Source organism: Oncorhynchus clarkii, chromosome 32, assembly GCF_045791955.1.
Source record: "Oncorhynchus clarkii lewisi isolate Uvic-CL-2024 chromosome 32, UVic_Ocla_1.0, whole genome shotgun sequence".
Classification (NCBI taxonomy): domain Eukaryota; kingdom Metazoa; phylum Chordata; class Actinopteri; order Salmoniformes; family Salmonidae; genus Oncorhynchus; species Oncorhynchus clarkii.
The window spans coordinates 8,775,285-8,847,373 of record NC_092178.1 but is presented as its reverse complement, the minus strand read 5'-3'; the positions used below and the strand labels follow the sequence as shown (position 1 = coordinate 8,847,373).

General features: G+C 44.1%; 1 pseudogene; it reads right to left on the bottom strand.

Annotated features, from left to right (window-relative positions):
- Positions 1-17,712: 17,712 nt before the first annotated feature.
- LOC139392143 (E3 ubiquitin-protein ligase TRIM71-like) lies at positions 17,713-60,934 on the bottom strand (annotated as a pseudogene).
- Positions 60,935-72,089: the final 11,155 nt, after the last annotated feature.

The window sequence follows — 72,089 nt, the reverse complement described above, 5'->3', positions numbered from 1 at the left end:
GGTACCCCCTGTATATAGCCTTCACATTGACTCTGTACCGGTACCACCTGTATATAGCATCCACATTGACTCTGTACCGGTACCCCCTGTATATAGCCTCCACATTGACTCTGTACCGGTACCCCCTGTATATAGCCTCCACATTGACTCGGTATCGGTACCCCCTGTATATAGCCTCCACATTGACTCTGTACCGGTACCCCCTGTATATAGCCTCCACATTGACTCTGTACCGGTACCCCCTGTATATAGCCTCCACATTGACTCTGTACCGGTACCCCCTGTATATAGCCTCCACGTTGACTCGGTACCGGTACCCCCTGTATATAGCCTCCACGTTGACTCTGTACCGGTACCCCCTGTATATAGCCTCCACATTGACTCTGTACCGGTACCCCCTGTATATAGCCTCCACATTGACTCGGTATCGGTACCGCCTGTATATAGCCTCCACATTGACTCTGTACCGGTACCCCCTGTATATAGCCTCCACATTGACTCTGTACCGGTACCCCCTGTATATAGCCTCCACATTGACTCTGTACCGGTACCCCCTGTATATAGCCTCCACGTTGACTCGGTACCGGTACCCCCTGTATATAGCCTCCACGTTGACTCTGTACTGGTACCCCCTGTATATAGCCTCCACGTTGACTCGGTACCGGTACCCCCTGTATATAGCCTCCACGTTGACTCTGTACCGGTACCCCCTGTATATAGCCTCCACGTTGACTCGGTACCGGTACCCCCTGTATATAGCCTCCACGTTGACTCTGTACCGGTACCCCCTGTATATAGTCTCCACATTGACTCTGTACCGGTACCCCCTGTATATAGTCTCCACGTTGACTCGGTACCGGTACCCCCTGTATATAGCCTCCACATTGACTCTGTACCGGTACCCCCTGTATATAGCCTCCACATTGACTCTGTACCGGTACCCCCTGTATATAGTCTCCACGATGACTCGGTACCGGTACCCCCTGTATATAGCCTCCACATTGACTCTGTACCGGTACCCCCTGTATATAGCCTCCACATTGACTCTGTACCGGTACCCCCTGTATATAGTCTCCACATTGACTCTGTACCGGTACCCCCTGTATATAGCCTCCACATTGACTCTGTACCGGTACCCCCTGTATATAGTCTCCACGTTGACTCGGTACCGGTACCCCCTGTATATAGCCTCCACGTTGACTCGGTACCGGTACCCCCTGTATATAGCCTCCACATTGACTCTGTACCGGTACCCCCTGTATATAGTCTCCACATTGACTCTGTACCGGTACCCCCTGTATATAGTCTCCACGTTGACTCGGTACCGGTACCCCCTGTATATAGCCTCCACATTGACTCTGTACCGGTACCCCCTGTATATAGTCTCCACATTGACTCTGTACCGGTACCCCCTGTATATAGCCTCCACGTTGACTCTGTACCGGTACCCCCTGTATATAGCCTCCACATTGACTCGGTACCGGTACCCCCTGTATATAGCCTCCACATTGACTCGGTACCGGTACCCCCTGTATATAGCCTCCACATTGACTCTGTACCGGTACCCCCTGTATATAGCCTCCACGTTGACTCTGTACCGGTACCCCCTGTATATAGCCTCCACATTGACTCGGTACCGGTACACCCTGTATATAGCCTCCACATTGACTCTGTACCGGTACCCCCTGTATATAGCCTCCATATTGACTCTGTACCGTAATACCCTGTATATAGCCTCCACATTGACTCTGTACTGTAACACCCTGTATATAGCCTCCACGTTGACTCTGTACCTGTACCCCCTGTATATAGCCTCCACATTGACTCTGTACTTGTACCCCCTGTATATAGCCTCCACATTGACTCTGTACCGGTACCCCCTGTATATAGTCTCCACATTGACTCTGTACCGGTACCCCCTGTATATAGTCTCCACATTGACTCTGTACCGGTACCCCCTGTATATAGTCTCCACGTTGACTCGGTACCGGTACCCCCTGTATATAGCCTCCACATTGACTCTGTACCGGTACCCCCTGTATATAGCCTCCACATTGACTCGGTACAGGTACCCCCTGTATATAGCCTCCACGTTGACTCGGTACAGGTACCCCCTGTATATAGCCTCCACATTGACTCGGTACCGGTACCCCCTGTATATAGCCTCCACATTGACTCTGTACCGGTACCCCCTGTATATAGCCTCCACGTTGACTCGGTACCGGTACCCCCTGTATATAGCCTCCACATTGACTCTGTACCGGTACCCCCTGTATATAGCCTCCACGTTGACTCGGTACAGGTACCCCCTGTATATAGCCTCCACATTGACTCGGTACCGGTACAGCTCGTATCGCCTCCTTATTTCCTTTTTATTGTATTAATATTGTTATTTTTTATTGTCTCTGCATTGTTTGGAAAGGGCAAGTAAATGAGAATTTCATGGTTAAGTCTACACCTGTTATATTCGGCACATGTGACCAATACCATTTGATTTGATTAATTGGTGAGTGTACTGAAAAGGCACTCTAGCCAGGTCATTGCATCCTCCTGGCTTTGAGTCGTGACTGAAACACTGTCTCGCCTGTGTGCGTGTGTCTGCTCCTGTGCTTCATTAAAACAGTATGAAAGGTTCTCTGGTTAAACGTACTATAAGGCAATATTGACACCAAGCTGTAGAAAGAGGCAACTACAGCTGGTACAGAGTAAACCAGCAGTACAGAGTAAACCAGTGGTACAGAGTAAACCAGCAGTACAGAGTAAACCTGTGGTCAACTATAGCTGGTACAGAGTAAACCAGTGGTCAACTATAGCTGGTACAGAGTAAACCAGCAGTACAGAGTAAACCAGCAGTACAGAGTAAACCAGCAGTACAGAGTAAACCAGTGGTACAGAGTAAACCAGTGGTACAGAGTAAACCAGCAGTACAGAGTAAACCAGTGGTTCAGAGTAAACCAGTGGTCAACTATAGCTGGTACAGAGTAAACCAGTGGTCAACTACAGCTGGTACAGAGTAAACCAGTGGTACAGAGTAAACCAGTGGTTCAGAGTAAACCAGTGGTACAGAGTAAACCAGTGGCCAACGACAGCTGGTACAGAGTAAACCAGTGGTACAGAGTAAACTAGTGGTACAGAGTAAACCAGTGGCCAACGACAGCTGGTACAGAGTAAACCAGTGGTACAGAGTAAACTAGTGGTACAGAGTAAACCAGTGGTACAGAGTAAACTAGTGGTACAGAGTAAACTAGTGGTACAGAGTAAACCAGTGGTACAGAGTAAACCAGTGGTACAGAATAAACCAGTGGTCAACAACAGCTGGTACAGAGTAAACTAGTGGTACAGAGTAAACTAGTGGTACAGAGTAAACCAGTGGTACAGAGTAAACCAGTGGTACAGAATAAACCAGTGGTCAACAACAGCTGGTACAGAGTAAACTAGTGGTACAGAGTAAACCAGTGGTACAGAGTAAACCAGTGGTTCAGAGTAAACCAGTGGTTCAGAGTAAACCAGTGGTACAGAGTAAACCAGTGGTCAACAACAGCTGGTACAGAGTAAACTAGTGGTACAGAGTAAACCAGTGGTACAGAGTAAACCAGCAGTACAGAGTAAACCAGCAGTACAGAGTAAACCAGCAGTACAGAGTAAACCAGCAGTACAGATTAAACCAGTGGTACAGAGTAAACCAGTGGTACAGAGTCAATGTGCGGGGGGCACAGGGTTAGTTCAGGTAATTGAGCTAATATGTACATGTAAGTAGAGTTAAAGTGTCTATGTATAGATTATAAACAGAGAGTAGCAGCAGTGTAAAAGAGGGTCTGGGTAGCCCTTTGATTAGCTGTTCAGGAGTCTTATGGTTTGGGGGGTAGAAGCTGTTAAGAAGCCTTTTGGACCTCGACTTGGCGCTCCGGTACCGTTTGCTGTAAGGTAGCAGAGAGAACAGTCTATAACTAGGGTGGCTGGAGTGCTTGACCATTTTTAGGGCCTTCCTTTGACACCACCTGATATAGAGGTTCTGGATTGCAGGAAGCTTGGCCCCAGTGATGCACTGGGCCGTACGCACTACCCTCTGTAGTGCCTTGCGGTCGGAGGCAGAGCAGTTGCCGTACCAGGCAGTGATGCAACCAGTCAGGATGCTCTCGATGGTGCAGCTGTAGAACCTTTTGAAGATCTGAGGACCCATGCCAAATCTTTTCAGTCTCCTGAGAGGGGAATAGACTTTGTCGTGCCCTCTTCAAGACAAAGATCTTCTTCAATTACTGTTTCGTTAGCGAATTAGAGCAGATGGCAAATTATTAGCCTTTCTTGTATTTTGTCTCAAATCAAAGCATACATCCTGCCTAGTGATGTGACTATTCAGCTTCAGTGAGTTAATCACCCTAAAAGCTCATAAGAAATGACTGAGGAGTTGTTTTTGGTGTAACAGTAATAAAGGCCCAGTATGCTATTATATTCGGCTCTGTTATGTAAAATATTCATTAATCATTAGGCCTATGTGATCTTGCAAGACATCCAACTCAATATTTCCTAAAAAAAATATATATATATATATATATATATACAGCCCCCTCCCCAACGTAAAACATGTTTCCACATGACCCTCTCCTTGGCCTGTGAAACAAAAGGCACACCCTCCCCCCCTCAGAAAATCAACTCAAAAATAATGTTTACAACCACAAATAACAACAACTGTTTGTGATCCTGTGTTTATAAAAACGTCTTTGTCGACTTTGGTCACTGAAGCAAATCAATGTCATGCAGGGCCAAGGGGCCAGAAGGTTGAGGGTTCGACCACCACGGACGGACCAGCTCACTCTCCCTGCCGGTTTCATAAGGCACTTTTTACACTTCAATCAGAGCTGGCTGCAGACAATGATCAGTTAAAGGGGGAAATCTGATTTAACATGTTGATACCACATATAAAATATATGTTTCGCAGGTTCAAAATCCCTGACTTAGAACTAAAAGTAAAAGCTTTTTTTACTTGTACATCCATTCCTGTGCAATCAGCAATTTGTTATGCAGTAGTTGTAGATGCAATTATAGTCAGGACACAAGAGGGCGCTCCAATTGAACTGTCTTCATTACTAAAACGGAGTAACTTGATAAAGTTTAAACGTCTCATGAGCTTCCTTTTTTTTTACGTAAGCATTTGAGGTAACTATTCCTTTATTTGTCCAAACCGAGTGTTGATGAATTATAAGGTGTTTAGAAACATGGTGTGATATTCTTTGTAAAATTTATCAGGGTTATATATTTTTTTTATGAAAATTCAATGTAGCTAACAAGCTTGTAAACTAGGCTAGCTAGCTATAGAGAGGGGCTGCTAGCTAACAGGGGGAATGCGTGTGCACCGGGCAATGTGTTTTCATAAAAAAAATGTTTTAATGTATATTACAGGGAATGTATTGGACTGTGTATTTGTAAAAACAGGAGAGTAATGTCACCTCGTGGTTCAAGGGAGATGCAGAACATACAGTGGCATTCAGAAAGTATTCAGACCCCTTCACTTTTTCCACATTTTGTTACAATACGGCCGCATTCTAAAATTGATTAAATTGTTTTCTTCGCTCATCAATCTCATCAAACACACAATAACCCATAATGAAAAAAATATATACAGTGGGGCAAAAAAGTATTTAGTCATCCACCAATTGTGCAAGTTCTCCCACTTAAAAAGATGAGAGTTCTGTAATTTTCATCATAGATACACTTCAACTATGACAGACAAAATGAGAAAAAAAATCCAGAAAATCACATTGTAGGATTTTTAATGAATTTATTTGCAAATTATGGTGGAAAACGTTTGGTATTGACCAAATACTTATTTATCTCAATACTTTGTTATATAAGTCTTCACAAGGTTTTCACACACTGTTGCTGGTATTTTGGCCCATTCCTCCATGCAGATCTCCTCTAGAACAGTGATGTTTTGGGGATGTTGCTGGGCAACACGGACTTTCAACTCCTTCCAAAGATTTTCTATGAGGTTGAGATCTGGAGACTGGCTAGGCCACTTCAGGACCTTGAAATGCTTCTTACGAAGCCACTTATTCGTTGTCATGCTGAAAGACCCAGCCACGTTTCATCTTCAATGCCCTTGCTGATGGAAGGAGGTTTTCACTCAATCTCACGATACATGGCCCCATTCATTCTTTCCTTTACACGGATCAGTCGTCCTGGTCCCTTTGCAGAAAAACAGCCCCAAAGCATGATGTTTCCACCCCCATGCTTCACAGTAGGTATGGTGTTCTTTGGATGCAACTCAGCATTCTTTGTCCTCTAAACACGACGAGTTGAGTTTTTACCAAAAAGTTTGGTTTCATCTGACCATATGACATTCTCCCAATCTTCTTCTGGATCATCCAAATGCTCTCTAGCAAACTTCAGACGGGCCTGGACATGTACTGGCTTAAGCTTGGGGACACGTCTGGCACTGCAGGATTTGAGTCCCTGGTGGCGTAGTGTGTTACTGATGGTAGGCTTTGTTACTTTTGTCCCAGCTCTCTGCAGGTCATTCACTAGGTCCCCCCGTGTGGTTCTGGGATTTTTGCTCACCGTTCTTGTGATCATTTTGACCCCACGGGGTGAGATCTTGCGTGGAGCCCCAGATCGAAGGAGATTATCAGTGGTCTTGTATGTCTTCCATTTCCTAATAATTGCTCCCACAGTTGATTTCTTTCAAACCAAGTTGCTTATCTATTGCAGATTCAGTCTTCCCAGCCTGGTGCAGGTCTACAATTTTGTTTCCGGTGTCCTTTGACAGCTCTTTGGTCTTGGCCATAGTGGAGTTTGGAGTGTGACTGTTTGAGATTGTGGACAGGTGTCTTTTATACTGATAACAAGTTCAAACAGGTGCCATTAATACAGGTAACGAGTGGAGGACAGAGGAGCCTTTTAAAGTAGAAGTTACATGTCTATGAAAGCCAGAAATCTTGCTTGTTTGTAGGTGACCAAATACTTATTTTCCACCATAATTTGCAAATAAATTCATTAAAAATCCTACAATGTGATTTTCTGGATTTTTTTTCTCATAGTTGAAGTGTACCTATGATGAAAATTACAGGCCTCTCTCATCTTTTTAAGTGGGACAACTTGCACACTTGGTGGCTGACTAAATACTTTTTTGCCCCACTGTATATTTTTAAAAAAGTACAGAGAGATCCTTGATAAAAACCTGCTCCAGAGTGCTCAGGACCTCAGACTGGGGTGAAGGTTCACCTTCCAACAGGACAATGACCCTAAGCACACAGCCAAGACAATGCAGGAGTGGCTTCGGGACAAGAGTCTGAATGTCCTTGAGTAGCACAGTCAGAGCCTGGGCTTGAGCCTGATCGTACATCTCTGGAGAGACCTGAAAATAGCTGTGCAACGACGCTCCCCATCCAACCTGACAGAGCTTGAGAAGATCTGCAGAGAAGAATGGAGAAACTCTCACAAATACAGGTGTGCCAAGCTTGTAGCATCATACACATGAAGACTAAATGCTGTAATCACTGCCAAAAGGTCTTCAACAAAGTACTGATTAAAGGGTCTGAATTTCTGTAAATGTGATAGGTAAATTATTTTTTTTTATAAATTAGCAACATTTTCTAAAAACCTGTTCTTGCTTTGTCATTATTGGGTATTGTGTGTAGTTTGTGGAGGGGGAAAAAAAAACAATTTAATAAATTATAGATTAAGGCTGTAATGTAATAAAATGTGGAAAACAATCTATGGGTCTGAATACTTTGCCGAATGCACTGTATATACAATATCAGTAAAAAGTTTGGACACACCTACTCATTCAAGGGTTTTTCTTTATATTTACTATATTGTAGAATAATAGTTAATACATGAAAACTATGAAATAACACATATGGAATCATGTAGTAACCAACAACAACAACAAAATTGTTAAATCAAAATATATATTTGAAATTCTTCAAAGTAGCCACTCTTTACCTTGATGACAGCTTGCACACTCTTGGCATTCTCTCAACCAGCTTCATGATATAGTCACCAGGAATGCATTTCAATTAACAGGTGTGCCTTGTTAAAAGTTCATTTGTGGATTTTCTTCCCTTTTTAATGCATTTGAGCCAATTAGTTGTGTTGTGATGGTGGTATACAGAAGATAGCCCTATTTGGTAAAATCTATATTATGGCAAGAACAGCTCAAATAAGCAAAGAGAAAAGATAGTTCATCATTACTTTAAGACATGAAGGTCAGTTAATGGGAAAATTTCAAGTACTTTGAAAGTACTCCCCCGCATCAGGAGTCCAACTACAGCTGGTACAGAGTAAACCAGTGGTCCACTAGAGCTGGTAGAGAGAAAACAAGTGGTCACCTATTCCGAACAGTTAAAAAGGTATGCAGGCTTTAGTTCCAGCCCAGCACTAGGACACTTCTTGATCAACATAATGATCACTATTATGAAGGCCTTGATGATTAAACTGCATCAGGTTAAAATTAACCCTGGACCAGAGTTGAAGAATACAATCAATGTCTGGTAAGGGATGGGCAAGTTGAGATGTGCATGCATACTTGTATTTGAATCATGCAACCATGTTGATGGTGTTTTTGTAAGATAAAAAAAAATACAGTTATACACAAGCAGATCTAATTTCAGGATTTGGCTCTAGTTGAGTTGAGGATGGGTAAAATCACATCCTGTAGTTTCCCCTTTCTCCACTAGGGGGCACCACAGTAACACCAGTATGCGTGTTGTAGTAAGTGTACATTCTGGGTTAGAAGAACACCCCCGTACCAAAATGTACATTCAACTAGTTTGATGGATGACTGCGTCCTCCCCGCTGCAGCATCAAAGAGTTCTAGTAATCCAATGTTCCTTTCATTCTCATTTTCCTAATAACTACTCTGAACCAATGACATGTAGGAGCCACAAGAGGTTCATGGTATCTTGATTAGGGAGGCCAGGCTCGTAGTAATGGCTGGAGCGGAATGGGTGGAATGGTATCAAATATATCATTACCATTCCATTCACTCTGTTCAAGCCTCCAATGGTATTTCTGAATAGAGATACAGAAAAACATTATTTTTTAATTTTTTATACATGACAGTGCCAGAGAGAGAGCGAGGGAGGGGAGAGAGGGTGGATGAGAGGGAGAGAGAGAGAGAGAGGGGAGAGAGAGGGGAGAGAGGGTGGATGAGAGGGAGAGAGAGCGAGAGAGGGGAGAGAGGGTGGATGAGAGGGAGAGAGAGCGAGAGAGGGTGGATGAGAGGGAGAGAGAGAGAGAGAGGGGAGAGAGGGTGGATGAGAGGGAGAGAGAGAGGGGAGAGAGGGTGGATGAGAGGGAGAGAGAGGGGAGAGAGGGTGGATGAGAGGGAGAGAGAGCGAGGGAGGGGAGAGAGGGTGGATGAGAGGGAGAGAGAGCGAGGGAGGGGAGAGAGGGTGGATGAGAGGGAGAGAGAGAGCGAGGGAGGGGAGAGAGGGTGGATGAGAGGGAGGGAGAGAGAGAGAGAGAGGGGAGAGAGGGTGGATGAGAGGGAGAGAGAGAGAGAGAGGGGAGAGAGGGTGGATGAGAGGGAGAGAGAGAGAGAGAGGGGAGAGAGGGTGGATGAGAGGGAGAGAGATGAGTCTAGAAGCATAGCCTGCATACATCATAACCACATGGCTATAGCTGTTAATGACCTAGCACACATGCCACTCTGTCCCCTCCAGCACAAAAGGGAGAGGGTACCAGAGTTCAAACACACTGAAAACAAATAGATTTTTTTATGACGTGCACTCGCACACTCGCCTCAGTTCTGTGCCTCAGGGAAGGGACATGAACGTCACAGAAAATGTTTAGATAATTGTCATTGTGGTTGTTAAGATTTCTGTCCAAGGTACCGTTCGCTGGTTTCACAAGCCTTCTCTCTACACTTCTCTCTATTCAACCCCTGTGAATAGGTCTACTCAGAGCAGGGTTGTCCTTGTCCGAGTAGCGCAGCGGTCTAAGGCACTCCATCTCAGAGCTAGAGACGTCACTACAGACCCTGGTTCGATTCCCGGCTGTATCATAACCAGCCATGATTGGGAGTCCCACAATTGGCCCAGCGTCACTAGGGTTTGGCCGGGGTAGGCCGTCATTGTAAATGAGAATTTGTTCTTAACTGACTTGCCTAGTTGAATAAAGGTTCAATTTAAAAAAGAAACCCAAGTAGCACTTCATGCAGAATCTACTCATTTGTTCAAGTATGATGAAGAGCGTACTTAGAATGTAGTCTGTGATAAAGCTCCATTATATAATGGTTAATGTACACATATATATACATATATATATACACATATACATATATGTATATATATATATATATATGTTGACACCCCTTCAACTTAGTGGATTCGGCTATTTCAGCCGCACCCGTTGCTGATAGGTGTATAAAAATCGAGCACACAGCCATGCAATCTCCATAGACAAACATTGGCAGGCCTTACTGAAGAGCTCAGTGACCTTAAAACGTGGCACCGTCTTAAGATGCCACCTTTCCAACAACCTACAGGACAAAACAGTTGGTCAACTTTCTGCCAACAGAACGGGATCGCCTAGTGCTGAAGCAAAACACACTCCCAAATTCCAACTGCCTCTGGCAGCAACGTCAGCACAATAACTGTTCATCGGAAGCTTTGTGAAATGGGTTTCCATGGCCGAGCAGCAGCACACAAGTCTAAGTTCACCATGCCAACCTTGGCTGGAGTGGTGTTAAGCACGCCACCATTGGACTCTGGAGCAGTGGAAATGCGTTCTCTGGAGTGATGAATCACGCTTCACCATCTGGCAGTCCCGATGGACAAATCTGAGTTTGGCGGATGCCAGAAGAATGCTACTTGCCCGAATGCATAGTGTCAACTATAAAGTTTGGTGGAGGAGGAATAATTGTCTGGGGCTGTTTTTCATGGTTTGGGCTTGGCCCCTTAGATCCGATCTAAATGCTACAGCATACAATGACATTCTAGACGATTGTGTGCTTCCAACTTTGTGGCAACAGTTTGGTTAAGGCCCTTTCCTGTTTCAGCATGCTCCCATGCACAAAGTGAGGTCCATACAGAAATGGTTTGTTGAGATTGGTGTGGAAGAACTTGACTGGCCTGCACAGAGCCCTGACCTCAACTCCATCCAACACCTTTGGGATGAATTAGAATGCCCAACAGAGCCAGTACTGAATATTCTTTCAATATATTAATAATGTAAGAATCAAACATTTTAAATTAATAATTTTATAGCTTTGCAATTGATGAAAAAAAATGAACTCCAGACCGAAATCAAAGAAATATGTTTATTTAAGTGTAAACCAAAAAAACTGCATAGGAAATGTGTAAAGTCCACAGAAAGCAGCAGGCAACAGACGAGGGAAGGCAACAGAAGACAGCAGGTAACAGAAGACAGCGTGTAACAGAAGACGGCAGGTAAATTAGTCTCCTCTTCTTTATTTAAACTGAAGACCTGACAACTGCACTTCCACACCGACCACTGTGTGTGAGGAGAGGGGAGGGGGGAAACACATACACACATATACACACTCCTTACAGATCATTTCAGTGTGTATTTGATAGTACACCAACACAAAACACACACTAGCAGCGCCCTTCTAAACTCAGCTGGTCCCTGCTGTCCTCGTGCCTCGTCGACAGAGGAGAATACATTCAGTGGATTTGGGTTCAACAACAACACGATGCAGCACACAAACACACTCTCACACACTACCTACTGCACACAGGACAGAACAGAGCCTTAGAAATAGGCCTACAGAGTGACTGTTGATAAACAGACTCAGAATTGTTTTTTTTAAAGGAGGCCATTTTGTCACCAAAGGCTCCATGATAGTAAGATTCTAAATTGCATTCTCACCGGAATGGAACAACAATGGTAACAACATGGTGTCCATTGTAATTCTCCAGACGCAGATTGATTGGTAGTACAGTATCAGTTCTGTTTTGTGATCCTGCTAGCAATGAGTAGGGTGTGAGTGAGAATCACTCCCAGCAAACCATTTTCTTACAAAATAAACATATCAAAATACATTCCAAAAGGGTCGCCGAGAGTCTGGAGTATGTTCTTTGGTGTTTATCAAACAAACAAACAAACAAACAAACAAACAAACAAACAACTGGAACATTTAACAAAAATAAAACCTGAAAATTAAACATAAAACAGTACATTTGAAGGAAATAATTCAAAAAGCTAAATGTTTCCATTTTCGAGATTGAGAACTAACGTGTAATATGCAAAAACGGACACACAGAAAAGATTGGTCGCGTTCCAGCCCGTCTTTACCACACACACACATGCAGAAATCTCAGGATTTTCACAACCCAACTGCAAAGAAAGAGGGTCCTGGAACATGGCCAATGAGACTCGTACTGAGGTCATAACAGAAAGGTTCACTACATTATCACTACGGGAGACACATTTCACTGACACCCGCATCACTAGGGGGTAAACATTTCACTGTGACACCCTCATCACTATGGGGGACACATTTCACTGTGACACCCACATCACTATAGGGGACACATTTCACTGTGACACCCACATCACTATGGGGGACACATTTCACTGTGACACCCACATCACTAGGGGGACACATTTCACTGTGACACCCACATCACTATGGGGGACACATTTCACTGTGACGCCCACATCACTATGGGGGACACATTTCACTGTGACACCCACATCACTAGGGGGACACATTTCACTGTGACACCCACATCACTATGGGGGACACATTTCACTGTGACACCCTCAGGGACATAGAACTACCTGAGTTTCTTCTTTTTTTTTCCTTTTAAAAATGTTACGTATTTACATTTTTTCTTTAAAAGATACAATCATTAACATGTTGCACAATTTCTACCTGGTGCAGTTTCGCTTAAACCAACTTTTCTCTGAGATGCCAGAAACAAAATGGTGGACAGAAACATAGGGGCCAATAAAACCCTGCCCAACAGGAGTACAGGAGACCAATCAAGTGCTCAGCACCACACTTCCTGGATATTTTTGTGAGGGGGGGGGGGGGTTTAAAATAAATCAAGCGATTCTAATGATGCTTGCCGGCTAATCCTGTGAAGAAACCTAGCTTATTTTGATAGAGAGTATGAGGTTGTCATTACTAGGACAAAAACAAAATGTCTACAGGGTAAACAGTCTTCATCGTGTGTGTGTGTGGAGGGATCATTAAACTGTGTGGCTCTAAAAGTTGTTGTACTAACTGCACTCTAGTACAGATTCCAGACATGGCTGGCCAAGCAACGATTGGCCTCTGCAGAGCCTCTTGGGAACAGGAAATACAATCGCAAAGGTCAAAAAGGTTAAATCCATCCAACGCACTCCTAACACATAACCTGTGGGTATATGAGCATGATAAACAACCACCCCCAGATTCAGCTACCAACCCGTCGAGTTTACAACACCTATATCTGTGAGACGTTGTTTCATTTAAAAAAAAATGTAAGCATGCAACAAAAAAAAACAAAAAAGGATCAAAAACAAAAAGTTTCAAATACATGTAAGAGTGAAAACCTTAAAGATAGAATTTTGTCATTTTTTAAAATTAAAATGTAAAAGATTGCAGACCTTTTCCATATAGTAATACTGAAACACGTCGACAGATCATATCGGTGACACGCCTGTGGGTTCTAAGCAGCAGGGTCTGAGGCCTGTAATGTGCTAATGTCTCCGGTCTATTACCGTGCAACAAGCAGGCTTATTACCGTGCAACAAGCAGGCTTATTACCGTGCAACACGCAGGCTTATTACCGTGCAACAAACAGGCTTATTACCGTGCAATAAACAGGCTTATTACCGTGCAACAAACAGGCTTATTACCGTGCAACAAACAGGCTTATTATCGTGCAACAAACAGGCTTATTACCGTGCAATAAACAGGCTTATTACCGTGCAACAAACAGGCTTATTACCGTGCAATAAACAGGCTTATTAACTCGTAATAAACATCTTATTCACGCAATGTGTTCCTACACACACACACACACATACCAGACTTTTTTGCATTGTCAAAGAGTGAGTTTTCAAATAAGTTAGTACCAACCAACATTGTGCTAACTCTTCGGTACACACTTCTAAGATGTTCTTACTGAGGAGAACCTGTGCTGATATTAGAGGTAATTATTGTAGGTCTAAAGGGGGTATGATGAAGGCCTCAAATTAGCTAACGGTGACGTCGCCATCTTTCTCACTGTTGGCCAATCCGGTTACAGCTCTACTGAGGTGACGCAAAAAAAGGGGGGGGGGGGGGGGGGTCAGCCCACATAAGTGCATCCAATCAAAGCACAAACACTAATATCTATGATATAATGGTCCAATGACATTCACCGTCTATGACAGTGTCATCCCGACGCCAACTCCATTTTGACACCAAACTCCCACAAATATATTTTTTGGCACAATGCTCTGATCTTCGCTATTTGATTTCTCCATATGATTAAAAGGCATAATGCACCACAATGCTAAACAGACCACTCATGGACACAATGTGGAGAGATGGCCATTTGTAACTTGTAATTTTACATGAAAAGGAGCCACCAGGATTAAGATCTTTGGTCCAACAGGTGACAGGTAAACGTTACATGATTTAAAGTGTGAGTTGAGGTAAAAGTAACGAGGTATGTTTAAAAAAAATACAAATAAAGACTAACTTAAAGGTACCGTACAAGTACAAGAGGTACAGTATAAACTTAAAGGTCTGGAAACTGAAGTGTACAGTACAAGAGACCTGATGTTTAGAAGTTACTAGTCAAAATATTTGAAGAGGTAGGCCATATATATATATATATATATATATATACATATATATACATATATATACATACACACATACATACATACACACACACAGTTGAAGTTTACATACACTTAGGTTGGAGTCATTAAAACTAATTTTTCAACCACTCCACACATTTCTTGTTATTGAACTATAGTTTTGACAAGTCGGTTAGGACATCTACTTTGTGCATGACACAAGAGTCATTTTCCCAATAATTGTTTACAGACAAATTATTTCACTGTGTCACAATTCCAGTGGGTCAGAAGTATACATACACTAAGTTGACTGTGCCTTTCAACAGCTTGGAAAATTCTAGAAAATTATGTCATGGCTTTAGAACCTTCTGATAGGCTAATTGACATCATTTTAGTCAATTGGAGGTGTACCTGTGGATGTATTTCAAGGCCTACCTCAAAACTCAGTGCCTCTGTGCTTGACATCATGGGAAAATCAAAAGAAATCAGCCAAGACCTCAGAAAAGAAATTGTAGACCTACACAAGTCTACAAGTCTACACTGGTTCATCCTTGGGAGCAATTTACAAATGCCTGAAGGTACCACATTCATCTGTACAAAAAATAGTATGCAAGCATAAACACCATGGGACCACGCCGCCATACCGCTCAGGAAGGAGACGGGTTCAGTCTCCTAGAGATGAAGGTACTTTGGTGTGAAAAGTGCAAATCAATCCCAGAACAACAGCAAAGGACCTTGTGAAGATGCAGAAGGAAACAGGTACAAAAGTATCTATATCCACATTAAAACGAGTCCTATATCGACATAACCTGAAAGGCCACTCAGTAAGGAAGAAGCCACTGCTCCAAAACCGCCATAAAAAAGCCAGACTACGGTTTGCAACTGCACATGGGGACAAAGATCGTACTTTTTGGAGAAATGTCCTCTGGTCTGATGAAACAAAAATAGAACTGTTTGGCCAAAATGACCATCGCTATGTTTGGAGGAAAAAGGGGGAGGCTTGCAAGCCTAAGAACACCATCCCAACCGTGAAGCACGGGGGTGGCAGCATCATGTTGACAGGGAATTTTTTACTAGGATTAAATGTCAGGAATTGTGAAAAACTGAGTTTAAATGTTTTTGGCTCAGGTGTATGTAAACTTTCAACTTCAACTGATATACACATACACACACACACAGTATGTAACATGAGGCATTTAAAGTTAGGTAAAAGGTGTGTTGAGGTAGATTTGTAAAATTACATTTGTATGTTGATGAGGTCTGAGAATTGAGGTACTGTAGCCAGTAACTGGTTAAAGTAGGCTGTATTACAATTGAGTTGCACATAAGTAACTGTGAGAAATAAGAAAGTATATAAAAAAAAATTGAGGTATCTGACAGTTAAGGTAAACGATGGGATGTGAAAGTTTACGTAAATTAGGATTTAAAGTACAGGCCTGCACTTTCCACTGAGGTAAGAAGCTCAGTCAGAAACCAACTAATAAAACGCCCATACCGCTAGGCTAGACTACGCTAAAGTGGCTAACTTCACAAGAGAAAGGGAGATTTACAACCCCTACAAAAAGGTCCACCACAGGTGATAAATCAGGAATCTGTTTGCACTCAATGGTTAAATGGTTTGAGATGCTAATGCTAAATAAGGGTTGCTAGACATGAAGCAGTGTCACGTTAGCATGGGTGGTGGAGCTAGATTGAACCTCTCAGGGGTGTGAGATGGAAAGTGGCCTGGAAAGATACTCTTTGGTTGCTGTGAGATATGGGTTTTTTTTCAGACCTTTCTACAACGTTCTCCTCAGGAAGTAGGCTTGAAAGGTACTTCCATTTTAAAAGCTAAAAGTAGGCCTTATATTCTTCTTCTCCCCATTGACAGTGCTTTGAACGGATCTTTTTGGTGACAGCTGGTGAGCGTTTTAGACCTCCAACATAAATGATTAAACAACTAAATGTCTTCAATGGGACTTGTTGTTCTTTCGATGCCAAACATACAGTTAGCCGAAATTCTACCTTTGGTTGACTCCACTAGCTGGTCTCTAGACCTCCATCTTTTCGAGGTCTGGTCAGCATGCACATGTTCCGGAACACTCTCTCTCCGGCATTTCAGAATGGGCGTCAATAACTAGGGTGGGGCAGTGATGTCAGAAGGGGGTTGGATTAAATCCTAGCCCCCAAGAGCCAATCAGTGCCCCACAATTCAACCACACAGGATCATTCTGATTTCTGATTGGCTCTCACTCCTGTGGACAGCCAATCAAGATGCCTGCTTTCTGGAGGCATTGCTATCCTTCCGCATCATTCACAACGAATGTCACTCAAACAGAATTCTTTATCAATCTACTAATCAACAACCAATACATCCTGATAACTCCTGATAAACTTCTAAAATACTTTGGTGGGCCCTCCGTTTGAGAGTACACAAATGCTGTTTGTTTTTTCACATTGATTTTCATAATTTTTCTCCTCATAATCAGACCAGCTTGCTGACGCCTGAAAGGAATCAACAATGTTCAATTGATAATTGGATACTTTGGGACAGAAAAGAGAATCTCCCCACAACAACGACTAGCTCATGTTTTCAACCAATCATCAAACTGCATCTGTCCCAGGTCAGACTCCCGGCGCCGCTGCGATCAATAAACCAGTCAAGCTAAAAGGAGATTCTTCTGGTCCATCTGGTACTGTGACCCGAGCTAACTAACACAGAGTCAGTCTAACGGGTTTGGCATTACATAAAATCCTCCGTTCTTACCTCTATTCCGTCGGTCTGCAGTGACACTGCACACGGAGAGATGAGGGGGACATGCTAAACCAAGATCTACAGAACAAGCTACCCTAAACACCACTGAACACACTAGACTCCACTACAGGTCAGGTCAAAACGTCTTTTCATTTTAAATAAAAAAAGTTACTTTTTTTATGTTCTTCTTTGTAAAACTTGACAGACTTAGAGTAGACCTCTGCTCGGAGAGGGTGAGTACATTCATTAAGAACTGGTTGAGGTAGGTGGCGGAGCAGAGGGTTCAATATTTCAAGAAAAAGTGAGAAAAATCCCTGAGAAGGCGACGTGATGAGAGTTGAGAGAGAGCAATTCAGATAGAAGAGAGGGAAATCGTGATCTCTTCCTTGTTACTTTCACTACTGATTATCAACTAGTCTTAGTGGTCCCCTTTGTCATACAGTATACCACAGGAATCTGATTACACAGACTAAAACCTAAAAAATAAAAATAATTTAAAAACAAACAAATTCACTTCCCCTTAATTTGTAATAACGCATTTCTACCTGCTCTGATTATCTCTCTTTAAACTGTCCTCTTTGTGTCTGTTTGTTGAATCCTTTTCCTAGCTCTTCAATTTCCTCTCCCTAACAGAGAAACGGAGAGAAAACAGAGCGAGAGAAAGAAAGCGAAAAGCGATTAGAACTTGAGGATGCGGTTGTTTCCGAAGTCGACGACCACGATGACTCCGTCAGGCGTCACGGCAACACCGGAGGGGCGGTCCATCTGTCCGAAGCCACTGCCATGGGTGCCAAATTTGCATAAGAAGTTCCCGTTGGGCTCGAACACCTGCACACGGTGGTTCCTCGAGTCGGCAACGATGATCCGGTTCTCCTGGTCCACCGCTATGCCCTGGGGACGCAGGAACTTCCCGTTACCGGTACCCTCGGAGCCCAGGAACCGGGCAGATTGGCAATCTGGCCGAATCACCAGCAGACGGTGATTGTTGAAGTCGGTGACGACCAGGTGGTCCTCATGGTTAAAGGCGACACCCCGCGGCGAGTCAAAGTGTTTCCAGAGGGTGCCCTCAAAGCCGTACTTGTTGATGAACGAGCCATCAGGGCCAAAGAGCTGGACGCGGTGGTTCCTGGTGTCAGAGACCAAGATCTTCCCCGCAGAGTTCACTGCCACATCCCAGGGGTAGTTGAACTGACCGTTCTACAATAGAGTGCAGTAGAATATAGTTATTAGTTCAGCTCTGATGAGTGTGTGTACGTGTACTATACTACTGTACGTGAGAGAGCGCACGATTGAAAGAGTTTTGTACCTTAGTGCCCTTCTCGCCGAACTTCAGCATAAACTTTCCGTCAAAGGTGAACACCTGCACACGGTGGTTATCTTTGTCCGTTACGATGATCTGCTGTTGGCTGTCGCACGCCACGCCCGCTGGACGATCAAACTGACCGGGGCGAGAGCCCAGGGAGCCAAACTTGTGGTGGAAGGCACCGCACGGCTTGAAGATCTGGACAGTAGGAGGTAGTCGCAGAAGAAAGGAAATAATTAAAGAGTCACTGTTCTAAAGATGGCTAGCTAAGGCAGTGTATACGCTATGCTTCACTGTTCTAAAGATGGCTAGCTAAGGCAGTGTATACGCTATGCTTCACTGTTCTAAAGATGGCTAGCTAAGGCAGTGTACACGCTATGCTTCACTGTTCTAAAGATGGCTAGCTAGGGCAGTGTACACGCTATGCTTCACTGTTTTAAAGGTTGCTAGCTAGGGCACTGTACACGCTATGCTTCACTGTTCTAAAGATGGCTAGCTAGGGCAGTGTACAAGCTATGCTTCACTGTTCTAAAGATGGCTAGCTAGGACACTGTACACGCTATGCTTCACTGTTCTAAAGACGGCTAGCTAGGACACTGTACACGCTATGCTTCACTGTTCTAAAGATGGCTAGCTAGGACACTGTACACGCTATGCTTCACTGTTCTAAAGATGGCTAGCTAGGGCAGTGTACACGCTATGCTTCAGCTCTCAAGAAGAGGGCTACTGAGAGACAGATAGCTGGCAAGTTAAAAGCAAACAAACTGACACTGATTTAGCAAGAGTTAGCTTGCTAGCATCATAAAACCATTTCTCCTTAGGATAACGGCTGAGTCAACACCAACCCACGACATGAAATTAATGAAACCCACCTGTACTCGGTTGTTACTGCGGTCGGCCACCACCACGTATCCCTCTTTGTCCACACTGATGCCCCAGGGACGACACAGCTGACCGTCACCCTCCCCCTCACTGCCAAACGTAGACACCGGTGAACCCAGAGCCCCGTAGCGTCGCCCAGACTTCACCAGTACCTGGAACACAGGCAGGGAGAATGCTACTTAGCATTTCATCCTATCTACAGCCATTTTCAAGTTGTATTACTTTGTTGTTGCTTAAGAGATGTGCATAGAATATGTTGGAGTGTAAATATATTACTTGGTTGTTACATTTATTATAATACTATACATTTTACCTTGAAGGGGCTGCCCATGATGTGCTGGTTACAGACCAGAACTGACACCAAATCTTCTCCCTCAGTCTTGGGCAAGTAGCTGACCGTGTACGACCCGTTCTGGTTGTCACACACCTCCGCAGCAGTCAGGTTACCATCCGCCGCTGCCATCACCACCGCTGACACTGCGTCACCGCCCGAGAGGCAGGGCTCCCTGTCGTGGTCGTAGCCAATTACGGTGAAGGAGGCGGTCTTGCCACGGAGTGCGGTCTTTAGGCCCTCGCCGTGAGCTTTGGTGACGGGAGCGAACGCTCCGCTACTGATCAACCCCATGGACTGGATGGCTATGTACAGGGCCTGGTGAAGATAATATTATCAATAATACTATTAATATGCCATGAACTAGGGACAAGTGGAAATAGCAACATTAATATAATGTATATGAAATTGGCTGACATGTCGATAATTCCAGTCATCCGAAGAGCCACAAGAGTCTCTAACCCCTCTCACTTGGTCTGGAGGGGCGAACAAGAACCTGTTATTTACCTGGTCTGGAGGGGCGAACAGGAACCTGTTATTTACCTGTTCTGGAGGGGCGAACAGGAACCTGTTATTTACCTGTTCTGGAGGGGCGAACAGGAACCTGTTATTTACCTGTTCTGGAGGGGTGAACATTAAACGATCATCCTCCTGTGGCTGCAGCAGGCCTCTGAGAGACTTCAGCTCCTGGATCTGAGTCAGCATGCGCTCTCTGGCCAGCAGCACATCCAGGTGACAACCCTCATCCAGCACCTGGTGAGTTATGAGGTGAGGAGACATGGATGCCATAGTTAGCAATAGTCATGAATGACTTTCAACATAGTATTTATAAACCTGGCACCCCAGCCCCTCCTCCGGACATGCATCTTTTAACATACCTGAGTGACTGCTGTGATGGTGCTGTCGAGCTTGGTCAGGTTCTGATGCAGCTTCTCTACCTGCAGGTACAGGGACTTGGCTTTCAGCTGTTGGATCTTCTCAACCTGGGAGAGGGAGGGAGAAGGGGGAGAGAGAGAGATTCATTCATGTGGGTATACAAGTATGGGCAAATCCAGCAATGTGAAAACAGCAGTTTGTTAAATCTCAGATTGTTGTAGATCAGTGTACAGGTTACAGTGGGATATTGGACATATAGTGACAGCAGTGACTAACAGACAAAACAGGCCATTCAACAGGGGGATGAAGGTTGTGAGGTGAATCAAAAGCTAGGGGTTAACATTACTACACAACACTTACAAGTTCAACCTGTCTGGTTCCATGTTAAAGGGAAGGACTAAACCCCCAGCCTGTCTGGTTCCATGTTAAAGGGAAGGACTAAACCCCCAGCCTGTCTGGTTCCATGTTAAAGGGGAGGACTAAACCCCCAGCCTGTCTGGTTCCATGTTAAAGGGAGGGACTAAACCCCCAGCCTGTCTGGTTCCATGTTAAAGGGGAGGACTAAACCCCCAGCCTTTTTGGTTCCATGTTAAAGGGAAGGACTAAACCCCCAGCCTGTCTGGCTCCATGTTAAAGGGAAGGACTAAACCCCCAGCCTGTCTGGATCCATGTTAAAGGGAAGGACTAAACCCCCAGCCTGTCTGGTTCCATGTTAAAGGGAAGGACTAAACCCCCAGCCTGTCTGGATCCATGTTAAAGGGAAGGACTAAACCCCCAGTCTGTCTGGTTCCATGTTAAAGGGGAGGACTAAACCCCCAGCCTGTCTGGATCCATGTTAAAGGGAGGGACTAAACCCCCAGCCTGTCTGGATCCATGTTAAAGGGAGGGACTAAACCCCCAGCCTGTCTGGTTCCATGTTAAAGGGAAGGACTAAACCCCCAGCCTGTCTGGATCCATGTTAAAGGGAAGGACTAAACCCCCAGCCTGTCTGGTTCCATGTTAAAGGGAAGGACTAAACCCCCAGCCTGTCTGGATCCATGTTAAAGGGAAGGACTAAACCCCCAGCCTGTCTGGTTCCATGTTAAAGGGAAGGACTAAACCCCCAGCCTGTCTGGTTCCATGTTAAAGGGAAGGACTAAACCCCCAGCCTGTCTGGATCCATGTTAAAGGGGAGGACTAAACCCCCAGCCTGTCTGGATCCATGTTAAAGGGAAGGACTAAACCCCCAGCCTGTCTGGTTCCATGTTAAAGGGAAGGACTAAACCCCCAGCCTGTCTGGTTCCATGTTAAAGGGGAGGACTAAACCCCCAGCCTGTCTGGATCCATGTTAAAGGGAGGGACTAAACCCCCAGCCTGTCTGGTTCCATGTTAAAGGGAAGGACTAAACCCCCAGCCTGTCTGGATCCATGTTAAAGGAAAGGACTAAACCCCCAGTCATTTTTTATTTTACCTTTATTTAACTAGGCAAGTCAGTTAAGAACAAATTCTTATTTTCAATGATGGCCTAGGAACAGTGGGTTAACTGACCTAGGAACAGTGGGTTAACTGCCTGTTGAGGGGAAGAACGACAGATTTGTACCTTGTCAGCTCGTAACCTTCCGGTTACTAGTTCAACCCTCTAACCACTAGGCTACCCTGCCGTCCCATGAGCCATAAACACAAACACAACGCAATAGAAAAGGCATAAGTCATGTGGGCGGACAGGGAGAATCAGGACAGTGAAGTGTGTATACAAACATGTAGAACACGTCTACTGTAAAAACACCTTCCCTTCAAAACACGTTAGTCAAACAGTGACAGCACCTGTCGGATGAGCCCTCTAACCACCTAAATATATGAGTGAGTGAGAGAGAGAGAAAGAGACTGAAAGAGAGAGAGAGAGAGAGAGAGAGAGAGAGAGAGAGAGAGAGAGAGAGAGAGAGAGAGAGAGAGAGAGAGAGAGAGAAAGAGACTGAAAGAGACTGAAAGAGACAAAGAGAGAGAGAGAGAGAAAGAGACTGAAAGAGAAAGAGAGAGAGAGAGAGAGAGAGAGAACAGAGAGAGACTGAAAGAGAAAGAGAGAGACTGAAAGAGAAAGAGAGAGACTGAAAGAGAAAGAGAGAGACTGAAAGAGAAAGAGAGAGACTGAAAGAGAAAGAGAGAAAAAGACAGACAGACAGACAGACAGACAGACAGACAGACAGACAGACAGACAGACAGACAGACAGACAGACAGACAGACAGACAGACAGACAGACAAGACAGACAGACAGACAGAGATGTATGAGAGAGAGAGAGAGAGAGGGACAGAGACAAACACACCAACACAGATGGAGAAAAGCGTACCTTCCAGAGTAGCTGACTCTCTCTGTCCTCCAAAGCTTTCAGGTGTCTGAGGACCACGTTCTTCACCTCTGTCTGGACCACCTTGGCCTTGATGTCTACCTGCTCTGCTATGGCCTGGATCTTCTCCATACTCAACTAGAACAGGGGATATTAGGGTTAGAAATAACACACACCACCTTGATCTCTAGGATACAGGACCAATTATGGGGTATAGGGTCAAAACCTATTATACCACTGGACCCTCGCCATTCTCAGATTAACAAGAACTAACCAGGTTAAAAAACACCCACATAAACACTTCTAGCCAGCTATGACAAAATCTTTTAACTATTTTTCCAGACAAAAAACTAAATAACGAGAAGCCTAAAAAAAAAAAAAAATGTTTTTTAAAAACTAAACGAGAGGAAAAGTCCACGTGACACTAATCAACATTCAAATGAACATGGATCTCCTTTCCATCTGTTTTGTCCATGCCGTCTGCAGAATATCTAATGCAATCAATCCACTCATTGGCCAATAACGTCTTTCAGTTCCACGGGCTCCTTCCAAACACACAGCTCATTTCAATCCCTGGTGTCTGTTTTGAACTGATGCACAGCCAGCCAGGAAACAATTGTTCAAAACAATAAGTTATTTGATCAACTTTGCTTTCATATAGGCACATTTTTTTTGCGCTGATCACATCAGAAGCTCCATTTTGCAGGGAAAGTTCAGATTCTGCCCCCTTTCAAGGAAATCACTTATTTACCCAGTTCCAATGGTTACGATGAGAAAATAAGATTGATGGTTTAACCTGTAGCCAAGCTGTACAGGGCTGTGAAAAAGTATGTGCCCCCTTTCTAATTTTCTCTACTTTTGCATATTTTGTTACTAGATGTAAGTCAGATCTTCAACCTAAACCTCATGTTAGATAAAGGGAACCTGAGTGAACAAATAACACAGCAATGACATACTTATTTCTTAAACAAAGTTGTGCACCACCCAATGCCCCTGTGTAAAAAAGTAATTGCCCCCTTACACTCAGTAACTGGTTGTGCCACCTTTAGCTGCAATGACTTCAACCAACCACTTCCTGTAGTTTAAATCAATCTCTCATGTCGCTGTGAAGGAATTTTGGCCCACTCTTCCATACAGAACTGCCTGTTTCAAGCCCTGCCACAACATCTTAATTAGGATTAGCTCTGGACTAGGCCTTTCCAAAACGTGTTGCTTTTTAACAATTTTCATGTAGACTTGATTGTGTGTTTAGGATCGTGGTCTTGCTGCGTGACCCAGATACTCTTCAGTTCACAGGCGGATGGTCTGAAATTCTCCTGTAGAATTCTCTGATACAGAGCAGACTTCATGCTTCCTGTTTGGTTTTCGCCAGACATAATGGGACTCCAAAAACATTCTACTTTTGACTCATCTGTCCATCCAAGAGTCTTGACGATCATTCAAATGCTTTTTTTGGCAAACTTGAGTAAACTTTTTTGGATGAGATGGGTCCCATAATGTCTGGTGAAAACCAAAAACACTGCATTCCACATTATGAACCTCATACCAACGGTCAAGCATGGTGGTGGTAGTGTGATGGTTTGGGGATGCTTTGCTGCCTCAGGACCTGGACGACTTGCCATGAACTCTGCTCTGTGTCAGAGAATTGTACAGGAGAATGTCAGGCCATCTGTCAGGGAGCTGAAGCTGAAGTGTAGCTGGGTCATGCAGCAAGACAACGATCCAAAACACACAATCAAGTCTACATGAAAATGGGGAAAAGGCAACATATTTGAAGTTTTGGAATGGCCTAGTCAAAGTCCAGACCTAATCCGAATTAACAATCTTGTGGCAGGACATGAAACAAGCAGTTTACGCTAAAAAAAACACAAAATGTCATTGAGTTAAAGCAGTTCTGTATGGAAGAGTGGGACAAAATTCCTCCACAGCGACGTGAGAGACTGTTCAACAACTACAGGAAGTGGTTGGTTGGAGTCATTTCAGCTTAAGGAGGCACAACCAGTTACTGAGTGTAAGGGGGCAATTACTTCTCACACAGGGGGATTGGATGTTGCATAACTTTGTTAATTAAATAAATACAATACAAATAACAAAAAGTATATATACTTAAACTCAGGTTCCTTTTATCTAATATCAGGTCTTTGTTAATGATCTGATAACATTCGGTAGCAAACATACAGAAAATCAGAAAGTGGCACTGAATAACCTCTTTCCCCTCAAATTCAACTGGGGAACTCGAAGCCAGCTCCACTGCTTTAAAATCCCCTCTAATTCAACTGGGGAACTCGAAGCCAGCTCCACTGCTTTAAAATCCCCTCTAATTCAACTGGGGAACTCGAAGCCAGCTCCACTGCTTTAAAATCCCCTCTAATTCAACTGGGGAACTCGAAGCCAGCTCCACTGCTTTAAAATCCCCTCTAATTCAACTGGGGAACTCGAAGCCAGCTCCACTGCTTTAAAATCCCCTCTAATTCAACTGGGGAACTCGAAGCCAGCTCCACTGCTTTAAAATCCCCTCTAATTCAACTGGGGAACTCGAAGCCAGCTCCACTGCTTTAAAATCCCCTCTAATTCAACTGGGGAACTCGAAGCCAGCTCCACTGCTTTAAAATCCCCTCTAATTCAACTGGGGAACTCGAAGCCAGCTCCACTGCTTTAAAATCCCCTCTAATTCAACTGGGGAACTCGAAGCCAGCTCCACTGCTTTAAAATCCCCTTTAACCAGTTCCTGATTTAGACCTGGGACACCAGGTGGGTGATTCCCCTCTAATCAGGGCCTGATTTAGACCTGGGACACCAGGTAGGTGATTCCCCTCTAATCAGGGACTGGTTTAGACCTGGGACACCAGGTGGGTGATTCCCCTCTAACCAGGGCCTGATTTAGACCTGGGACACCAGGTGGGTGATTCCCCTCTAATCAGGGCCTGGTTTAGACCTGGGACACCAGGTGGGTGATTCCCCTCTAATCAGGGACTGACTTAGACCTGGGACACCAGGTGGGTGTAATTAATTACTAGGTAGAACAGACACCAGCAGCCTCCGGACCTCGTAGGGGTAAGAGTGATATGGCTAATTATGACTGACATTGGTTACAGTCTACCACAATAGAAATATCGGCAGCTAAGGTTTACAAGGGGATAGGAGGCCTTGTTGCACAAGGTTATCTGTGCACATGATGGAAGTTACGAGGTACATATTCTTTAAATGGAGAAGGAAACGACTGACTTAAACTAGACTAAAATTGCCCAGGGTTTTAGTCAACTGATAATAACTAAAACTAACGAAGGACGAAATGACTAAAATGTGACGAAGGATAAAATATACATCTTAAAACAAAATCTAAAATAACTGCTAAAATGAAAACTGCAGCAGGGTAACAGAATAAAACAGGAGTTTGAGTTATCACACAGCACTTCCTGGGTGGCCAATAGTCAACTCCACAGGAATATCAACTACGTTATGCATGAAACAGGAAGTGGCCTGGATATATGACTTAAAGACAGGTTATATGACCATCTCATGTGACCAGGTACCTGCTCTGTTATGACACACTAAAATACAGGAAGTAGACAGTACACAGGAAATCTTAGGATTACCACATAACCTCACACCCCTCCTAACATTAAGGGGTAAACACCAACTCCTCACTTCACTCATCTTATTCAACATTAGGGGCGGCAGGTAGCCTAGTGGTTAGAGTGTAGGGACGGCAGGTACCCTAGTGGTTAGAGTGTAGGGGCGGCAGGTAGCCTAGTGGTTAGAGTGTAGGGGCGGCAGGTAGCCTAGTGGTTAGAGTGTAGGGGCGGCAGGTACCCTAGTGGTTAGAGTGTAGGGACGGCAGGTAGCCTAGTGGTTAGAGTGTAGGGGCGGCAGGTAGCCTAGTGGTTAGAGTGTAGGGACGGCAGGTAGCCTAGTGGTTGGAGTGTAGGGGCGGCAGGTAGCCTAGTAGGCAACAACATCTCCTCCCCGCTGATCCTCAACACTGGGGCCCCACAAGGGTGCGTTCTGAGCCCTCTCCTGTACTCCCTGTTCACCCACGACTGCGTGGCCACGCACGCCTCCAACTCAATCATCAAGTTTGCGGACGACACAACAGTGGTAGGCTTGATTACCAACAACGACGAGACGGCCTACAGGGAGGAGGTGAGGGCCCTCGGAGTGTGGTGTCAGGAAAATAACCTCACACTCAACGTCAACAAAACTAAGGAGATGATTGTGGACTTCAGGAAACAGCAGAGGGAACACCCCCCTATCCACATCGATGGAACAGTAGTGGAGAGGGTAGCAAGTTTTAAGTTCCTCGGCATACACATCACAGACAAACTGAATTGGTCCACTCACACAGACAGCGTGGTGAAGAAGGTGCAGCAGCGCCTCTTCAACCTCAGGAGGCTGAAGAAATTCGGCTTGTCACCAAAAGCACTCACAAACTTCTACAGATGCACAATCGAGAGCATCCAGGCGGGCTGTATCACCGCCTGGTACGGCAACTGCTCCGCCCTGAACCGTAAGGCTCTCCAGAGGGTAGTGAGGTCTGCACAACGCATCACCGGGGGCAAACTACCTGCCCTCCAGGACACCTACACCACCCGATGTCACAGGAAGGCCATAAAGATCATCAAGGACATCAACCACCCGAGCCACTGCCTGTTCACCCCGCTATCATCCAGAAGGCGAGGTCAGTACAGGTGCATCAAAGCTGGGACCGAGAGACTGAAAAACAGCTTCTATCTCAAGGCCATCAGACTGTTAAACAGCCACCACTAACATTGAGTGGCTGCTGCCAACACACTGACACTGACTCAACTCCAGCCACTTTAATAATGGGAATTGATGGGAAATTATGTAAATATATCACTAGCCACTTTAAACAATGCTACCTTATATAATGTTACTTACCCTACATTATTCATCTCATATGCATACGTATATACTGTACTCTATATCATCGACTGTATCCTTATGTAATACATGTATCACTAGCCACTTTAACTATGCCACTTTGTTTACATACTCATCTCATATGTATATACTGTACTCGATACCATCTACTGTATCTTGCCTATGCTGCTCTGTACCATCACTCATTCATATATCCCAATGTACATATTCTTTATCCCCTCACACTGTGTACAAGACAGTAGTTTTGGAATTGTTAGTTAGATTACTTGTTGGTTATTACTGCATTGTCGGAACTAGAAGCACAAGCATTTCACTACACTCGCATTAACATCTGCTAACCATGTGTATGTGACAAATAAAATTTGATTTGATTTGGTTAGAGTGTAGGGACGGCAGGTAGCCTAGTGGTTAGAGTGTAGGGACGGCAGGTAGCCTAGTGGTTAGAGTGTAGGGGCGGCAGGTAGCCTAGTGGTTAGAGTGTAGGGGCGGCAGGTACCCTAGTGGTTAGAGTGTAGGGACGGCAGGTAGCCTAGTGGTTAGAGTGTAGGGACGGCAGGTAGCCTAGTGGTTAGAGTGTAGGGACGGCAGGTAGCCTAGTGGTTAGAGTGTAGGGGCGGCAGGTAGCCTAGTGGTTAGAGTGTAGGGGCGGCAGGTAGCCTAGTGGTTAGAGTGTAGGGACGGCAGGTAGCCTAGTGGTTAGAGTGTAGGGGCGGCAGGTAGCCTAGTGGTTAGAGTGTAGGGACGGCAGGTAGCCTAGTGGTTAGAGTGTAGGGGCGGCAGGTACTCTAGTGGTTAGAGTGTAGGGACGGCAGGTAGGCTAGTGGTTAGAGTGTAGGGGCGGCAGATAGCCTAGTGGTTAGAGTGTAGGGACGGCAGGTAGCCTAGTGGTTAGAGTGTAGGGACGGCAGGTAGCCTAGTGGTTAGAGTGTAGGGGCGGCAGGTAGCCTAGTGGTTAGAGTGTAGGGGCGGCAGGTAGCCTAGTGGTTGGAGTGTAGGGACGGCAGGTAGCCTAGTGGTTGGAGTGTAGGGACGGCAGGTAGCCTAATGGTTAGAGTGTAGGGACGGCAGGTAGCCTAGTGGTTAGAGTGTTGGGTCAGTAACCGAAAGGTTGCTGGATCGAATTTGGAGCTGAGAAGGTAAAAATCTGGAATTCTGCCCCTGAACAAGGCAGTTACCCCGGTAGGCCGTCAAATAAGAATTTGTCCTTAACTGACTAGCCTAGTTAAATAAAGTTTAAATAAATAAAACATATTTAGCAGTGGCCTTTGAAGTCAAGAGTGTGAGATAGGAGCTAGAGGTAGTGTCACTGTTGTTCTCACTGTATATGAGAGGACAGTGACATTTTAAGAAAACTGCTAAAGTTTTGTAGAAACTTCAATGTCAAGGGGACCTAATGGAAATAGTTTGGCTTCATTGTCAAAAAGCATTAAGTTGACTTTCAAAACACATTAAATTCGAGATTTCTTTCTATATTTTTTTGTAATTTATGTCTCTCCCTCTCGTTCCTTTCTATCACTTACGTTACACTCTCTGTTTTCCTCTGAGTTGGGTGGTTAGAGGGTGGTCTGGACCCCACAGGGCCGAGGGGGGAGGGATCCTTTGTGACATTACCCAGAGAGAGAGGGGGGGGGGGGGGGGGTCAAAAGTCACACAAATCCCCCTGAGGTCATTGACCTCCTGACCCATGGCTGAAGACCCTCCCCCTGGGCAGCAGGGTCCCTTCTCCCGCTGGCCATTTGGGACAGACCGCTAAAGGGTCAGTTATAATCGGGACGTCTGGAGAGAACAGCAGGAAGGGAGGGGTGGGGCTTCATCAATACTGACATAGAGAGCGAGAGAGCAAGGGGGAAGATGGAGAGGGGGAGAGAGGAAAAAGATAGCGTGAGAGCAATAGGAGAGAGAGAGAGAGAGAGAGAGAGAAAGATTTGGCACCAAAACGTAAGCTCAAATGTGTAACTAAGGACATTTCATCATTTAACTGTTTAGTGCCCATATTATTGTGAAATAAGGCTGATGCTGGTCCGTGGCAGGCCAATACAGCAGCAGCTTGGGACACAAAGGAGGTCAAACTGGCCAATAAGAAAGCAGCATACTCAACCAGCAGGTCACAAGTTCAGGGTCGGAGGTCATGGGAGATAATGGGTGTGGAGTGGGCGGAAATATCCTGCCCAGAGAAAGAGTGTGTGTGTGTGTGTGTGTGTGTGTGTGTGTCTGTCCCAAGTTCTGTATCAGGAGATAGAGGGACTAGGCGGTGGTTGAACAGTGACAATGTGCACAGTTATGACGTAATATAACCTTGGCTTGCTGAACTAGATCATGTTTCAGGGTTACGCTGAGTCCTGACCAGGGTCAGACACGCACCTTCCAGGGCGATTACACAACATCTCACACTTCCTGTTAACTCTGGTTTCCAGGAAGTACTGTAACAAAGCATCTCATTCAGCAACATACCCACCCGTATCAAAACCATTCTCAACAGATCATGGGGAGGGAATGTAACTGTGAATGTCTCGGGAATCCATTACAGACAGCCCTTTATCACAATAAAGGATTCGTTTCTTAAGAGGAACGCTTTTCTTAAAACCCATAGAACTAGAATGAATGAATACTATTTATGTGTACTATTTATGTGTAAAGAGTTCTCAGTGCCAGCTGATTGTCAGTGAGCGCGTGGTTGTGAGGGAAGACATGGGTAGCAACACCGTGACTGAATAGATCATTTAACATTATTAGTACCGTTTCCCTTTTCTCGTGAGTAACGTCTTCTAGTGACCACTGCTGCTAGAGACAACACAGAGTCAGAGAATCTATTTACTCTACAAGCATTTACATAGAGATAATATGTTCCTCTCTCTCTCTCTTTTCTCGTGAGTAACGTCTTCTAGTGACCACTGCTAGAGACAACACAGAGTCAGAGAATCTATTTATTCTACAAGCATTTACATAGAGATAATATGTTCCTCTCTCTCTCTGTGTGTGTGTGTGTGTGTGTGTGTGAGAAAGAGAAGGATGGAAGGGTCTAAGATTCTATTCCTAGATGACCTTTCCCCTTCCTCTCCTCCCTTCCCTGTCACTCCCCTTTGACCCCCGTCACCCTAGGTGACCCCCCCCCCTTCCTGGGCCAGCTGGGTACCTCTAACCACAGGCTTCAGTGCAGCCTAAAGGAGAGTGTGGATGATATGCAGAATATCCCACATTTCTGAACCGGTAATGTGGGTCAAAAAATACCACAGATGCTTTGAGACACAGACATGCTCACCTGTACAGCCTGTCTTCCTTGCTGTGCGTCGGCCAGTAGCTGGATGATGATGTCTCTGGAGTCCTGGACAGCGTCCTGTAGATAGACCAAGCTGTGGCCCATGTGTCTGCCCACACTACACTCCCTACAGATAGGCACAGAGCACGTCTCACAGAAAAACAGAAACACCTAAACGAGAGAGGGAGAGAGAGAGAGAGAGAGTTCATTCAATCCTCCTATCAAAACTTGATCAAAAAGAAAACATACATTAGAATATATTATTTAAAAGGGTTTGAGTGCTTTAATATGTTAAACAATGAACTGTGATGGTGAGTATATAAGATCAGAAACCAGAATGTTTTTTTATTGACGTGTACATTTCTGCAGCGCATGTTTGATTGAACACCTCGCCTGGTTCTCTTCAGGCTCAGAGGGGTGACATTGAGATGAGACCGGGCATTCTGGGGCTTTACGGATCAATAGACCAAATCAGAGGACTTAATGTGCGCACATACACACACACACACACACACACACGGTTCTTAAACCGTGTGTGTATCAACAACTAGTCATTACAAAATGCATTGATCAATCTGTAATACTAAACACAATCACATTTCAATGAATAAGAAATATTAATAGTTCATGTTGACTCATTAAGTCACACGTAACCATTAGCATGACACTAATTAAATATACGCCAAACATAAAATCTGAGAGCGACAGGGATCAATGTTGTCCAATGGGAGTAGAGCTGAGGGGAGGGGGTGGGAACAGCAATCAATCCATTGATAACAGCTACGGTCCCAGGGGGAGGCGTGATATAATGAGGCATGGGCACACTCCTGTCTGCTCCTTTAAGCCCCTCCCCTTTCTTTATTTTCTCCTCCCTCCAGCTCTTCTCCTCTTCTAGCCCCGCCTTCTTCAACCTCTCCAAAATTCCAAGGGGAGGGGTAGAACAAAGGGATGGAATGCAGCTGCATTTGGTGGAGGAGGGGAGGTATGGATTGTGGGATGGGTGAGGGTCTGACAGCAAGGCAAGTCTTACATCTCCGACCAAGGGTCTCAATCATCATTGTGGAGCGATTTTAGTGCCAAAAGAAAATTATTTTTAAATTCCATCATTTTCAAATTGTATTAGGATATTTAATTTGAAATAAATATTTTGGGATTTGTAATGCACAAATTGAATTCATAAACTGAACTTATATTTCATGATTTGAAACAGAATTTAATAAATATTTTGTTTAGTTAAAAAAATATTCAATTGAATATTGAATATTCAAATTCTATATTGATATATTCTGTTTTAATATGGTAGATATTGCATTAATTGCATCATGTTTACCAACTATCATTTCAAGTTTCATATTCAACTTCTCAGATGCATTCAGATTCAGTTTTCAAATTCAGGTCTCTAAATTCAGACTCAAAACCAGAGACAACATTCTGGTACTTTACCAGCCAGGAGAGGTAGAGGAGAACAGATAGAATCAAACTCTCTCTGTGGTAAAACAGACTTCTGGCGGTTTAGTACTAGCAAGTACTAGTTCCCCCTGGTTAAGCTCATACGGAGACTTGAGGAGACTCAGGACTCAAAAACAAAACGTGACCGCCCTCCTGAAGCATTTCAACACATGCTACTTGCTATTTAAAAAAAAAAGAAGGTCTTTCTTCAATTGCCAAAGGGGTGACACTTCAAGCGAAGTTTCACAGAACCCCATCTGCTAGACTAATACTAAGTCTTCAAGAGCCAGCAAGGTTACTCATCAAAAGAGCGTGGTTTGGTGATCCATGATAACGTGATGAGCAACCTTGCCTGAGACGTGTTCCTTTGACAAAGTTTGTGTGAGACGTGTTCGTTTCAAGTCTCTCCGGCAAGGGTAGTCATTAGGGTAACATGTGACTTACAGGGTTAAGACTGCATTTGCCTGCTGAGCTAAAGCCTAGGCATTGGTTCTGTGACTTGGATGAGTTCCTTCAAGGAGGAGGTCAAAGGGGGGGGGGGTGAAGTGTAACACGCTCGGGTGATGAGTAACTTGTCTGAGACATGAGAAGTTGCATTGTCTCTGTTAGAACCCCATCAGTCAAACTAACATGTCTACAAGGTTGCTCATCACATGGATGGCTCGCCAAACCAACTCTGTTGCCCTCTCATTAAAATGGGGTGCACAGATCCTGATTTGGAACGAGGCAGGTAGCCTAGTGGTTAGAGAGCTGGGCCAATAACTGAAAGGTTGCTGGATCGAATCCTCGAGCTGACAAGGTAAACATCTGCCGTGCTGCCCCTGAACAAGGCAGCTAACCCACTGTAGGCCGTCATTGTAAATAAGAATTTGTTCTTTTAACCGACTTGCCTAGTTAAATAAAGGTTTAATAAATAAATAAATCAAAATGTAATAAATGTATATTGGTGCCGTGATCTGAGTCAAAGGGGGGTGAAATGTTACCGGGGTGGTTTGATGAACCTTGCTGAAGACTTGTGTTAGCTTCCTGAACTAATCCCTATGGGTTTATCTAAGTGGGTTAACAGTCTTGTGACATGCGGGGGACCTGGTTCGAACCCAGGCTACCCTTAGAAGACAGGGCTATTCAACTATATTCTTATGGGGGGAAAAAAAATGTGTGACACTCCCTTCTGTGTCCTGCGTGGCCTGTAATCATCATAGAGGGAAACGGAAGGCACTTCCTTGTTCCAGAGGGTCTTATGATAGCGTATAGCCAAAACGGTTCAAATGCTAGAGCCAAATTCATAGGAACATGCCACTTTGGCTTCAGAAACCACTTGAAATGTATGTTTACCACGACCTCACCTGGCTCGCAAAGTACCAGGATGTCGTCTCTGGTTTTGAAAGTGAATTTGAAAACTGAATCTGAATGCATCTGGGAGGGAATATGAAACTTTGATAAACTTGAAATGACAAGTGTGTAAACTCGATACAGAGACAACGAATGCAATATCTACCATACTAAAACTGAATATATAAATATTAATCTGGAATATTCAATGCAATATTCCTTCAATTCAGTTTCAAATAATGAAATACAAGTTACATTTATGAATTCAAAGATTCAATGTGTATTACAAATTCAAAATCATAATACAAATTCTGAATTATGGAATTAAAATACAATCTGTTGGCACTGAAAGCGCTCTACACATCCTGATCATTAGATCCTAAAACGCTCTCGTCCCTCTTTTCATGTTTTTCATTTACTTCTTAAACCTTTGAGAGATTAGACTAACCAAAACAACGACTTTGATATACAAACGAGGGAAAACAAGTAGATAAGCATGACTTTATTCCCATATTCTACTTGATATTCCCATATTCTACTTGATATTCCCAATTTCTAGTTGCTCGTTAATATTCCCATATTCTAGTTGCTCGTTAATATTCCTATATTCTAGTTGCTCGTTAATATTCCCATATTCTAGTTGCTCGTTAATATTCCTATATTCTAGTTGCTCGTTAATATTCCTATATTCTAGTTGCTCGTTAATATTCCCATATTCTACTTGATATTCCCAATTTCTAGTTGCTCGTTAATATTCCCACATTCTAGTTGCTCGTTAATATTCCTATATTCTAGTTGCTCGTTAATATTCCCATATTCCTAGTTGCTCGTTAATATTCCCATATTCTAGTTGCTCGTTAATATTCCCACATTCCTAGTTGCTCGTTAATATTCCCACATTCTAGTTGCTCGTTAATATTCCCAATTTCTAGCTGCTCGTTAATATTCCCATATTCTAGTTGCTCGTTAATATTCCCACATTCTAGTTGCTCGTTAATATTCCCACATTCTAGTTGCTCGTTAATATTCCCACATTCTAGTTGCTCGTTAATATTCCCACATTCTAGTTGCTCGTTAATATTCCCACATTCTAGTTGCTCGTTAATATTCCCATATTCTAGTTGCTCGTTAATATTCCCACATTCTAGTTGCTCGTTAATATTCCCACATTCTAGTTGCTCGTTAATATTCCCACATTCTAGTTGCTCGTTAATATTCGCATATTCTAGTTGCTCGTTAATATTCCCATATTCCTAGTTGCTCGTTAATATTCCCATATTCTAGTTGCTCGTTAATATTCCCATATTCTAGTTGCTCGTTAATATTCCCATATTCTAGTTGCTCGTTAATATTCCCACATTCTAGTTGCTCGTTAATATTCCCAATTTCTAGCTGCTCGTTAATATTCCCATATTCTAGTTGCTCGTTAACATTCCCAATTTCTAGTTGCTCGTTAATATTCCCACATTCTAGTTGCTCGTTAATATTCCCATATTCTAGCTGCTCGTTAATATTCCCAATTTCTAGCTGCTCGTTAATATTCCCATATTCCTAGTTGCTCGTTAATATTTCCATATTCCTAGTTGCTCGTTAATATTCCCATATTCCTAGTTGCTCGTTAATATTCCCATATTCTAGTTGCTCGTTAATATTCCCACATTCTAGTTGCTCGTTAATATTCCCATATTCTAGTTGCTCGTTAATATTCCCACATTCTAGTTGCTCGTTAATATTCCCACATTCTAGTTGCTCGTTAATATTCCCACATTCTAGTTGCTCGTTAATATTCCCACATTCTAGTTGCTCGTTAATATTCCCACATTCTAGTTGCTCGTTAATATTCCCATATTCTAGTTGCTCGTTAATATTCCCATATTCTAGTTGCTCGTTAATATTCCCATATTCCTAGTTGCTCGTTAATATTCCCATATTCTAGTTGCTCGTTAATATTCCCATATTCTAGTTGCTCGTTAATATTCCCATATTCTAGTTGCTCGTTAATATTCCCATATTCTAGTTGCTCGTTAATATTCCCACATTCTAGCTGCTCGTTAATATTCCCAATTTCTAGCTGCTCGTTAATATTCCCATATTCTAGTTGCTCGTTAATATTCCCATATTCCTAGTTGCTCGTTAATATTCCCACATTCTAGTTGCTCGTTAATATTCCCACATTCTAGTTGCTCGTTAATATTCCCATATTCTAGTTGCTCGTTAATATTCCCATATTCTAGTTGCTCGTTAATATTCCCACATTCTAGTTGCTCGTTAATATTCCCACATTCTAGTTGCTCGTTAATATTCCCAATTTCTAGTTGCTCGTTAATATTCCCATATTCCTAGTTGCTCGTTAATATTCCCATATTCTAGTTGCTCGTTAATATTCCCATATTCCTAGTTGCTCGTTAATATTCCCATATTCCTAGTTGCTCGTTAATATTCCCATATTCCTAGTTGCTCGTTAATATTCCCACATTCTAGTTGCTCGTTAATATTCCCATATTCTAGTTGCTCGTTAATATTCCCATATTCCTAGTTGCTCGTTAATATTCCCATATTCCTAGTTGCTCGTTAATATTCCCATATTCTAGTTGCTCGTTAATATTCCCACATTCCTAGTTGCTCGTTAATATTCCCACATTCTAGTTGCTCGTTAATATTCCCAATTTCTAGCTGCTCGTTAATATTCCCATATTCTAGTTGCTCGTTAATATTCCCACATTCTAGTTGCTCGTTAATATTCCCACATTCTAGTTGCTCGTTAATATTCCCACATTCTAGTTGCTCGTTAATATTCCCACATTCTAGTTGCTCGTTAATATTCCCACATTCTAGTTGCTCGTTAATATTCCCATATTCTAGTTGCTCGTTAATATTCCCACATTCTAGTTGCTCGTTAATATTCCCACATTCTAGTTGCTCGTTAATATTCCCACATTCTAGTTGCTCGTTAATATTCGCATATTCTAGTTGCTCGTTAATATTCCCATATTCCTAGTTGCTCGTTAATATTCCCATATTCTAGTTGCTCGTTAATATTCCCATATTCTAGTTGCTCGTTAATATTCCCATATTCTAGTTGCTCGTTAATATTCCCACATTCTAGTTGCTCGTTAATATTCCCAATTTCTAGCTGCTCGTTAATATTCCCATATTCTAGTTGCTCGTTAACATTCCCAATTTCTAGTTGCTCGTTAATATTCCCACATTCTAGTTGCTCGTTAATATTCCCATATTCTAGCTGCTCGTTAATATTCCCAATTTCTAGCTGCTCGTTAATATTCCCATATTCCTAGTTGCTCGTTAATATTCCCATATTCCTAGTTGCTCGTTAATATTCCCATATTCCTAGTTGCTCGTTAATATTCCCATATTCTAGTTGCTCGTTAATATTCCCACATTCTAGTTGCTCGTTAATATTCCCATATTCTAGTTGCTCGTTAATATTCCCACATTCTAGTTGCTCGTTAATATTCCCACATTCTAGTTGCTCGTTAATATTCCCACATTCTAGTTGCTCGTTAATATTCCCACATTCTAGTTGCTCGTTAATATTCCCACATTCTAGTTGCTCGTTAATATTCCCATATTCTAGTTGCTCGTTAATATTCCCATATTCTAGTTGCTCGTTAATATTCCCATATTCCTAGTTGCTCGTTAATATTCCCATATTCTAGTTGCTCGTTAATATTCCCATATTCTAGTTGCTCGTTAATATTCCCATATTCTAGTTGCTCGTTAATATTCCCATATTCTAGTTGCTCGTTAATATTCCCACATTCTAGCTGCTCGTTAATATTCCCAATTTCTAGCTGCTCGTTAATATTCCCATATTCTAGTTGCTCGTTAATATTCCCATATTCCTAGTTGCTCGTTAATATTCCCACATTCTAGTTGCTCGTTAATATTCCCACATTCTAGTTGCTCGTTAATATTCCCATATTCTAGTTGCTCGTTAATATTCCCATATTCTAGTTGCTCGTTAATATTCCCACATTCTAGTTGCTCGTTAATATTCCCACATTCTAGTTGCTCGTTAATATTCCCACATTCTAGTTGCTCGTTAATATTCCCAATTTCTAGTTGCTCGTTAATATTCCCATATTCCTAGTTGCTCGTTAATATTCCCATATTCTAGTTGCTCGTTAATATTCCCATATTCCTAGTTGCTCGTTAATATTCCCATATTCCTAGTTGCTCGTTAATATTCCCATATTCCTAGTTGCTCGTTAATATTCCCACATTCTAGTTGCTCGTTAATATTCCCATATTCTAGTTGCTCGTTAATATTCCCATATTCCTAGTTGCTCGTTAATATTCCCATATTCCTAGTTGCTCGTTAATATTCCCATATTCCTAGTTGCTCGCTAATATTCCCATATTCTAGTTGCTCGTTAATATTCCCACATTCTAGTTGCTCGTTAATATTCCCAATTTCTAGTTGCTCGTTAATATTCCCATATTCCTAGTTGCTCGTTAATATTCCCATATTCTAGTTGCTCGTTAATATTCCCATATTCCTAGTTGCTCGTTAATATTCCCATATTCCTAGTTGCTCGTTAATATTCCCACATTCCTAGTTGCTCGTTAATATTCCCACATTCTAGTTGCTCGTTAATATTCCCATATTCTAGTTGCTCGTTAATATTCCCATATTCCTAGTTGCTCGTTAATATTCCCATATTCCTAGTTGCTCGTTAATATTCCCATATTCCTAGTTGCTCGCTAATATTCCCATATTCTAGTTGCTCGTTAATATTCCCAATTTCTAGTTGCTCGTTAATATTCCCATATTCTAGTTGCTCGTTAATATTCCCACATTCTAGTTGCTCGTTAATATTCCCACATTCTAGTTGCTCGTTAATATTCCCACATTCTAGTTGCTCGTTAATATTCCCATATTCCTAGTTGCTCGTTAATATTCCCACATTCTAGTTGCTCGTTAATATTCCCACATTCTAGTTGCTCGTTAATATTCCCACATTCTAGTTGCTCGTTAATATTCCCACATTCTAGTTGCTCGTTAATATTCCCACATTCTAGTTGCTCGTTAATATTCCCACATTTTAGTTGCTCGTTAATATTCCCACATTTTAGTTGCTCGTTAATATTCCCAATTTCTAGTTGCTCGTTAATATTCCCATATTCTAGTTGCTCGTTAATATTCCCATATTCTAGTTGCTCGTTAATATTCCCATATTCTAGTTGCTCGTTAATATTCCCATATTCTAGTTGCTCGTTAATATTCCCAATTTCTAGTTGCTCGTTAATATTCCTATATTCTAGTTGCTCGTTAATATTCCCATATTCTAGTTGCTCGTTAATATTCCTATATTCTAGTTGCTCGTTAATATTCCCATATTCTAGTTGCTCGTTAATATTCCCATATTCTAGTTGCTCGTTAATATTCCCATATTCTAGTTGCTCGTTAATATTCCCATATTCTAGTTGCTCGTTAATATTCCCATATTCTAGTTGCTCGTTAATATTCCCATATTCTAGTTGCTCGTTAATATTCCCATATTCTAGTTGCTCGTTAATATTCCCAATTTCTAGTTGCTCGTTAATATTCCTATATTCTAGTTGCTCGTTAATATTCCCATATTCTAGTTGCTCGTTAATATTCCTATATTCTAGTTGCTCGTTAATATTCCCATATTCTAGTTGCTCGTTAATATTCCCATATTCTAGTTGCTCGTTAATATTCCCATATTCTAGTTGCTCGTTAATATTCCTATATTCTAGTTGCTCGTTAATATTCCCATATTCTAGTTGCTCGTTAATATTCCCATATTCCTAGTTGCTCGCTAATATTCCCACATTCTAGTTGCTCGTTAATATTCCCATATTCCTAGTTGCTCGTTAATATTCCCATATTCTAGTTGCTCGCTAATATTCCCACATTCTAGTTGCTCGTTAATATTCCCATATTCCTAGTTGCTCGTTAATATTCCCATATTCTAGTTGCTCGCTAATATTCCCACATTCTAGTTGCTCGTTAATATTCCCATATTCCTAGTTGCTCGTTAATATTCCCATATTCTAGTTGCTCGCTAATATTCCCACATTCTAGTTGCTCGTTAATATTCCCATATTCCTAGTTGCTCGTTAATATTCCCATATTCTAGTTGCTCGCTAATATTCCCACATTCTAGTTGCTCGTTAATATTCCCATATTCCTAGTTGCTCGTTAATATTCCCATATTCTAGTTGCTCGTTAATATTCCCATATTCCTAGTTGCTCGTTAATATTCCCATATTATAGTTGCTCGCTAATATTCCCATATTCTAGTTGCTCGTTAATATTCCCACGTTCTAGTTGCTCGTTAATATTCCCACGTTCTAGTTGCTCGTTAATATTCCCAATTTCTAGTTGCTCGTTAATATTCCCATATTCCTAGTTGCTCGTTAATATTCCCATATTCTAGTTGCTCGCTAATATTCCCACATTCTAGTTGCTCGTTAATATTCCCATATTCCTAGTTGCTCGTTAATATTCCCATATTCTAGTTGCTCGCTAATATTCCCATATTCTAGTTGCTCGCTAATATTCCCATATTCTAGTTGCTCGTTAATATTCCCAATTTCTAGCTGCTCGTTAATATTCCCATATTCCTAGTTGCTCGTTAATATTCCCACATTCTAGTTGCTCGTTAATATTCCCATATTCCTAGTTGCTCGTTAATATTCCCATATTATAGTTGCTCGCTAATATTCCCATATTCTAGTTGCTCGCTAATATTCCCATATTCTAGTTGCTCGTTAATATTCCCAATTTCTAGTTGCTCGTTAATATTCCCAATTTCTAGTTGCTCGTTAATATTCCCATATTCCTAGTTGCTCGTTAATATTCCCATATTCCTAGTTGCTCGTTAATATTCCTATATTCTAGTTGCTCGCTAATATTCCCATATTCTAGTTGCTCGTTAATATTCCCAATTTCTAGTTGCTCGTTAATATTCCCATATTCTAGTTGCTCGTTAATATTCCCAATTTCTAGTTGCTCGTTAATATTCCCACATTCTAGTTGCTCGTTAATATTCCCATATTCTAGTTGCTCGTTAATATTCCCATATTCTAGTTGCTCGTTAATATTCCCATATTCTAGTTGCTCGTTAATATTCCCATATTCTAGTTGCTCGTTAATATTCCCACATTCTAGTTGCTCGTTAATATTCCCAATTTCTAGTTGCTCGTTAATATTCCCACATTCTAGTTGCTCGTTAATATTCCCACATTCTAGTTGCTCGTTAATATTCCCAATTTCTAGTTGCTCGTTAATATTCCCATATTCTATTTGCTCGTTAATATTCCCATATTCTAGTTGCTCGTTAATATTCCCATATTCTAGTTGCTCGTTAATATTCCCACATTCTAGTTGCTCGTTAATATTCCCATATTCTAGTTGCTCGTTAATATTCCCACATTCTAGTTGCTCGTTAATATTCCCACATTCTAGTTGCTCGTTAATATTCCCAATTTCTAGTTGCTCGTTAATATTCCCATATTCTAGTTGCTCGTTAATATTCCCATATTCTAGTTGCTCGTTAATATTCCCACATTCTAGTAGCTCGTTAATATTCCCATATTCCTAGTTGCTCGTTAATATTCCCATATTCTAGTTGCTCGTTAATATTCCCATATTCCTAGTTGCTCGTTAATATTCCTATATTCTAGTTGCTCGCTAATATTCCCATATTCTAGTTGCTCGTTAATATTCCCAATTTCTAGTTGCTCGTTAATATTCCCAATTTCTAGTTGCTCGTTAATATTCCCATATTCCTAGTTGCTCGTTAATATTCCCATATTCCTAGTTGCTCGTTAATATTCCTATATTCTAGTTGCTCGCTAATATTCCCATATTCTAGTTGCTCGTTAATATTCCCAATTTCTAGTTGCTCGTTAATATTCCCATATTCTAGTTGCTCGTTAATATTCCCAATTTCTAGTTGCTCGTTAATATTCCCACATTCTAGTTGCTCGTTAATATTCCCATATTCTAGTTGCTCGTTAATATTCCCATATTCTAGTTGCTCGTTAATATTCCCATATTCTAGTTGCTCGTTAATATTCCCATATTCTAGTTGCTCGTTAATATTCCCACATTCTAGTTGCTCGTTAATATTCCCAATTTCTAGTTGCTCGTTAATATTCCCACATTCTAGTTGCTCGTTAATATTCCCACATTCTAGTTGCTCGTTAATATTCCCAATTTCTAGTTGCTCGTTAATATTCCCATATTCTAGTTGCTCGTTAATATTCCCATATTCTAGTTGCTCGTTAATATTCCCATATTCTAGTTGCTCGTTAATATTCCCACATTCTAGTTGCTCGTTAATATTCCCACATTCTAGTTGCTCGTTAATATTCCCAATTTCTAGTTGCTCGTTAATATTCCCATATTCTAGTTGCTCGTTAATATTCCCATATTCTAGTTGCTCGTTAATATTCCCATATTCTAGTTGCTCGTTAATATTCCCATATTCTAGTTGCTCGTTAATATTCCCATATTCTAGTTGCTCGTTAATATTCCCACATTCTAGTAGCTCGTTAATATTCCCATATTCGTAGTTGCTCGTTAATATTCCCATATTCTAGTTGCTCATTAGACAAGAACATGTTTCACCTTTCTGAGAAGAGAGAAACTGGCTGAAGGATTTTGACCATTGTTGTGTCAAGCGTGGTTGAGATGTTGAAAAGAGATTACCTACAGTATGTAGCCTAGTAGAGTTTAACATGGGGAGAAGACACTTGCAGAGAGAATACCTAGTAGAGCTTAACATGGGGAGAAGACACTTGCAGAGAGAAGACCTTGTAGAGCTTAACATGGGGAGAAGAGACTTGCAGAGAGAAGACCTAGTAGAGCTTAACATGGGGAGAAGACACTTGCAGAGAGAAGACCTAGTAGAGTTTAACATGGGGAGAAGAGACTTGCAGAGAGAAGACCTAGTAGAGTTTAACATGGGGAGAAGACACTTGCAGAGAGAAGACCGATGTTTGTGAGAACAGGGGTGTCACGTTTTAACTGGAGTAAAAACTATACGGCCAGCTGTACAACGTGACTATAGAGACTTCACCACCACTATCATGTGTCAGCTGCTACTTAGACTTCACCACCACTATCATGTGTCAGCTACTACTTAGACTTCACCACCACTATCATGTGTCAGCTACTACTTACTATAGAGACTTCACCACCACTATCATGTGTCAGCTGCTACTTACTATAGAGACTTCACCACCACTATCATGTGTCAGCTGCTACTTAATAGACGTCACCACCGCTATCATGTGTCAGCTGCTACTTAATATAGAGACTTCACCACCACTATCATGTGTCAGCTGCTACTTAATATAGAGACTTCACTACCACTATCATGTGTCAGCTGCTACTTACTATAGAGACTTCACCACCACTTAAACCTGTCAAACACCACACACACACGGCTGGAGTTTGTTGTGGATTATATAACATGGTTCCTGGAATGGAGTCAATATTATTGACTGACTATCACAGGATCCCCTAACAGGGGTGGGCAACTCCAGTCCTCGAGGGCCTGATTGGTGTCACAGTTTTCCCCCAGCCAACACACCGGACTCCAATAAATCACCTAATCAGGATCTTCAGTTTAGAATGCAATCTGATTAATCGGGTGTTTGCTAGGGATGGAGAAAAAAGTGACACCAAATAATGGAGTTGCCCACCCCTGCAGGAGTCTCTCTCTCTCTCTCTCTCTCTCTCTCTCTCTCTCTCTCTCTCTCTCTCTCTCTCTCTCTCTCTCTCTCTCTCTCTCTCTCTCTCTCTCTCTCTCTCTCTCTCTCTCTCTCTCTCTCTCTCTCTCTCTCTCTCTCTCTCTCTCTCTCTCTCTCTCTCTCTCTCTCTCTCTCTCTCTCTCTCTCTCTCTCTCTCTCTCTCTCTCTCTCTCTATTCCATTCCATTCCATTCCATTCCATTCCATTCCATTCCATTCCATGAGCCACAACAAACAAAAAACAGAAACATGAAAAACAGGGAGGTGTGTTTGAGAGGAAAAACAGATGACATAGGTGTACTACCAAGGTAAAGGGGTCAAATCCACGCCGGACATTCTAAAACCAGACGAGGACATTAGGGAAAAATGATTAACCAACAAAAAGTCATGACACCACCACCCCAATCCACTCCTGAGCACAACCACTGTACATCTGCCGCCATTAGAGCTGCTTTATAACAGGCTATGTCACCCTCAACCCTAACGCTAAGACCAGCTCCCTGTGTTCAGCTCCCAGGTCCCAATAAAGCTTTACCACAACATGCATAACCACCAAATCAGACAGGCAAATTCAGGGTCGGCGAAGACAACCCAAAGCCAAGGACAAAAATGGCCTTAAATCTACAGTTGTATATAGAGCCATAGCTGAATGGAACTCTTTACCAATCCATATTTCTCAGGCAAAAAGTATCTCCACCTTCACGAAAAAAATAAAAGAACATCTAATGTGATAGACCATATGACTGGACAGGAAATAGAAAGAACATCTAATGTGATAGACCATATAACTGGACAGGAAATAGAAAGAACATCTAATGTGATAGACCATATGACTGGACAGGAAATAGAAAGAACATCCAATGTGATAGACCATATAACTGGACAGGAAATAGAAAGAACATCCAATGTGATAGACCATATGACTGGACAGGAAATAGAAAGAACATCTAATGTGATAGACCATATAACTGGACAGGAAATAGAAAGAACATCCAATGTGATAGACCATATAACTGGACAGGAAATAGAAAGAACATCCAATGTGATAGACCATATAACTGGACAGGAAATAGAAAGAACATCCAATGTGATAGACCATATAACTGGACAGGAAATAGAAAGAACATCCAATGTGATAGACCATATAACTGGACAGGAAATAGAAAGAACATCCAATGTGATAGACCATATGACTGGACAGGAAATAGAAAGAACATCTAATGTGATAGACCATATAACTGGACAGGAAATAGAAAGAACATCTAATGTGATAGACCATATGACTGGACAGGAAATAGAAAGAATCAAATGAATGTTAAATGTGTTTCCTGTCAGGTATTTTAATTGTCTGTGTTGTCTGTGTCAATTTTTTTTCTGCGTAAATATGCATTGAGTGCAATGGTTTGTTAAAATGTGAAATCAACAGTTTGCTGGGCTTACATTTTAAAGTCTCAGCATAATTCTGTTACCATGGAATTGCCCTTCTTTGAATAGTGAAATTTCAAATAACCATCGCTACTTCAACTACATGGTGTGTGATGGTGCAACTCCTACATGGTGCAACTCCTACATGGTGTGTGATGGTGCAACTCCTACATGGTGCAACTCCTACATGGTGTGTGATGGTGCAACTCCTACATGGTGCAACTCCTACATGGTGTGTGATGGTGCAACTTCTACATGGTGCAACTCCTACATGGTGTGTGATGGTGCAACTCCTACATGGTGTGTGATGGAGCAACTCCTACATGGTGCAACTCCTACATGGTGCAACTCCTACATGGTGCGTGATGGTGCAACTCCTACATGGTGCAACTCCTACATGGTGTGCGATGGTGCAACTCCTACATGGTGCAACTCCTACATGGTGCGTGATGGTGCAACTCCTACATGGTGCGACTCCTACATGGTGCAACTCCTACATGGTGTGCGATGGTGCAACTCCTACATGGTGCAACTCCTACATGGTGTGTGATGGTGCAACTCCTACATGGTGCAACTCCTACATGGTGTGCGATGGTGCAACTCCTACATGGTGCAACTCCTACATGGTGCGTGATGGTGCAACTCCTACATGGTGCGACTCCTACATGGTGCAACTCCTACATGGTGTGCGATGGTGCAACTCCTACATGGTGCAACTCCTACATGGTGTGTGATGGTGCAACTCCTACATGGTGCAACTCCTACATGGTGTGCGATGGTGCAACTCCTACATGGTGCAACTCCTACATGGTGCGTGATGGTGCAACTCCTACATGGTGCGACTCCTACATGGTGCAACTCCTACATGGTGTGTGATGGTGCAACTCCTACATGGTGCGTGATGGTGCAACTCCTACATGGTGCAACTCCTACATGGTGTGCGATGGTGCAACTCCTACATGGTGTGCGATGGTGCAACTCCTAGATCAGGGTTCCCAAACTGGTAGTTTTCTGAGCAAGTTGTTTTTTGGGGGGGGACTAAAAACACCAGCTAGTCAAGTAATTTTAGGAAATATTTCCCAAAGTAATCCCATCCATAATAGAGAGATACTGTATGTGATCGTATACACATGTAATCAAGGTCTGAAATGACTATATTTTTGTCAACAATTATAACTGTTTGGGGCTGAATCTAGTTGTTGATCCCTATTCTAGGTGGTACAACTGGTGTGTGACAGTAAAACAAACTCAGAAGCTACAACTGCCAATGACAGAAGAAGAGAACACTTGATCCCACATGCAGACACACCCAAAAGCAGTTGCACTACACATAAACCTATTGCAAATGCATCCACACACACCAGAGAAAGGAAAACCTGTATGATGTGTGAAATGGGGTGTGGACTGGGGATCCTGGAGGGCCTTCTGGGAAGGGGATGGATGTCACACACGCTCAACCACACCCATAAAAAAAAATGGGGAAGTGAGTTATTGCATTTCATTAGTGCACCGGACGTTACTACTAGGGTTAGCAGTATTTTGGAATCATACATTCCTTGTAGCAACAGGGATATAGTGGAGGGGGAACTGGTGCCTTGGGAAACACTGTATATAAAAAATAAAAATAAACATTTCTGTAGAACCCCCATTATTGTTCACATTGAGTCCTTCTCTATAATAATATAATATGTTACCAAGCCCCACAATAGCAGATATTTCCATACCCTGACAGATCAAATCAAATTTTATGTCACATTCAAATACAACGGTTGTAGACATTACATTGAAATTCTTACTCACAAGCCCTTAAACATTGCAGTTTTAATAAAATAGTTTTTTTTAGGTAAGAGATAAGATTAACAAATGATTAAAGACCAGCAGTAAAATAACAATAGCAGGGCTTTATACAGGAGGTACCAGTACAGAGTCAATGTGGAGGCTATATACAGGGGGTACCGGTACAGAGTCAATGTGGAGGCTATATACAGGGGGTACCGGTACAGAGTCAATGTGGAGGCTATATACAGGAGGTACCGGTACTGAGTCAATGTGGAGGCTATATACAGGAGGTACCGGTACAGAGTCAATGTGGAGGCTATATACAGGAGGTACCGGTACAGAGTCAATGTGGAGGCTATATACAGGGGGTACCGGTACAGAGTCAATGTGGAGGCTATATACAGGGGGTACCGGTACAGAGTCAATGTGGAGGCTATATACAGGGGGTACCGGTACAGAGTCAATGTGGAGGCTATATACAGGGGGTACCGGTACAGAGAATGTGGAGGCTATATACAGGGTGTACCGGTACAGAGTCAAAGTGGAGGCTATATACAGGGGGTACCGGTACAGAGTCAATGTGGAGGCTATATACAGGGGGTACCGGTACAGAGTCAATGTGGAGGCTATATACAGGGGGTACCGGTACAGAGTCAATGTGCGGGGCACCAGTGTCGAGGTAATTGAGATAATAAGTACATGTAGGTAGAGTTAAAGTGACTATGCATAGATAATAACAGAGTAGCATCAGTGTAGAAGGGGGGCAGTGGCAATGCAAATAGTCTGGGTGGCCATTGGATTAGATGTTCAGGAGTCTTATGGCTTAGGGATTAGAAGCTGTTTAGAAGCCTCTTGGACCGAGACTTGGCACTCAGGTACCACTTGCCGTGTGGTAGCAGAGAGAACAGTCTATGGCTGGGGTGGCTCGAGTCTTTGACCATTTTTAGGGCCTTCCTCTAACACCGCCTGGTATAGAGGTCCGGGATAGCAGGAAGCTTGGTTACAGTGATGTACTGGGCCCTACACACTACCCTCTGTAGTGCCTTGCGGTCGGAGGCCGAGCAGTTTCCGTACCAGGCAGTGATGCAACCCCTTAGGATGCTCTCGATGGTGCAGCTGTAAAACCTTTTGAGGATTTGAGGACCCATGCCACATTTTTTCAGTCTCCTGAGGGGGAATAGGTTTTGTTGTGATGTCTTGGTGTGCTTGGACCATGTGAACACCTCAACCTGCTCCACTACAGCCCGTCGATGAGAATGGGGGCGTGCACGGTACTACTTTTCCTGTAGTCCACAATCATCTCCTTTGTCTTGATCACGTTGAGGGAGAGGTTGTCGTCGTTGAACCATACGGTCAGGTGTATAGTCTTTTTTTGGTACTCCAATAATCGGTATCGGTATTGAAAAATCATAATCGGTCGACCTCTAGTGTGGATCTGTTGCATCATCTGTGGATTTGTTGGAGCGGTATGCAAATTGGAGTGGGTCTAGGGTTTCCGGTATAATGCTGTTGATGTGAGCCATGACCAGCATTTCAAAGCATTCCATGGCTACAGATGCGAGTGCTATGGGTCGGTAGTCATTTAGACAGGTTACCTTAGTGTTCTTGGGCACAGGGACTATGGTGGTCTGCTTGAAACATGTTGGTATTACAGAATCAGTCAGAGAGAGATTGAAAATGACAGTGAAGACACTTTTCAGTTGGTCAGCGCATGCTCGTAGTACACGTTCTGGTAATCCGTCAGGCCCAGCGGCCTTGTGAATGTTGACCTGTTTAAAAGGTCTTACGCACATCGGCAGCAGAGAGCGTGATCACACAGTCGCCCGGAACGGCTGATGCTCTCATGCATGTTTCAGTGTTACTTGCCTTGAAGCGAGCATAGAAGTTATTTAGCCCGTCTGGTAGGCTCGTGTCACTGGGCAGCTGTGCTTCCCTTTGTTGTCCGTAATAGTTTGCAAGTCCTGCCACATCCGACGATCGTCGGAGCCGGTGTAGTACGATTCAATCTTAGTCCTGTATTGACGCTTTGCCTGTTTGATGGTTCGTCAGAGGGCATAGTTAGAGTCCCGCTCTTTGAACACGGCAGCGCTACCCTTTAGCTCAGTGTGAATGTTTCCTGTAACCCATGGCTTCTGGTATGTACGCACAGTCACTGTGGGGACGAAGTCATCGATTAACTTATTGATGAAGCCAGTGACTGATGTGGTGTACTCCTTAATGCCAGATTGCATGGAACAGTGACTAACAGCCGGGTGGACACAAAGGCTAGCGCCAAATACTGCCATTTGTCCCCAAGGGCTAAGAATAGTTTACTTATGGTCACCAATGATTATGTTAAAGTAGCCCTAGTGTTATTTCTGGGGGAACGGTGTTTCCATATCGCTCGGGCTGACACCGAGGACTTGTCAAGACAGTTCTTTGTGAGAAGGTGTTTAGATCGTTTCAAACTGTCCCTCTTGGTCTGTCACACACACACACACACACACACACACACACACACACACACACACACACACACACACACACACACACACACACACACACACACACACACACACACACACACACGTCAGCACAAACATAGAATTTCCTTACAGCTTGTGGCGGAGTATATCCCTTTGTTTACATGGCTCAGCCCAGCAGGGTCAACAACAATATCTAGTTCCTCTAGATAGCGTATAGAAGAGAAGGGGAGGGAGGAGGGTAGAGAGGGAGGAGAGGAGAAAGAGGGACGAGGGTATAGAGAGGGAGGAGAGGAGAAAGAGGGACGAGGGTATAGAGAGGGAGGAGGGGAGAAAGAGGGACGAGGGTATAGAGAGGGAGGAGGGGAGAAAGAGGGACGAGGGTATAGAGAGGGAGGAGGGGAGAAAGAGGGACGAGGGTATAGAGAGGGAGGAGAGGAGAAAGAGGGACGAGGGTATAGAGAGGGAGGAGGGGAGAAAGAGGGACGAGGGTATAGGGAGGGAGGAGAGGAGAAAGAGGGACGAGGGTATAGAGAGGGAGGAGAGGAGAAGGGGAGGGAGGGAAAGATGAGGGTATAGAGAGGGAGGAGAGGAGAAAGAGGGACGAGGGTATAGAGAGGGAGGAGAGGAGAAGGGGAGGGAGGGAAAGATGAGGGTATAGAGAGGGAGGAGAGGAGAAAGAGGGATGAGGGTATAGAGAGGAATGAGGGTATAGAGAGGGAGGAGAGGAGAAAGAGGGATGAGGGTATAGAGAGGAATGAGGGTATAGAGAGGGAGGGAGGGAGGGATGAGGGTATAGAGAGGGAATCTGACTATGTGGCTCTGGTGTGACGGGGCACGTCCCATTCTAACAGCTTTAGAAGCAGGAACCAGAGGAGAAGGGATCACTGATGCTCTATGACCCATACCCTGATCGAGCTGTCATACACAGATGCATAGCTTCCTGCTCGGCCCTTATCAAGGTCTTATCTGGGCTTTCCCGATTAGAGAGAAGAATATATGGGAGAAGGGGAGAAGGAGAGAAAGAGAGCCTGCCCCCATTCCAATCCTGACAATCCAACCCTGTTACAATTCCTCCCTTTCATTAGGGAACTCCTGTTGGCTTGCTGCCACACACAAACGCTGATGTAAACTGGTCCACATACGACAGACGGGGGCGGCGGCTGGCAGTGAGCAATATGATTGGCCGGTTACAACAGTGAGCTGGCCTCTTCAGCCAGGCAGCAGGTGATGGAGGGTTGGAGTGGAAAACAAGAGGGGGACGAGGAGAACAAGAGAAATATGAGGAGTAGGAAAGAGAAAAAAATAGATCCAATTTGAGATTGAAGGAGAACAAGACAGGAGAACAAGACCAAGACCAAGACAGGAGAACAAGAACAAGACCAAGACAGGAGAACAAGAACAAGACAGGAGAACAAGACCAAGACAGGAGAAAAAGGGAGTGAGAAAGAGGGAGGGGAGGAGAAAAAAAGGGAGTGAGAAAGAGGGAGGGGAGGAGAAAAAGGGAGTGAGAAAGAGGGAGTGAGAAAGAGGGAGGGGAGGAGAAAAAGGGAGTGAGAAAGAGGGAGTGAGAAAGAGGGAGGGGAGGAGAAAAAGGGAGTGAGAAAGAGGCGTGCGGGGTCAGAGGAGACAGCGTGCGGGGTCAGAGGAGACAGCGTGCGGGGTCAGAGGAGACAGCGTGCGGGGTCAGAGGAGACAGCGTGCGGGGTCAGAGGAGACAGCGTGCGGGGTCAGAGGAGACAGCGTGCGGGGTCAGAGGAGACAGCGTGCGGGGTCAGAGGAGACAGCGTGCGGGGTCAGAGGAGACAGCGTGCGGGGTCAGAGGAGACAGCGTACGGGGTCAGAGGAGACAGCGTACGGGGTCAGAGAAGACAGCGTACGGGGTCAGAGGAGACAGCGTACGGGGTCAGAGGAGACAGCGTACGGGGTCAGAGGAGACAGCGTGCGGGGTCAGAGGAGACAGCGTGCGGGGTCAGAGGAGACAGCGTACGGTCAGAGGAGACACAGCGTGCGGTCAGAGGAGACACAGCGTGCGGTCAGAGGAGACACAGCGTGCGGTCAGAGGAGACACAGCGTGCGGTCAGAGGAGACAGCGTACGGTCAGAGGAGACAGCGTGCGGGGTCAGAGGAGACAGCGTACGGTCAGAGGAGACACAGCGTGCGGTCAGAGGAGACACAGCGTGCGGTCAGAGGAGACACAGCGTGCGGTCAGAGGAGACACAGCGTGCGGTCAGAGGAGACAGCGTACGGTCAGAGGAGACACAGCGTGCGGGGTCAGAGGAGACACAGCGTGCGGGGTCAGAGGAGACACAGCGTGCGGGTCAGAGGAGACACAACGTGCGGTCAGAGGAGACAGCGTACGGTCAGAGGCGACAGCGTACGGTCAGAGGAGACACAGCGTGCGGTCAGAGGAGACAGCGTGCGGTCAGAGGAGACAGCGTGCGGTCAGAGGAGACAGCGTGCGGTCAGAGGAGACAGCGTGCGGTCAGAGGAGACAGCGTGCGGGGTCAGAGGAGACAGCGTACGGTCAGAGGAGACAGCGTACGGTCAGAGGAGACAACGTGCGGTCAGAGGAGACACAACGTGCGGTCAGAGGAGACAGCGTGCGGTCAGAGGAGACAGCGTGCGGTCAGAGGAGACACAGCGTGCGGTCAGAGGAGACACAACGTGCGGTCAGAGGAGACACAACGTGCGGTCAGAGGAGACACAACGTGCGGTCAGAGGAGACAGCGTGCAGTCAGAGGAGACACAACGTGCGGTCAGAGGAGACACAACGTGCGGTCAGAGGAGACAGCGTGCACGGTCAGAGGAGACAGCGGGAAACATGACCAACGTCTAAAGCCCGACAAATATGTTTTTTTGGGGGGGGGGGGGGGTCCCGAAACCAATTTCTTGGGGGACAAAACTAACTGATAATGAAAGTGCCATTATTCCACACGGAATCATCCTAGATGTCCATCCAAAACTGCAATTGTCCAATAACTATGCTTCAAATGTTGATTTTATAAATTGTGACAATAATGACATGAAAATGGCAGCAAGTGTTCTGATCAGTATGATTCCCTCCTTTCCCATGATTCCCTCCTTTCCCATGATTCCCTCCTTTCCCATGATTCCCTCCTTTCCCATGATTCCCTCCTTTCCCATTATATTTATTGAATATCGGTCGAGTTTGTCCATAATTACCGATAATAAAAATCGGTGAACCGTTATAAAAATCGGTCAGACTCCACAAAATGTCTCTCTCTATCAATACAGCAGACAGATCAACATCAAAGCTGCCCTGACACACCATGAGGGAGACACTGATGAAACATTGGGGCAGTTCTCCAAATTGTGAGGCACATGTTGTGAATTAATACCCTGGAAGACAGACTTCACATAATCAAACTCTGCTGGACGCTCAGAAACACAAACACACACAAATCTTCGTAGGATAAGTGCCCACAGATGGGAGATGCAGGAAGAAGTAGAAGTGTGTGTGTGTGTGTGTCTGTCTGTATGCAAAGCCCAGACCAGACAAAAGGTATATTCCATGAGGTGTATGGACAGTCAACAGCTACTCCATCACCTTCATAACTACCGTCTTCAACATACTGCTGATGAGAAACACAGAGCTGCAGAGAGCTAGGGAATCCCAGATGTGTGTGTGTATGTGTGCGCGAGTGTGTGTCAGTGTACAGGGAGAAACTTGAGGAGGCCAAAATTCAGTTACGAGAATTCCTTCCTTTGCTGTATCGGTCTCAGCCCTGGGTCATGTTTCCTCCTAAGGCCTCACAAACTGACTGTCCGTGTGTGTCAGAAGGCTCTCCTTTCCGATGTTTCTCTGATCAGGGCCTTTTCTCAAATGAATTGGCTGCAACTTCTGCATCCTCTCTCGCCTCCTTTCGACAAAGGTCAGAAGGTAATCGAGGAGAGGGAACTCATCAGGCAAATGAAGTTTACAGGGGTAGATCCCAAAATAAATATGTAAAGCTATATAAAAAAACAAAAAAACAAATTGTTAGTTGTGCAAGACATTTTCCAGATAAAACGTTAAGTAGCGTATCGTTTATAAACGTGCGTATGCTTTTCTCCGCTGACAAAACAAAAAGCTGATTCAAAGGCGGTGGCAGATTTCAAAACTCTTCCATGAAGGACTTAGTCTTATGTATTCAACTTATCCTTGGTAAAGCTTCAAGTCGCCTACTAATGAACTGACATCTCAACAACTGATCAGTTTCCTGGTCACGGAGGAGACGGCGGCGCAAGAGTGGAGGACAGATTCTTTTCCTCAAATTAGAAAAAGGTCCAGGTTACGGCTGTATGAACCTAAAGCCAGTCGTTCCCTTGGGGAATCATTTCAGCGCGACACAGGAAGAGACTCTGTGGGAGGCCAGGTACAGCTGCTGCACTACAATTCTGCTGGGTACTACCAACACAAGTACACTGAAATGCCTTTCTTGCAGCTCTAAACCCAACAATGCAGTAATCAATAACAAATGTAATACTAGAAATAACAAGGTAGAACAAAAACACATGAGAAATAAAAATAAGAAGAACATAAGTAAGCAAGCTATATACAGGCTCAGTGTACAGGCTCAGTACTGTGAATGTGCATATCCTTGTAGCCATTTTGTTTTCCATTTAGTTCGCTAAATAGCTATGGCTTGGGGATAAAAGCTATTCCGGAGCTTGCTGGTGTCAGACTTGACGCACCGGTACCGCGCGGAAGCAGCGAGGACCGGTTGGGTGGTTGGAGTCTTACGATGTTCTGGGCCTTCCAGTCACACCACCTGACAGAGGTCCTGGATGGCAAGGAGCTCGGGCCAGTGCGGCCCTCACACCCGGAACGATGTTATTGTCGAACCGTGTATAAAATGCGTTTGTGTGGTGGAGAGGCATCGTTGGGTAGATCACGGCTGGGTTTTTCCTTTGAAATCCAGAACAGACTGTAGCCCCCCCTTGCCACATTGGGCGGGCATTGGAGCCTGTGTAATACGATTCCCACCTCATTCCTATATTGTCCTTTTGCTCATTTGATGACTCTGCGGAGGTCATAATGGGACTTCTTGTACTTGTTCCTGTCCTCGGCTGTAGCATCAGGGTTGTCTGATCGCCCTGTGTGGTAACACCACACCGTCCTTTAGTTTAGCTCCAATCTCAGCGTTGATCCAGGGCTTTTTACTGGGGAAGCAGTGATCCGTCACCGTGGAGACGATGTCACCGTGGAGACGACTTCACCGTGGAGATTTCCTAATGAGCGCCGGTGACACAGGTGGTTAGCTGATCGATGTTAATCGGCGGAGTCCCGAAACATATTGCAATCAGTGCTAGCAAAATCAGTCCTGGTGTATAATCTCTGATTCTGGTGACCACTTCTCAATGGAGCGAGTCACGGGTGGGTACTTCCCTTTTGAGCTTCTGCTTGTAAACAGGAAGCTAAAGTACGGAGTCATGATGTGAACTGTCGAAAGGGGGACGAGAGAGGGCCTTGTAATGCTTGTTTGTGGGTAGAATAACAGCGGTGTAGGATTTTATCACCCCTAGTGGCAAGGTGAGACGAGTTGATGAAAGTTGGGCATCATGCGTCTTAATGGCTCAGAATTAAAGTCACCAGTAACCAGATAAAACAACGTCCAGATGTACATTTTCCTGCTTGTTTATAGCCTCGTACAGTTGTGCCAGCTTGTCATTTTTCTTGTCCCGAGGTGGAAATACCCTCGGGAGGTAGAAGGGTCGGCATTTAACAATCAGGTATTCCAAGACGGGTGACCAATGGGTGGACACTTCCACTGCGCTCGAGTGAGATGACCAGTTATTGTTGATTAAGAGGCCAACCCCTTCCCCCTCTCAATTTCCCTGCGTGTGTTTTTACGACTGGTTTCAGCCTAACAACCACAAGCAGAAGATAGTGTTCAACCAGTAGACAAGGGAACGGGTCTCTTGGCTCACTCCTTTTACATGGACAAAGGTTGGAGGATGTGTGTGACAAAGAGCAACAATGAGTGACTTGTGTGTTGTGGAAACGAGTGTAAAACTGGATACAATGTCCACAATGGATTCTAGACACACAGCAGTCCCCCCCCACCCCCCCCCCCAACATCCCCACCCCACCCCCCCCCCCAACATCCCCACCCCCAATCCAATACTTCCAAGATGGGAGTAGGCTACACACACTGTGTGTGTGTGTGTGTGTGTGTGTGTGTGTGTGTGTGTGTGTGTGTGTGTGTGTCTCTCTCTAACACACACTCCCATTTCCAAACAACTCGCATTCCTCGTTTTACAGACTCACCAACCCTCTACACCACCCCCACAACCCAACCTCTGCCTCGCCTCCGCCCCCCCAACCAACACTCTACACCACCCCCACAACCCAACCTCTGCCTCGCCTCCGCCCCCCCAACCAACACCGCAGCCCCCCCCAACCTCGACATCGCCGGCCCCCCAATCCCTGCCTCAACACTGCCCCCCTCCAACCCCTGCAGGGTGAGAGGGGTGAGGCAGGGGCCCTATACTACGCGCCAGAGCCCCATGCTGCGCCAGAGACCCATAGTACGCGCCAGAGCCCCATGCTACGCGCCAGAGCCCCATGCTACGCGCCAGAGCCCCATGCTACGCGCCAGAGCCCCATGCTACGCGCCAGAGCCCCACGCTACGCGCCAGAGCCCCATGCTACGCGCCAGAGCCCCATGCTACGCGCCAGAGCCCCATGCTACGCGCCAGAGCCCCATGCTACGCGCCAGAGCCTCATGCTACGCACCAGGTTTGAGGATTTAGAGTTGACCATAGTTACCTTGCTGAGTTCAACTCAGGATAACCGGTACCGCAAAAAGGAGCTCACCTTTTAGCCAGATATGACAACAAATCCTTGAAAAGGAACCTGCTCCAGGGTAGGCTAACTCAGGACTCTATCTATCCTGAAGTGTCTGAGCCGTGAGCTGACGACCAATGAAATCACATTTCCTCCCTCTCGCAAAGATTGAGATATGAAAGATGCCCAGGGTCCCTGCTCATCTGCGTGAACGTGCCTTAGGCATGCTGCAAGGAGGCATGAGGAGTGCAGATGTGGACAGGGCAATAAATTGCAATGTCCGTACTGTGAGGCGCCTAAGACAGCGCTACAGGGAGACAGGAAGGACAGCTAATCGTCCTCGCAGCGCAGACCCGTGTAACATCTGCACAGGATCGGTACATCTGAACATCACACCTGCAGGACAAGTACAGGATGACAACAACAACTGCCCGAGTTACACCAGGAACGCACAATCCCTCCATCAGTGCTGAAACTGTCCGCAATAGGCTGAGAGAGGCTGGACTGAGGGCTTGTAGGCCTATCGTAAGGCAGGTCCTCACCAGACATCACCGGCAACAAAGTTGCCTATGGGCACGAACCCACCGTCACTGGACCAGACAGGACTGGCAGAAAGTGCTCTTCACTGACGAGTCACGGTTGTCTCACCAGGGGTGGTGGTCGGATTCGCGTTTATCATCAAAGGAATGAGCGTTACACCGAGGCCTGTACTCTGGAGCGGGATCGATTTGGAGGTGGAGGGTCCGTCATGGTCTGGGGTGGTGTGTCACAGCATTATCCGACGGAGCTTGGTGTCATTGTAGGCAATCTCAACGCTGTGTGTTACAGGGAAGACATCCTCCTCCCTCATGAGGTACCCTTCCTGCAGGCTCATCCTGACATGACCCTCCAGCATGCCAACGCCACCAGCCATACTGCTCGTTCTGTGCGTGATTTCCTGCAAGACTGGAATGTCAGTGTTCTGCCATGGCCAGCGAAGAGCCCGGATCTCAATCCCATTGAGCACGTCTGGGACCAGTGGGATCGGAGGGTGAGGGCTAAGGCCATTCCCCCTAGAAATGTCTGGGAACATGCAGGTGCCTTGGTGGAAGAGTGGGGTAACATCTCACAGCAAGAACTGGCAAATCTGGTGCAGTCCATGAGGAGGAGATGCACTGCAGAACTTAATGCAGCTGGTGGCCACACCAAATACTGACTGTTACTTTTGATTTTGACCCCCCCCCCCCCTTTGTTCAGTGACACATTATTCCATTTCTGTTAGTCACATATCTGTGGAACTTGTTCAGTTTATGTCTCAGTTGTTGAATCTTGTCATGTTCATACAAATATTTACACATGTTAAGTTAATAAAAAAAAAGCAGAGACAAGCAGGGTGCACTCTAACCTGATGTATGAGAGAGAAACTAGTGTAAAACAGAGCCCTTACTGGAAAAGTTAACTCTAACCTGATGTGTGAGAGAGAAACTAGTGTAAAACAGAGCCCTTACTGGAAAAGTTAACTCTAACCTGATGTGTGAGAGAGAAACTAGTGTAAAACAGAGCCCTTACTGGAAAAGTTAACTCTAACCTGATGTGTGAGAGAGAAACTAGTGTAAAACAGAGCCCTTACTGGAAAAGTTAACTCTAACCTGATGTGTGAGAGAGAAACTAGTGTAAAACAGAGCCCTTACTGGAAAAGTTAACTCTAACCTGATGTGTGAGAGAGAAACTAGTGTAAAACAGAGCCCTTACTGGAAAAGTTAACTCTAACCTGATGTGTGAGAGAGAAACTAGTGTAAAACAGAGCCCTTACTGGAAAAGTTAACTCTAACCTGATGTGTGAGAGAGAAACTAGTGTAAAACAGAGCCCTTACTGGAAAAGTTAACTCTAACCTGATGTGTGAGAGAGAAACTAGTGTAAAACAGAGCCCTTACTGGAAAAGTTAACTCTGACCTGATGTGTGAGAGAGAAACTAGTGTAAAACAGAGCCCTTACTGGAAAAGTTAACTCTAACCTGATGTGTGAGAGAGGAACTAGTGTAAAACAGAGCCCTTACTGGAAAAGTTAACTCTAACCTGATGTGTGAGAGAGAAACTAGTGTAAAACAGAGCCCTTACTGGAAAAGTTAACTCTGACCTGATGTATGAGAGAGAAACTAGTGTAAAACAGAGCCCTTACTGGAAAAGTTAACTCTAACCTGATGTGTGAGAGAGAAACTAGTGTAAAACAGAGCCCTTACTGGAAAAGTTAACTCTAACCTGATGTGTGAGAGAGAAACTAGTGTAAAACAGAGCCCTTACTGGAAAAGTTAACTCTAACCTGATGTGTGAGAGAGAAACTAGTGTAAAACAGAGCCCTTACTGGAAAAGTTAACTCTAACCTGATGTGTGAGAGAGAAACTAGTGTAAAACAGAGCCCTTACTGGAAAAGTTAACTCTAACCTGATGTGTGAGAGAGAAACTAGTGTAAAACAGAGCCCTTACTGGAAAAGTTAACTCTAACCTGATGTGTGAGAGAGAAACTAGTGTAAAACAGAGCCCTTACTGGAAAAGTTAACTCTAACCTGATGTGTGAGAGAGAAACTAGTGTAAAACAGAGCCCTTACTGGAAAAGTTAACTCTAACCTGATGTGTGAGAGAGAAACTAGTGTAAAACAGAGCCCTTACTGGAAAAGTTAACTCTAACCTGATGTGTGAGAGAGAAACTAGTGTAAAACAGAGCCCTTACTGGAAAAGTTAACTCTAACCTGATGTGTGAGAGAGAAACTAGTGTAAAACAGAGCCCTTACTGGAAAAGTTAACTCTAACCTGATGTGTGAGAGAGAAACTAGTGTAAAACAGAGCCCTTACTGGAAAAGTTAACTCTAACCTGATGTGTGAGAGAGAAACTAGTGTAAAACAGAGCCCTTACTGGAAAAGTTAACTCTAACCTGATGTGTGAGAGAGAAACTAGTGTAAAACAGAGCCCTTACTGGAAAAGTTAACTCTAACCTGATGTGTGAGAGAGAAACTAGTGTAAAACAGAGCCCTTACTGGAAAAGTTAACTCTAACCTGATGTGTGAGAGAGAAACTAGTGTAAAACAGAGCCCTTACTGGAAAAGTTAACTCTAACCTGATGTGTGAGAGAGAAACTAGTGTAAAACAGAGCCCTTACTGGAAAAGTTAACTCTAACCTGATGTGTGAGAGAGAAACTAGTGTAAAACAGAGCCCTTACTGGAAAAGTTAACTCTAACCTGATGTGTGAGAGAGAAACTAGTGTAAAACAGAGCCCTTACTGGAAAAGTTAACTCTAACCTGATGTGTGAGAGAGAAACTAGTGTAAAACAGAGCCCTTACTGGAAAAGTTAACTCTAACCTGATGTGTGAGAGAGAAACTAGTGTAAAACAGAGCCCTTACTGGAAAAGTTAACTCTGACTGGACGTGTTGATACATCCAACAGCAGCCATCTTGTAAACAACACCCATAATGAGTGACCATTTTTTCTTTAAGTTGCTATGTTACGGGGGGGGGGGGGGGGTTATACACAGTTCATGTTGGTGTTTGTTTTCGACATAGCTGTGTGTGTGTGTGTGTGTGTGTGTGTGTGTGTGTGTGTGTGTGTGTGTGTGTGTTTACACAGAGTGAATGGGTCAATGTCCAGTATACAGTAGAAGAACTATGGCCATATGAAGAGCAGCTGTAAGGATTGAACCTATGGCGGCAGCCAGTGGTGCTCCAACCAGAAACCCTGTGGATCCAGAGAGTGAAGGCAATACCTCCTGTGCCAAAAAGGACCAGACCTCATAGTCATTTGAGTGTGTGTGTGCGTGTGCGTGTGCGTGTATATATATATATATATATATGTGGGGGTGTGTGTATATCATTTCATTCCTGTGTCCCTACCTTGTTGTCATGGTGCTGACAGAAGCTCATCCTATCCTGGAACAAAGGCAGCAGGGAGGAGTTGGACTGGAAGGGCTGGGTCAGGGACAACCCTACACCTCCCCCAACCCCCCTGCCTCTACCTGCGATGGGGCTGGCCAAGCCTCGGCTTGCATGCTGCAGGCTCTCCATGAAGTGGTCCTTGGTCAACCGGACCCTCTGATGGGCTCGGACACAGTTATCACAAAGGTACTCCTGGCAGTCCAGGCAGTGGAAGCTGGCCGGGTTCCCCTCGCCACAGGAGCTGCACTGGGGCCCTCCCAGACGGTTTGGGTGGAGCACGCTGTGGGCGCGGTGGAACCTGGGTACGGAGCACCCGCTGACCGTTCTTATTTTGGCCGAGTTGGAGCTGCTCCGCATCCAGAAGGTTACTCAAGAGGAAGTTGGAGGAAGGGAGAGAGTCCACTCCAGCCTCGGAGATGGAGACCTTCTGGTTGCAGGTGGGGCAGCTGAGTTTGAGAGGGTCCCCATGACTGCGCTGCCCCTCCAGACACTGTCTGCAGAAGGTGTGCAGGCAGGGGAGGACATGGAGGCGCCGGGAGGAGGAGGAGGACGAGTGAGAGGAGGAAGAGGAAGTGGAGGAGTTGCAGGAGATGGTAGCGGAGGAGGAGCCACAGAGTTCCTTGCAGAGAAGACAGGTCTGCAGGTCGGAGTCTGAGAACGAAGCCATCGGAGGCGTTTTAAACAAGGCTACACTTTATAAAGAACCTACGAGGTATTAGTGAGACTGAGGTATTCATTTAGTAAACATTTGTTCGTTTCTCCAGTTGTGTTCTGTGGAAAACAGGCAGAGGTTTGAGGTAGATATGTTTTTTTTTTAAGTAAACATTTGTCAAAATGGTCCACATAGGATAGGCCTGTAAGTGTTCTCTCCTAAACATAACCCTCAACTGACGCCAGATATGCAGATGCAGGCCGAGAGAAACGCCCTTTTAAAATTCTGTATCGCATGATTTTTAAAGATTCTCCTATAGAAAATCAAATGTGCAATATTCATTTCAGTCCACAATGATTCGATCTCTACACTTGGATGAAGCTTTAGAACTACCGACTACTCACTATTCATTACAATGATAGTCAACTTTACATACACCTATTCTATTGTTACTTGGATGGACTATTTTAATGAGCGCATGTCGAAAATAGTAATTTAGAGTTGACTGAGATTAGTTTTGATTTGTTTGTTGTGGTTTAGAAGTGGCGGGGTTTGAGAATAATCCGAAAACAGAGTTTGTATATGATCCTCCGCAAGGTGCCCAAAGCTCCTTCTCTCCTCCTCCTCCGACACACCATCACCCCTTCTCACCGCCCCTAATGAATTTACCAACAATGTCAAAATACTTCGTCCCGTTTCAGACCCGTTTTGTCGGCTCTCTCTAGTCCACCATCCGGGCCCTCTCCGACGTCGTCAGAGGTTTACAAACGGCAGTGGCTGTGGTTCGCTCCCTTTCGGACCACAAGACCGTAAATTATTCATCAAAGCACTGGCTCACCAGCAACCCGATCTCATTGCCACTCATTGCCGTTTGCCGACAAAATAAACACACCCGTCTCCGTTTTTAAAACCACACAGTCGAAGACCCCGGCATGTATGCATTTAGGCTACGTACATACGCTATGATCCCCCTTCTTTCTCTGCACAGGGCTTTTCCACGCGCCTCTCTGGAACCTTGAGGGGGAAAGGCACGAGCCCCTTCAATCGCATGAGCCAAACGGAACGCCAATCAAAATGCTGGTTTAAAACAAATTTGTAGGCCCAATCGGGCTGTCTGCAATTCTATTTTCCGTTCTGATAAACGGGGTAGAAAATATAAACACACCACGCACACAACCCGATGCGCTCCTACGGCTGGCCGTGCTCTCCGTCCCGTTCTGTATATAGGCGTGTGTACTTCTTTTATGGGTTTTAACAGCGGTTGGCATCCAATTTGTTGCATTACCGCCACCTACTAGACTGGAGTACAACTCCCTTGTACTTTGCTTGAAAAATAAAAAATGTAGTAAATAAATACCCTACCATCTAACACTACACTCACTAATTTCTAAATGATATAAAATAAAATGAACACCACCCTAGTCCACTAATACATGTATTTATTCCAACCTCATTCCATCATCCTGAAAGCATGGGACATCACCACTTAACACCTCCTGTAACTCTTCTGACGTCTAGTCTCACACACCCATATACCTCTCTGCAGCTGCAACCACCACCTCTATTTCCTGCCACTTCCCTTCAGTACAGTTCATAACCTTTCATATAAATCCAATCTTACTGAAACTTATATCACTTTTTGGCCTCTCCCTCTGTAGTGGTTATATCTCTACTACTCTCCCCACTCCTCCCTCTGTAGTGGTTATATCTCTACTACTCTCCCCACTCCTCCCTCTGTAGTGGTTATATCTCTACTACTCTCCCCACTCCTCCCTCTGTAGTGGTTATATCTCTACTACTCTCCCCACTCCTCCCTCTGTAGTGGTTATATCTCTACTACTCTCAACCACTCCTCCCTCTGTAGTGGTTATATCTCTACTACTCTCAACCACTCCTCCCTCTGTAGTGGTTATATCTCTACTACTCTCCCCACTCCTCCCTCTGTAGTGGTTATATCTCTACTACTCTCCCCACTCCTCCCTCTGTAGTGGTTATATCTCTACTACTCTCCCCACTCCTCCCTCTGTAGTGGTTATATCTCTACTACTCTCCCCACTCCTCCCTCTGTACTGGTATATCTCTACTACTCTCACCACTCCTCCCTCTGTACTGGTATATCTCTACTACTCTCAAAATAGTTAAATTGTTTAAATTGGGTCAATCGTTTCGGGTAGCCTTCCACAAGCTTCCCACAATAAGTTGGGTGAATTTTGTCCCATTCCTCCTGACAGAGCTGGTGTAACTGAGTCAGGTTTGAAGGCCTCCTTGCTCACACACGCTTTTTCAGTTCTGCCCACAAATGTTCTATAGGATTGAGGTCAGGGCTTTGTGATGGCCTTTCCAATACCTTAACTTTGTTGTCCTTAAGCCATTTTGCCACAACTTTGGAAGTATGCTTGGGGTCATTGTCCATTTGGAAGACCCATTTGTGACCAAGCTTTAACTGATGTCTTGAGATGTTGCTTCAATATATCCACATAATTTTCCTACCTCATGATGCCATCTATTTTGTGAAGTGTACCAGTCCCTCCTGCAGCAAAGCACCCCCACAACATGATGCTGCCACCTCCATGCTTCACAGTTGGGAAGGTGTTCTTCGGCTTGCAAGCCTCCCCCTTTATCTTCCAAACATAACGATGGTCATTATGGTCAAACAGTTTCATCAGATCAGAGAACATTTCTCCAAAAAGTACAATCTATGTATCCATGTGCAGTTGCAAACCGTAGTCTGGCTTTTTTTATGGCAGTTTTGGAGTAGTGGCTTCTTCCTTGCTGAGCAGCCTTTCAGGTTATGTCAATAAATGACTCGTTTTACTGTGGATATAGATACTTTTGTACCTGTTTCCTCCAGCATCTTCACAAGGTCCTTTGCTGTTGTTCTGGGATTGATTTGCACTTTTCGCTCCAAAGTACTTTCATCTCTAAGAGACAGAATGCTTCTCCTTCCTGAGGGTTATGAGAGCTGCGTGGTCCCATTGTGTTTATACTTGCGTACTATTGTTTGTATAGATGAACGTGGTACCTCCAGGCGTTTGGAAATTGCTCCCAAGGATGAGCCAGACTTGTGGAGATATACATTTTTTTTCTGGGGTCTTGGCTGATTTCTTTTGATTTTCCCATGATGTCAAGCAAAGAGGCACTGAGTTTGAAGGTAGGCCTTGAAATACATCCACAGGTACACCTTCAATTGACTCAAATGATGTCAATTAGCCAATCAGAAGCTTCTAAAGCCATGACATCATTTTCTGGAATTCTCCAAGCTGTTTAAAGGCACAGTCAACTGAGTGTATGTAAACCTCTATCCCACTGGAATTGTGATACAGTGAATTATAAGTGAAATAATCTGACTGTAAACAATTGTTGGAAAAATTACTTGTGTCATGCAGAAAGTAGATGTCCTAACTGACTTGCCAAAACTATAGTTTGTTAACAAGAAATTTGTGGAGTGGTTGAAAAACAAGTTTTAATGACTCCAACCGAAGTGTATGTAAACTTCTGACTTCAACTGTATATACTAAGTTCACTTTGTCAAGACAACTTCAAAACTCAAAAGAACAGACAATGACTCTTCTGTTTCCCCACTCACACCACCCTGTCTGCATCGCATCAAACTACGAGCATCACAAACCATGAATCTTTCCCCTCAGCTGGTCGACTTGTATATTTACTGCTACCCCAGTTATCACTCCTTCCTTTGGTGCCCTTTTCTTGAGAACGAAACAATTCACTTTTCTTGCTCCCGTTCGTTTTACTCCGAGCGCATTCTCCCTCTGACCAACAGAAACACAAACAATTATCACTAGACCCCTTCTGATAACCCTCACCGATTCCACATTACCCAACTCTTGTTTTTTAGCTCACAGTGGAACCACAAATGGATCAGCCAAAAGGCAAGAGTCCACTTTTTCCATAACCTTCACTCCTACTGTCACAGACTCATCTATTTCCATAACCTTCACTCCTACTGTCACAGACTCATCTATTTCCATAACCTTCACTCCTACTGTCACAGACTCATCTTTTTCCTGATCCTCAGTGCATACCTCAGTCTCCGATAACTTCCCCACACCTACCACCTCCGATACTTCACCCTCACTCACTTCCATTTCTCCTCCTGTCTTCAACTCCCTCTGCTTACACTTTCTGTCTTCTTTAACAAACCATCTCCCTTTTTTCCACCGTTTTTATCCCACTCAAGCTCACCCTCTTCCTCCCTCTCTCTCTCTCTCTCTTAGACCTCCTCTCCCTCTCTTTTCCCCTCCATTCCTCCTCCGTTTTCCAAGTGTATGTCTCCTTATGATAATACTGCACTACTCCTGACAGCCATCTTGTTTTTCTTTTCTCTAGGGACTCCCTTTCTGCCGACCAACCGGCTTCACGCCTGGCCTTAGGCATGTGCACACTGATCCTCCAACGCTTTAAACATTCTTCTTCTTCTTCTTCTTCTTCTTCTTCTTCTTCTTCTTCTTCGTCAAGGTTTATTGGCAGACAATACCCATAAGGTGTATTGCTGCCACCTACTGTAAGGGGGAGTAAAATACCCCCCCCAAAAAACGAAATACTGTATGTTTTGAAAAAATATATAATAATAACAATAACAAATAAATAAATCATACTACCTTACATTTTTATTAGATTTTTACACTAAAGGCCAATCTGATCCCTACACAGGCTCAGGAGTCTGAGAGGGTGATACTTCTTCCGTCGTCAGTATCCCTTGCTGGTTTTCCGATGGGAATTCTTTCAGGCCCTAAAACAGTCATGTCTAGATGGGTCACAGCTTTTGTCAAATTGACGTCAAAAGTTCCTAACCTTAACGTTCATTATTCGAACCTGCTGCGTAAATTCTCCTGAACCTGCTGCGTAAATTCTCCTGAACCTGCTGCGTAAATTCTCCTGAACCTGCTGCGTAAATTCTCCTGAACCTGCTGCGTAAATTCTCCTGAACCTGCAACGAGATGCCAATTTTGATAAAAGCTGTATTCCTTTAGTACCACTTGGAGGAATGGGCACACACTTCAGCCGTGGCTAGGAAGAGGGGAGGGGCTTAGCGTATTGCTTGCGCTGCACGTGGGGGTGCCGGGGTGAGGAAGGCTCTAGCTGGGGATTGAGATGTGTGCCATAAGCCAGGCAAATAGGCCTAAGTATTTGAAAAAAACGTCAGGTTATTTAGAATGTTATTTATTGCCCGATATAATTAGAAAGAAGAGAGGGTTTGGAGAATGAGAGAGAGAGAAGGAGGAAAACAAGGTTTTGAGACGTAGGGAGAGAGATGGAGGAAAACAGTGTTTGGAGACATAGGGAGAGAGAGGGAAAACAGTGTTTGGAGACATAGGGAGAGAGACAGGGGGAATCAGTGTTTGGAGACAGGGAGAGAGACAGAGGAAAATAGGGTTTGGAGACATAGGGAGAGAGACAGGGGATAACAGTGTTTGGAGACAGGGAGAGAGACGGTGTTTGGAGACAGGGAGAGAGACGGTGTTTGGAGACAGGGAGAGAGACGGTGTTTGGAGACAGGGAGAGAGACAGTGTTTGGAGACAGGGAGAGAGACAGTGTTTGGAGACAGGGAGAGAGACGGTGTTTGGAGACAGGGAGAGAGACAGTGTTTGGAGACATACCGGTGTGTCTGTGCTCTCCTCAGCTGACACGAGTGCCAGCGTCTGTCCTAACATTGTATTTTCCAAACCATTAAATCACATGATTATGTGTGTCCCTCCATGCTACGACCCCAGAGATGACAGGAGAGGGAGGTTTAAAAGCCTACACACTGTCAGACGTGCCAGGAGTCAATGGGGTGCAATGCTACAGAACACGCAGATAGAAAAACATTATGTAGAACAGGCATGCATCACAAAGAGAAATATATTCTTTAGAATAGACTTTAGGAGATTAATATTTCATGTAGGATATACAGACACCAGATAAAATCCATTCCTAAGCATGTTCAATGTGATTCCCCCTAAAAACTGTTGTGTTCCGTTCCCTCTGTTCCTAGACCTTTACCCTTCTCATCGTTCAGTGAACATGCACAGACCTGAAATTGACTGGATTAGGGTCTCTAAATGAGGGAACACATCAAGACACCAACTCCACCTTCTTGTTTCTATGTATGGCCTATTTGTTGTCTATCTCCTTACTCTTCTACATTTTCACACACTGTAAATAGATATTTTATATATATATATTTTAAAGCAGAGGATATGTCCTGTAGTGAAGCTCGGGGAGCATTACCATCTTCACCACATAATTACTCCACTTAGCAGGCTCTTCCATCTCAAGCAGCTGGTAGCATAGTGAGTGCATCCATTTTTAGTATGTGGGGGTTGGACCCACAACTTTGCATTGCTAGCTCCTTGACCTTACCAACAGCCACACAGCACACATTACCGATAAAAAATAAATCCACAACACACATTACCGATAAAAAATAAATCTACAGCACACATTACTGATAACTAACAAATCCACAACACACATTACTGATAACTAACAAATCCACAACACACATGACTGATAACTAACAAATCCACAACACACATTACTGATAACTAACAAATCCACAACACACATTACTGATAACAAACAAATCCACAACACACATTACTGATAACAAACAAATCCACAACACACATTACTGATAACTAACAAATCCACAACACACATTACTGATAACAAACAAATCCACAACACACATTACTGATAACAAACAAATCCACAACACACATTACTGATAACAAACAAATCCACAACACACATTACTGATAACAAACAAATCCACAACACACATTACTGATAACAAACAAATCCACAACACACATTACTGATAACAAACAAATCCACAACACACATTACTGATAACAAACAAATCCACAACACACATTACTGATAACAAACAAATCCACAACACACATTACTGATAACTAACAAATCCACAACACACATTACTGATAACAAACAAATCCACAACACACATTACTGATAACAAACAAATCCACAACACACATTACTGATAACAAACAAATCCACAACACACATTACTGATAACAAACAAATCCACAACACACATTACTGATAACAAACAAATCCACAACACACATTACTGATAACAAACAAATCCACAACACACATTACTGATAACAAACAAATCCACAACACACATTACTGATAACAAACAAATCCACAACACACATTACTGATAACAAAGTCAGTAATTTAGTTTAATTTGTACTTTTATAAAGAAACACAAAATAACAGACTGTTGTTTCAGAAGAACAATCAATGCATTATACAACCAAACATCATACCTACAATAGATAGAACGGAGAACCGGGTTCTCGACAATAACTTTGAAAGCGGAATAACAAGGAGAATGATAACCTACTGGAAAATGAAACGAATAGGAATGTAAAGAAAATGAACAAAGTCCGAAACTCTGATGTGTTCCCACGTAGATTTTATTGAGACACACAAACCAAACAATGTTTCGATCTAGCTGGGACCTTTATTGACTGAAAGAAATAATGTCTACACTGCTCTCATTGTGATTTTATTGAGACACACAAACCGACGCTTTGATTGACTGAACAGCTGTTCCTGACAGGAGTTGACCTGTTGTGTAGTGGACAGTCAGTTTGGGATTGGGGACGACCACTGCTGAGAGGAGACGGCTGACTGCTGCCAAGTACCCACTCTGCTGTCCTGTAGAGCAAGAGAGAGAGGGAGGGAGGGGGAGAGAGAGAGAGAGGGAGGGAGGGAGGGAGGGAGGGAGGGAGGGAGGGAGGGAGGGAGGGGGAGAGAGAGAGAGGGAGGGAGGGAGAGAACGACAGAGATATTTTACAAATGTTCCATCCCCAGAATAAATCCCTTTTCTCCTGGTTAACCCGGTATTTCCCGCCAAAACCGGAAGTGTCATTCAAAAGCATTATAAAGCATTATAAAGCATTATAAAGCATTATAAAGCATATACATAGGCCCATGTCTGGATTGGATTAGAGCTTTGATCTAAAATGCAAGCCTGATGCTACCTGAGCCTGATGCTACCTGAGCCTGATGCTACCTGAGCCTGATGCTACCTGAGCCTGATGCTACCTGAGCATACATTGAATGAGCCCTACATTAAAGACATTTAATGAGCCCTACATTAAAGACATTGAATGAGCCCTACATTAAAGACATTTAATGAGCCCTACATTAAAGACATTAATGAGCCCTACATTAAAGACATTAATGAGCGCTACATTAAATACATTTAATGAGCCCTACATTAAACACATTGAATGAGCCCTACATTAAAGACATTTAATGAGCCCTACATTAAAGACATTGAATGAGCCCTATATTAAAGACATTTAATGAGCCCTACATTAAAGACATTTAATGAGCCCTACATTAAAGACATTTAATGAGCCCTACATTAAAGACATTGAATGAGCCCTACATTAAAGACATTTAATGAGCCCTACATTAAAGACATTGAATGAGCCCTACATTAAAGACATTGAATGAGCCCTACATTAAAGACATTTAATGAGCCCTACATTGAAGACATTGAATGAGCCCTACATTGAAGACATTGAATGAGCCTACATTATAGACATTGAATGAGCCCTACATTAAAAACATTTAATGAGCCCTACATTAAAGACATTTAATGAGCCCTACATTAAATGAGCCCTACATTAAAGACATTTAATGAGCCCTACATTAAAGACATTTAATGAGCCCTACATTAAAGACATTTAATGAGCCCTACATTAAAGACATTTAATGAGCCCTACATTAAATACATTAATGAGCCCTACATTAAACAAATTTAATGAGCCCTACATTAAAGACATTTAATGAGCCCTACATTAAATACATTAATGAGCCCTACATTAAAGACATTGAATGAGCCCTACATTAAAGACATTTAATGAGCCCTACATTAAAGACATTTTAAGCCCAAAAAAGCCCAAATGATTGTGTTGTTATCCATACATATATGATATAGGTTACTGCACATTACCCATGACAGAAAAACATAAAATCCCATAGATTTAGCTAGCTATATGCTCTCCTGGGTAAATCAATGAAACTAGCTCCAGTAGGCTCATCTTCTTTTAGTGTGAACTGTATTACTGTATTGTATTATATGAACTGGAATTACGCATTACCCATCATTCATTAGCTTAATATAAGGCTAATTGCTGCCATGAATGTATTACCTGGAAGAGGTAGGCTAGGACATCTATATTTAGGGCTATATATCAGTCTAGAACAGGATGATCTATTTTGGATGCAATTTGAACGGAGTTAATGGAGAAAGAGAAAGACTGCGAGAGAGTGCTCGCGGGTTCACAGATTTGAAGAAACGATATTCGTGTGATAGGCTGTTTTAAAACTCTGCAGCGCCAATTAAAAAAACAACAACTTTACAATAAATAAATAAGGTGACCCAGAAAGCCAGATGGATGTGGGTAAATTAGAACCACATTCAGACTTTATATTACTGTAGCATAGACTATGCTGCACTAAATGCAGGCCTACCTGTCACAAGAAAGAAAAAGTTACCATGATGAGATGATAGGTCTACATGCATGGAACTGCGCTCCATACTGAGATGGGCTGTCTGTCCCCACCCTGAGATGGGCCCTCTGTCCCCACCCTGAGATGGGCCCTCTGTCCCCACCCTGAGATGGGCTGTCTGTCCCCACCCTGAGTCCACGGAGCACCAACTGTCTGTGGATTTTCACTCCTCCCTTGTACTTGATTGATGAATTAAGATCACTGATTAGTTAGGAACTCCCCTCACCTGGTTGTCTAGGTCTTAGTTAGGAACTCCCCTCACCTGGTTGTCTAGGTCTCAGTAAGGAACTCCTCTCACCTGGTTGTCTAGGTCTTAGTTAGGAACTCCCCTCACCTGGTTGTCTAGGTCTTAGTTAGAAACTCCCCTCACCTGGTTGTCTAGGTCTTAGTTAGGAACTCCCCTCACCTGGTTGTCTAGGTCTTAATAAGGAACTCCCCTCACCTGGTTGTCTTGGTCTTAGTAAGGAACTCCCCTCACCTGGTTGTCTCATCTGTCTGTTGGTCTGTCATGTTTTGTCTGTCTTGTCTGTGTAGCGTCTTACCTTTCTCAGTGAAAGAGATGAAGGGCCAGCCTGTCTTTGGTCTCCCCGTAATTCCATAAGTCTCCTGTGGGAATGGCATATGAAGCGGAAGACCACGCCAAACCTCCCCAGTCCTCCAACTGGATAGAATGAATCTCATCTCCACAGCTAAGCGAGCGCAGGCCAGACTCAGGGCTTCAGGAATGGCAGCTTCAGTGGGCGTCGACCTGGAGTGACGAGCTCGTCAATGAGGGAGTTTGATTAGGCTGAACCGCGGTGCATTGTGAGCCTGACAGGCCGAGGCATGGGCGCTGGACAAGCTGGCTGAGGTGTAGAAGCCCGACGAGCTGGCAGAGGCGTGGGAGCTTGGCGATCCCACTGAGGCATGGGAGCTTGACTAGCCGGCTGAGGCATGACGTGGGATGGGAGCATGCCAACCAAACTGGGGCAATGGAAACCTCTCGAGCCAGCTGAGCCGTGAAAGCCCGATGAGCCAGCCGAGCCGTGAAAGCCCGATGAGCCAGCTGAGCCGTGAAAGCCCGATGAGCCAGCTGAGCCGTGAAAGCCCGATGAGCCAGCCGAGCCGTGAAAGCCCGATGAGCCAGCCGAGCCGTGAAAGCCCGATGAGCCAGCTGAGCCGTGAAAGCCCGATGAGCCAGCTGAGCCGTGAAAGCCCGATGAGCCAGCCGAGCCGTGAAAGCCCGATGAGCCAGCCGAGCCGTGAAAGCCCGATGAGCCAGCCGAGCCGTGAAAGCCCGATGAGCCAGCCGAGCCGTGAAAGCCCGATGAGCCAGCCGAGCCGTGAAAGCCCGAAGAGCCAGCCGAGCCGTAAAAGCCCGATGAGCCAGCCGAGCCGTGAAAGCCCGATGAGCCAGCTGAGGCAGCCCCGGTTCCATCTGCGGCAACATCCGGACCCAACGTCACCAACAAAACAAAAAGCCTCCCTGATGCTTTGCATGGTGGCGTCATCATTCTGTAAGGATCGATGGTGCAGACGACAAGCAGGTGCAAGGAGTGGACATTTAATGAAACGCGAACATGAAACATGGACATGAAACATGGACATGAAACATGGACATGAAACAGAACAGGAACAGCC